This window comes from Leptosomus discolor, chromosome 2 (assembly GCF_034619465.1).
Source record: "Leptosomus discolor isolate bLepDis1 chromosome 2, bLepDis1.hap2, whole genome shotgun sequence".
Taxonomy (NCBI): Eukaryota; Metazoa; Chordata; class Aves; order Leptosomiformes; family Leptosomidae; genus Leptosomus; species Leptosomus discolor.
This window is the reverse complement of record NC_141392.1, coordinates 78,677,028-78,749,116: the sequence shown is the minus strand read 5'-3', so window position 1 is coordinate 78,749,116 and position 72,089 is coordinate 78,677,028. Positions and strand designations below refer to the sequence as shown.

General features: G+C 42.0%; 2 protein-coding genes across 2 annotated transcripts; both read right to left on the bottom strand.

Annotated features, from left to right (window-relative positions):
• Positions 1-15,482: 15,482 nt before the first annotated feature.
• POPDC1 (popeye domain cAMP effector 1) lies at positions 15,483-42,227 on the bottom strand. Its single transcript, XM_086461336.1, has 7 exons — positions 42,005-42,227; positions 39,712-39,836; positions 29,743-29,930; positions 28,679-28,787; positions 26,529-26,696; positions 23,190-23,331; positions 15,483-15,607 (listed from the first exon to the last, which is right to left on the bottom strand). The coding sequence occupies exons 1-7, from the start codon at positions 42,225-42,227 to the stop codon at positions 15,483-15,485; spliced, it is 1,080 nt and encodes a 359-aa protein (XP_086317462.1).
• An 18,974-nt stretch (positions 42,228-61,201) lies between these two features.
• On the bottom strand, positions 61,202-64,743 carry POPDC3 (popeye domain cAMP effector 3). Its single transcript, XM_009959592.2, has 3 exons — positions 64,253-64,743; positions 62,353-62,461; positions 61,202-61,522 (listed from the first exon to the last, which is right to left on the bottom strand). Exons 1-3 carry the CDS (start codon positions 64,741-64,743, stop codon positions 61,202-61,204), a joined length of 921 nt encoding a protein of 306 aa, XP_009957894.1.
• Positions 64,744-72,089: the final 7,346 nt, after the last annotated feature.

Here is a 72,089-nt window from a genome sequence, read left to right as displayed (position 1 = left end):
GGCAGCTCCTGGGGGGTTTAGGGACAGTCTATGAGGGAGCTTCAAGGAGCAGCAATAGGCTCAACTCCCCTTCCACCCATTGCAGTAACACGCCATTTCCACACCAGGGACTGGGGTTGCTTCTCCCAATGACTCATGAAGAAGTGATGGTCCTGAATTGGCCCTTATACTAAAAGCTGCAGCTAGACAGGGAGACACAACAGGTACAGGGACGGTAATGGAAGAAAATACACTGATCAGCACAGATCTTGAGCCCCTAAGTAGCACAAGGTATTTATTACCTTGCAGCCAACGGCCACAAGTTACCAGAAAAACGTTGTCACCCCTGTGAGTCACACAAGGACATGCTATACTTACTCAAAATGAAAACAAAATCATCCATTTCCTGGAACACTACCACCACAAAGCATAAGACAGAAAGTGAAGTGACAGGATACAAGAAGAAAGGGCTGTTGGGAGAATAAAGAAGGTCAAGAGTCTCTTTCAATGGGTTTCCTCTTGCTGCAGAGAGACGCCAGCAGGTCCTGAGGGCCATGGGGCTCCTGGGGTCACCCAGAGCCCCCGTCAGAGCTTCCCAGGCCCGTGCCGGCACCGCCAGGATCCACCGGCACTCATCACCCAGCGCCTCTTTAAGTGTCCATCTAACCTATTCCAGACGGGCTTCTGAGCCTGGTTTTGTCCCCACTGAGTCAAAGGGGGAAGGATTTGGGTCACTGTGAGCTTTTGTCAGAAAGGTTCCCTAAATTAGCGCCTCTATTCGAGATAAAAGGAAGAAAGAGGTCCATCTTTATCTTCCCCATTCACCCGCCGTAATTACTCCATCTCATCCCTGTCTGCTATTCACTGGCTCTCAGCAAGGCCCCAGCAGCCAGGTCACAGGTCAGCGCAGAGGACAAGCCTCTGCTTTCCTGAAAAGGATTGAAATGTCTTAAGTGCAGCTTCAGCAGCTTCCAGAAAGGGCTCATCCCTTCTGAAAAAGTGGGCTTGGTGAACCGCACCGGCAGTGACACGGCGAGGGGACCGGGGGCCTGGAAATCACTGCTCCTGCACTTCATTCTCTGGACATTGCTTGGTTTGTTCAGGAGGACAGTTAATGTGCCCCAAATCTCTTTACAGTGCACTGCTTTATTCCTCCAGATTGTATAGCAAAGTATTTGCCTCGCAAACTTTCAGATCTACTCATCTGCCTCCTCTGTCTCTTTATTTTTAATTCAGTGCATAATTTTGCTGTTGTTGTTATTAATGGTCATGGGGCAATTGTCCTTTTCCTTTAAGACATGGGAGAATATTTGTGGCTACCAAATGGGCCACGAGTAACAGAGGTGACGTATGAAACAACAGCTGAGCGCTATTGACCCAGCTGTTCTTGGTGTGTGAGAAACTATGGGAAACCCGAGGTTAGCCCAGTGCCCGAAATGGGGGCTCTGGGGAGAGAGGTGCCAACGTTAGGGCTGCTCATCACCACCTCCAGGTAACAAGGTGATGGGCCAGTGTCACCAGGAGTGCTTCTGCAAACCAAAAGTGGAACAGGCTTATCAAGCTGTTAGGCCACCTCTGCTCTTTGAACACCCACCTTGTCCCTTCCTCAAGGCAATGGCTGCCCTCCTCGGGACACGGCGATGCAGGCAGGGCATGCTCTGCCTTCCCTCTGCCAGCAGCGAGGGTGCTCCGCTCTCAAGTGGCAGCTGTAAACCTTCCAGCTTCCCAGAGCTGGCCCAGCTGCTGGTAGCAGCTAACTTTCCCTTGGTTTCTTCGCCTCTGCCTCCACCTCTGCCTAGCTGTTTCCAAGCATCAGCTTTCACACCTGCTGATTTTGTTTTGGAAACCCAGGAGCTGGTGTGCAGAGGTGGTGGGTGTTCAGAGCAGCACTTAAAGCTGCTGGGCATCCCTAAGACCACTGCCTGCAGGATGGGCACCACGCGGCTCTTCCATGTTCACAGATGTTCACAGTCAATAGAATTAGAAGGCCCCACTTGAAGCTATCTCACACAGATCATCAGAAAAATTGCCTCCCATACACACAAATAGATACAGGGGAAATTTCAGCTAACCAAAAGAAAGTGGAAGTGTGCGTTTCCAAGTATGATGTATTGCCCTGTAAGGCTTGAGCCAGAATTCACTGAGGCAAAGCAAGCTCTTGGTGATGTTACTGGACAGCATGGATAAGGCCGTATGAGAAAAGCATGACTTTGAACTATACATAAGTGAAGCACTCAAATACCTGGATATATTCATGTCCTCATTTTTTCCCATTTAATTTAAAAAAAAAAAAAAGTTTAAATAGGCAAAGAAAGCAGGGACATGATTGCCATCTGCTTGAGGGAGATATTTTTTAGTCATAGTTTAAGCTCAAAGCAAGAGGAGAATATCACTATCCAACCCTTGGTTTTTGTGAGGCTCTGTTGAATTAATTCTATATAAAAGCTGTTTGCTGCCCTGTGTGAAGATGCTTATTTCAGGGGCGTGCCTCTGGATACACATCTAGATCCACCTCATGGGATGTGCGCGTTGCCCCCATACCTTACGCAGCCCGTTCAAAAGGAATCTTGAGGACACACAACCGCAGGGTTGCTGTCGTGAGCATTATTAGTGCAGATCAGCAGCCTGTACAGGTACCTACTCCTTACATCAGGAGTTGTCCCCAAAAAGAAATGTAACCCCCTCTAACATGTAATTGTTCCTGTAAGAAGCCTGTTTGAGAAGATACACATCAAAACATCACATAAGCCAACACCTGAGGGAATTCACTCTGTTCTGGCATCAGCACTGAGGACCCAGCTGAAGCAGCTTTTCTAGTTGAAGGTGACAGCTTCTGGTACAAGCAATAAATGCAAAAAGATGCTGGCTATGAGGGCAGGCGGAGAGAAGCTGGTGGTATCATCTCTCATTTAGCAGCCACCTTTTACAGGGAAAGCTGGCTCAAAGGGACAAACAAGCAGTTGTTCTCCAAGTCCAAAGGAGAGCAGAAAAAAGCCCAGTTTCCTTTTGTGGCAGTTGTAGATGGGTCAGCAGCAGGCAAGCACAGAACATCCACCTATCTGACCTTATGAGGGAGGGGTTCCCAGGTTGGGCAGACAAGCCCAGGAGAAGAGAGTTCATCTTTCCTTCCCCTGCTCCATTCTGAAGGGGTAGGGGCCATCGGGGAAGAGGCAGAGTAGCTAGCTGAGATCCTGAATGCCTTAGGACTGCCACAGCATTAGCTGCCAAATTTAATCTGCTGCTTCCCTGCTATGCTGCACAATGTACCGAAACCGTAATGAGGCAGGCTTTGACCAGAAATATCCCATTTACCTGGCCATGAGGGCAACCCTCACTCTGCAAGAGCCATACTGCAGGTGCCAAAAATTTCTTTAATAACAGATCAGTAGATGTTACCTTTTCCTCTTCACAGTACAAGCCAGAACTGGGCTTGGATATTAGCACGTTAAGGCTAATATACATAGCATTCAGTTAACAGAGCTGGTCAGGAAAACAAAAAGAGTATAAGAAAGCATATAAGAGGGTTTCATTTTCCAAACTGTAATTTAGTTTAGTGAGGGAAAGTGCCAGATGACAGTGGAATTTCTGTAGAAACGTTTCCCTTTTTGGAAAAGAAAAATCATTTTTTTCCGGATTCCAGAAGCTATTGAAGTATTTCCTGTTCTGTTTACATACATTGCCTCCTTTTTTTCAGATTGACTCTGTTGAGGATTTCCATTACTTTCAGCAGTCAGCACTTCTTAGTACTTCTAACTGCACCGTATAGCATGATAAACATGCTGGACAAGAGCAGAACTCAGATCAACTGCTTCAGGACACAAATAACTTAGTGATCATTCTTTCTGTGACATGATTAAGTAACTCACTGCACAACTGATTTTTCCCTTGTCTTTCTTCAGTAGGCTCCACTGCATCTCACTCAGAGAGAGGGAGAAGCACCTCAAAGAGGAAGACGGGAATTGGGAAGAGAGATCGGAGATTTAAGTTGCACTGTTGCCTGCGGTACGCTGTTGTAGCTATGTGCTGCCTAAATGGAATAGCTATCTGGGTATGCTGTGCAGGGGCAGCTTACAGATCTACCAATTATCAAAACAATTCTGCTCATTTTGGTAGTTGCTCTAAAATGTTTATGATCATAACTATACTCACTCATCCCAGCGTAGAGAAATGTTACCTCCATCACTTACTTTGGGCACCATGAGGCATACTCTAAACTCATCTGGCTCATCACCAAGCCTGAAGCTCACACGTGCTTCCACCGTCTTTGCCAAGTCAATGTCTTTCCAATTAACTGATTTTTTTTGGCTTCCCCGCTGATACTGACGGCATTTGCACAAAGCACGGGAGGTGTCTCCCCAGTAGAGGCTGCTGTTTGCCTGCATCCTTGTCTTCCAACAGGAGCGATTTTTAGATCTGTTCCCTGCTGAGCAAAACAGCACCAATTCCAGAATACACCAATATGTGTAATCTTGCACATAACTAGTTTCTGTTACAGCATCTGACAGGTGATCAGAGCTCAGCCGTGGTCATGCCATTGGACTGCACTGGAAGACAGACTTGTGCTGGCCGAGTGCAGTTTAGAAGCTTAGGAACCGGCTTGGCCATAACGCCGCCTCCCATCTCTGTCTTCCCTGACAAGGTCCCTGCAGCAGAGAAGAGTTACCAATTCCCTTCTCTTTGCTGCCTCCGTTTTTAAGGTAACATTCAGAAAGCAATCGGTCTTCTGAGATAAGATTTAAGATTTAGCAGAGTCTCCATCCATTAAGAGAGTCAATGTAAAAATAAACCGGTTTGAGCTGAATGCAATATAAGCAACTTGTAAGTAAACTGTAATTAGCTCCAACTGACCAATTTAAATGAATAAAACAGAACAATTCTGTGGATTCCATGGCAATACCCTGTAGACACATACCACCTTTGTACTGATGTGCCATTTAGGACACGAACTAAATACACTGAACCCAAACGTTTGCCTGTTCTGTGAAGAAAACCAGGGCTTTCAGCCCACTAAAACAAAACATAAAAATAAACGCCACTCATCTTCTTACGGATTTGCTTTAGAAGGCGATAATGGGGTCTTTATTTGTCTGTTGGCTTTTCACCTGCAAATGCAGCAGAGAGAGCAGATGTTCACTGCAGAGTGTTGAGAAGAATCTCAAGTTCTCCAGGAATAACACACTAAAAATGCATTTTCTTGGTCTTTTACTTCTCCTGCTTTCCTCAAAAAAAGCTTATAGTACTAGGGTTATACAATTAAAAGGTGTCTGAGACACATCAGGAGAGGGTTTCTTTTGGAGGGAATAAACCAACCAACTTTTAAGTATCTCTACTTTTTTTCTGTTTAAGTGATACGATTTCCCCTTTGACATTTAAGTACGGATATATATTTAAACTTTCACATTCTGTAAAGATTTTTACAACACATCCTATGGATGTAAAAAATATTTTCTATTCAATACACTCAAAGAAGCAGATTGCTAAATCTATCAGACATTTGTTCCTTCAAATACAATGCTAACTTATGTCAATGCAAGGGTTTTTTGCTATTGCTAATTATACAGTTTGGTGGTGAGCATATAAAAGCCTACAAATGAACATAGTAATGTTTCCCTTGATAACTGTCCCTGCTGCCAGATTTGGTTCAAAGAAGGACAGAGGGAACGGAGCAGGAAAGAGACAAGTAACCAGACAAGCCCCACAGTGCTTGTGTGAGCTTCATTTCTCTATAGGGTTTCCAGAAGAGCAACTCAAATTTCCCACCCTCGCCACCAAGCATCTTTTGATTTTAGACAAAATAGTATTAATGCAATTCCTCCTTACGCTTGCAAAAATGAAATACTAGCTGGATAACAGGACTAAACCTGGCCTTACTTCTAAGAAGGCCAAACCCCTGTGGAGGTGTAAGCTGCAGGGACTACGCGGGCTGTTTTCCCTGCGCTCAGGTTGACTTACCTCTCCCCAGCTCACAGGCAACAACCACCACAGACATGCACCACAGCAGCAGCAGCAGTTCAAGCATACCCCACAAACGCATCTTCAGGGGATTTTCCCAAGCACAGAGGATGATTTAGCTCAATGCCAGGAAGAGATCACCTCTACCACACCCATGTGCTGATTCACTCCGGCTGGCTCAGCTCGCTCCTCTCTCCTCACACCCAGCCCAATGAATCAGCCATCTCCACCTGGGTTTCCCTGTTGCTGCTGGTCCTAGTGCAATCCCCTGCCAAGATAAAATCCCTGTTTCCCCCAGCCCAGCTTACAGCTCAGTCCCAGCTGTGCTTTGGCACAGGGCTATGGTTGTGTACTCCAGGAAAGGTAAATGGTGGCAGAGATGTGATGGGGAAACATCAACAGAAAAATAATGTAATTTTAACATTTAACTAATATTTTAAAAGTTCTCTTTAAAGTTCTATCTCTAAGCAGTACAAAAGGTTTCTGTCTCACTCCCCTGGAAGCAACTACATGCCTCATTCCTCCACACTCATCCCAAAGCTCTTAGAAATCAGGACAATACCACCATCTTATCCCGTTTAGCCAGGACTAGGTGTGCTACGTGCCCTTTCTAAGTCTAAGCCAGCAACCCAGCTGAAGAGTGGTGTCACCTGGCAGCTCTCCTGAGTAACCCTGCATAGAGAAGTGACCTAAGGGTCAAGGTTGTGGACTTGACTAGAAAATTTTTGAAAAGAATTCCCTTCTCCCTTATTCCCTCTTCGTAGTTCTATGACAGCTTTTGAAAAATTGTATGAGGAGGAAGTGGTGGAGAGTTAAACACAGATGGATATTTGGTTTTCTAAGTCAGCTTTCAGTAAGCAGTAGTCCTCAGAAAGTGTTCCTTGAAAGCCAAAGTAGGTATTTGCAGACATGAACAACCAAACCCTGGAAACTTTTAGCCAAGGAAAGTTTTTACAGAAAAAAAAAAAAAAACTTTTCATAAAGATTTGTCTAGAAAAAACTTTTCATAAACCCATTACTTATGAATCCAAGCTGGAAAAGGAGTACAGAAAAGATCTGGCTAAACAGTGAAAATAGGTGAAAATGGGGAGAAGAATGAGATTACAGGAAAAGTAATGAAAAAAAGCACTAAAAAGAGCCTGGCTCTGTCTTCTTTATTCCCTCCCATCAGCTATTTATATATATTGATAAGATCCCCTAGAGTCTTCTCTTCTCCAGGCTGAACAGTCCCAGCTCTCTCAGCCTCTCCTTGTAGGACAGATGCTCCGTTCCCTTCATCATCTTTGTGGCCCTTCCCTTGACTTGGTCTGACATGTCCATGTCTCTGTTGTACTGGGGAGGCCAGAACTGGACCCAGCTCCAGTTGTGTCTAACCAGTACGAAGCAGAGGGGAAAGGTCACTCACCACCCCCACCCCCCCCCCCACCCCCCCGCCCCGACCTGCTGGAAATGCTCATTCTAAAGCAGCCCAGGATACTGTTGTCCCTCTTTGCTGCAAGGGCACACTGCTGGCTTGTGGTCAACTTGGTGTTTGCCAGGACTCCCAGATTCTTTTCTGCAAAGCTACTTTCCAGCTGGCTGGTTCCCAGCACGTGCTGGTGCATGGGGGTGTTCCTCCCCAGGTGCAGGACTTGTCACTTCTCTTTGTGGAACTTAGGAGAGCTCTCTTGGCTCACTTCTCCAGCCTGTGCAGGTCTCTCTGAACAAGAGAACAACCGTCTGCTCTTTCAGCTATTCCTTGCAATTTTGTATTGTCTGAAGGTTGTTGAGGGTGCACACTGTCCCATCATCCAGGTCATTAATGAAGATGTTAAACAGTATTGACTCTGGCATTGACTCTAGGGGTGCTCCACTAGTGACTGGCCACCACCACAAGCCCTCTAAGCCTGACAGTTCAGATGGTTTTCAGTCCACCACTGTCCTCTTATGTAGCCCATATTTCATCAGTTTATTTGTGATGATGTTACGGCAGACAGGGCCGACAGTCTTGCTAAAACCAAGATAAGGAGCAACCGCTGCTCTCCCCTCATCCACCAAGCCAGTCTACTCTAGGCCATGGGGTTGGTCAAGAAGGATTTCCATTTCATAAATCCACATTGGTCGCTCCTGATCCCATTCTTGTTCTTAATGTTTGGAAATTGTTTCCAGGATTATCCACTCCATCCTCTTCCCAGGAATTAAGATGAGGCTGATGAGCCTGGTGTTCCCCAGATTCTCCTTCTTGCCCTTCTTGTAGCTAGGACTGACATTTGCTTTCTTCCAGTCCTCGGGAACCTGGAGGACTGCAGGTCAAGGGAGGAGATCCTTCCCCTCTATTCAGCACTGGTGAGGCCACACCTGGAGTCCTGTGCCCAGGCCTGGGCTCCTCGGTACAAGAGAGACACGGGACCTGTCTGTCTTGGCGGACTCTCCACAATGTCCTAGATCTGAGCCCCCAGCAAGCAGGTCAGGTTGGCAGCTGAGGGTCTACTGGAAAGAGAAATCCATGTTCTCAAACCATAGTGACTTGTTTGTGTAGCAAGCACAAGTTAGTGTAGTGGGAAAAAAAAAAAAAAAAAAAGGAAAAAAAAAAGGAGGATTGGTTTGTCTTTAGCAACACCTGTATCAGGGTTGATTCTCACCCTTTTGTCATTTACATGAACTTCTGCAGTACATGAACCTTCCTGGTCTAGGCAACTGCAGTCAGATAGCTGCCAAGTTTTTCTTTTACCTCTATCTGTCGTCTTAAGTCACCCCCATGTGAATGGAATAAGAACAGAAATGTGTTTTCATTGTGTTAGAGTATTTTCTATACTATCAGTTTTGCTTCTTCCCTTCACTACAAGCCGTTTTGCCTGCTGCTGTGCGTTTGGAGTAGTACACTGAACAATTAAAAGACCACAATGTAAAACTCCAGAGGGTGGTGTGATCAGGGAAATTATTTTTTAAAAATTGAAGGAGAGCATTCTTTCTTCAGCATTTAAAAGCTTAGAAGATTGATATATTTTCAGAGTATTTTGGCAGACCATGTCTATCTGCTATTAAATTCCTTAGTTTTCTGGAGCAGAACAGAGCACTGAGTAGCAGTGAACACAACAGTGTTGATGGAGTGGCGTATGAGTGGATGTGTGTCAAGAGGCATTGCTTTTGATCTGTTCTTCTACAAAGGATGACAGGGAATTGTTGTCCCAAAAGCACTTTGCACAGGAAATCAGGATGTGGCTGTAACAGATATTAATCCCCCAGGAGAAAGTTAAGGAGGAATTCAAGTACGGTAAATTGCAGTGGCTGGACAGTATTCATTTGAGGTATCTGGTAGCCACAGTAGATGTCTGGAGATTGTAACACAACTTGCATCCATCCCTGTGCAAAGCCCTAATTTCTGCTCAAGCTCTGACTTATGGGTCTTAAAGTGGTTTCTGGAAAAGAGCTCTCAGGCTTCCAGAGGTATTTAGCAAACACACAGGCATGGTGTGACTGTAACTTAGATGTGTAACTTATTTTATGTTCATTAAGCGCTAAGTAAACATTCTTGTGAACTAAAATTCAGCTAACATTTAAGCTCACTGAAAATGCTTTATTCTACCCATAGTCATAATAACTTTATCAACTGAGAAGCAGTTTGTTCTGTTAAATGGCCCAACAAGAGCCCATCAACTTTTGCAGCGCCACTCTGCCGTGCTGTCCTTATTGAGGAAAGAATAGGGACTGTACTGCGATCAATACTGAGAGACCCTGCAACTTTTGCTTTCGTATTGGCTCTCTGCACTCTCTAATGACTCTCATATGATCATCATCATGCTCTCAGGAAGTGTAAATGTCAGGGCTAATTAATTAAGATGGTTTGTCTTCTCTTATTAATCCCTTAAGTACTGGGAACCCCTTCCCCTTTAATCAGAAGCAGCTGTGTGTGACCAACATGGCACGAGAGACGGAAAAACATTTTACTCCGAGGCACTTCCTATGACTACATTTCTGAAACAATAATTAAAGTAACTGTTGCTGTAATTCCAGTAATAAGGTTAAAATGTATTGCTACAATTTCGCTTCCCGAAACGCCGCCCAAATGATTTGTGAATGTATCTGTGAGGGCCTATCGTGCACAATGTTGCTCAAGAAATTGCTGCCTTCCGCACGCACAGATACTTTCTGAGTCTCTACTTTTGCAACAGGCTTCACCTAGATGCCAAAAATTTACTGAAGAACGGAGCCTTTTACCTATATCAGCATTCCTGCTCTTTCATTTTTTTACTGAAGCGCCTCTTGAGTCAGATCTTTGTTTTGCTTTCTAATACCTATATCAAATAAAGTAGCTTATTTTCCATTATTTCCAGATTATAATTTAGTTGCACTTATTTCTTAAAGGCAAATGGTATAGGAATAAAAGAAAACATTTAGTATTTGCATACCAGTTCAACACATTTATTTTCTTGAATTTAAATACATTGGGCTTATTTACAAAGTGACCATTTAAAAAACAGCGTTATCTAAACCTCATTCATATTATTGAAGTAGTTTTGACCATTGAATTGACCTGTTCTAAGCTTGCTATTTACTGCAAATATGTGTCATTCATGGACTAGAACCTGAGAGCTGGTTTTCAGCCTGTAGAAACGTGAAGTGGGTAGTGACTAGCACCTTTCTGTACACTAATCGAGGTCTAGCAGTTCACCAGCTCCACAGCTGGAGCATTTTTTTTAAACACCTGACTTCCCGAGTGCTGGCCTGCAGCTGATTTTCTGAATGCCCAAATTAGTTTTTTCAAGCTTTGGGCAAATTGTTCGGAGCAGACTCCTGGGGTAGGGGTACACAAGTTCTTGTGCCTATGAGTCCCAGCTGAAGAGATGCCGGGTCGGCTCCATGTGAAGTTAGTTCCACGCTATTTAAGAGCGAGACAAACAGTGCTTTGCTGTGAGAGCAGGAAAGAGCCTGAAATGGCTCTCTAAGACAATTCTTGTTAGAGCTAATTGACGACACCTAGTTCAGTCTCCCTGGCGAACATGGTACTCAATATGCATTTTAGTATATTTATATAAATGCACTGAAGTCACGGAATTATTGAAAAAAATACAACAAATCCGTTTTGATCAAGTACCTTCCTTTTTTACCCCACGTGCATTCTGGATCATAAAAAGAACTATTAGCTAGTATAATGCACACCTGCTGCATAGTTGCAGTTATGATCAACAGAACATGATGTTATGATTTAAAAATATATGTTGTTTTATGTTGGATTTACTAATCACACCCTGAAATGAGCTAACAATGGATTTACAGCCCACCCTCTACCTATGCACACAAACACTCCTTTAAACCTGAATTATTACAGGATGCTTTTCCTTACCTTCTGCAACAGCAACAGAAAGGGGTGTCCCATCCAACACAGAAAAGCAGGCTACAGAAACAACTTTATTTGAAACAACAGGAGCAGAGGTAAACAGACTTTGCAAGTTGTGTTTGTCAAGCAAACTTCCTTGCTATGAATTTTACCCATTCATCAGGAATTTTTAGATTTCTAGCTATGCATTTTTTTGGTAATAAAATGCATTGCTTCCTGTAACTAACACAGCTATTTACCAGTATTTGCAGCGTTACTGCTGTAGTATCCTTAGCGCGTGTGATGCTTTGCAGGCATGAAGCTGAGTTGGTTCTTGTTCCCAAACAGCAGACAAGAGTTTATGGTCCCACGGCTCGGATGCACAACAGGTATGCAGAGCTGTGCTCCTGCAGGGCCTCTCTGATTTTTAAGGCACATTCTGTTCAGGAGATGCAATCTCTCCAGGCATGGCGTATTGCTTGAATTGATAACAATACATGAGAAATTATTCTGCTGGAGAGGGAAGAAGAAAGGGAACTGCTGGTTTTACTTCAGTCACTTGAGGTTTTCTGGTTATTGCTAAACTGTATGAGCTCTATTCCACCAGCTTGGTTTTCCTCTTTAAGGAGTTTGAAAACTGGCACAAGTTTGGGAAAATTACATCAGGACAAGGACATGGCTCCCTGTATCTCCTCCGAGTAAAGTATTTCCCATTTCCTCTCTTACTCTCCCAGTAGCCAAGAGGCAAACAGAGATATGGCCACTGTCCTTGAGATATTGAACCAATGATGCACTTGCTCCCTATGAGTAACAGATCTTTTGTTCGTAATCCAGGGAGGAGGAGAGGGGGTTTTGCATATTTTCAGCATGGTCAAATGAGTTTGTTATGATGTGATTTTTTTTTTTTTTAGTCCTAACCACTAAAAATCCTATGCCAGCACCCTTCTTTAGACCGACATGTTTTACCCGCAGGGGTTATTTTCTCTGGAATGGGAATAAAATGCCGCTTCTTATGCAGAGGTTGAAACTGCTGCTGGGAGCAAGGAAGCCTTCGCCCACCCATCTGTGAGCTTCTCATCATCACGTTACTTACTCGGCTTGATAATCAACTACTTGGAACAGCTATTGTAAAACCTGCAAAAATATACAGAATTGTTTTATTTAAAAAGTCTGGCTGTGTTGTAATCCAAAAGGAAGACAGCCATTTTAGACATATGATCCTCACACGCAGATATCTTCCTGTAACAGCACTTGTTAATATTTTGTCTCCACCATCACAACATTTCCACTCATTTGGAAGTTGACCCTGCTTTAGCAGGAGGCTAGATCAGAGGACCTGCAGAGGTCTCATAGAATCACAGAATGCTTTATGTTGGAAGGGACCTTAGAGACCATCTAGTTCCAACCCCCCTGCCCTGGGCAGGGACACCTTCCGCTAGACCAGGTTGCTCCAAGCCCCATCCAACTTGGCCTTGAACACTGCCAGGGAGGGGGCAGCCACATCCCCTCTGGGCAACCTGCTCCAGTGTCTCACCACCCTCACAGTAAAGAACTTCTTTCTACTGTCTAATCTAAATCTCCCCTCTTTCAGTTTGAAACAGTTACCCCTCATCCTATCACTACACTCCCTGATCAAGAGTCCCTCCCCACCTTTCCTGTACACCCCCTTTAAGCACTGAAAGGCCCCTATAAGTTCTCCCCAGAGCCTTCCCTTCTCCAGGCTGAACAACCCCAACTCTCTCAGCCTGTCCTCATGGGGGAGGTTCTCCAGCCCCTTGATCATCTTCATGACCCTCCTCTGGACCTGCTCGAGCAGATCCATGTCTTTCTTATGCCGGGGACCCCACAACTGGACACAGCACTGCAGGTGGGGTCTCACCAGAGTGGACTAGAGGAGGAGAATCACCTCCCTCAACCTGCTGGCCACACTTCTCCTGATGCAGCCCAGGATGCGATTGGCTTTCTGGGCTGCGAGCGCACACTGCTGGCTCATATTCAGCTTTTCATCCACCAGCACCCCAAGTCCTTCTCCCCAGGGCTGCTCTCAATCCACTCATCGCCCAGCCTGTATCTGTGCTGGGGATTGCTCCAGCCCAGGTGCAGGACCTTGCACTTGGCCTTGTTGAACTTCATGAGGTTCTCACAGGCCCACGTCTCCAGCCTGTCCAGGTCCCCCTGGATGGCCTCCCTTCCCTCCAGCGTATTGACCGCACCCCACAGCTTGGTGTCATCAGCAAACTTGCTGAGGGTGCACTCAATCCCACTGTCCCTGTCACCAACAAAGATGTTAAACAGCACGGGTTCCAGTACCAACACCTGAGGGACACAGGTCAACCTAACTAAGTCTGTATTTCTATAATTTATCTTATTGAAATATCTGCAAGTATTCTTCTTTTTATTAAAATAAACAGGACATCCAAAAACTCTCATAAGTTCACAACTTTACACTAAGCAGTGGCTGCAGTTAGGAGGATATATATTTCTCCTTCAGTATGCATTTTATTGCATGGAGAATGTTTCCTCTTTTTCTAATATATTCAGTTCTGTTGTCTACTGTATTTTTATCCATAGTGCAATCTGTTCGGTTGCTAGCATTTGACATTCAGCTACTAAAAAACAGTATAATTTTAAATACACATTTATGTTTTAGTTGCCAAGTCCCAGCTGTACCCCAGAAGACTTGCAACTGATCCCACCTATCATTTTGGTGTCCTAAACCCGTGGTTTTGAAAGCTATTCCAACTAACACTTGTGCGTAAGTTACAGTGGCTGCAAGAAGACTTCCTATTTTCTACCTATGAAGACTTTCACAACATTAAATCAGATTTAGATGATAAACTACATCAACTCCAACAGAAGCCAATGTGCTGTCTTTTGCATATATGTAGCCTGAAGATATTTTAGATCTATCTAGACAACAGGTTGTACATCTATTTACATCTACTTACAAATTAGTAAGTATGTCTCACCTCAGTGCCACATATTTAATAACGCAAAACTGACCGAACCACAAGACTTAGTGATGTAGTGTTAGACACTGGGTTTAAATTCATGGAAGCAGGAACGCTGACACCACACATCAAACTTCCCATCATTTAACTGCGCGTTTTGGTATTGCATGAGCTTTTTAGGAGGGAGTAAGTGGGTTATATAACTCAGATGCAGGCTGAGTCAAGATGCTCTGTCAGGGTAAATTTTAGAAATAAAATGGAAGGACACAAAACAGCAAAATCCAGACTCTGACACATTTGACTGCTTGAGAGTGTATGTCAAACTTCTGTTACCGTATGTAGTAGAGTTTTGCACAATTCAATAAATGGAATAGTAGCTACTTTCTGTTACGTTTAGTTAAAATATACTATTTGTTGCAAAACAAATTTCAAGAATTGTCAAAGCACAGAAGTACAGGTACTATCTACCTGTCTCCACATATCACAGACAGGACTACTACAAGTGCCTCTTATAAAGGCTTTCCAACGCCTCCCATTACAAGACTGTTTCACTGTACTTGCAGCTACCCAGTTTGAACTGAATTTCCTACGTCAAGCGTCATTTGTACCTCACGTATTGCTGTGTGGAGACGCTAATCCAGAACAGCTCAGTCTCTCCATGGATAAGACTAAGAAAAAGCATAGACTTCAGTGTAATACAGTTACCTAAAGAAGAAAAAGTTATGGTTGGAAAGGTTAAATTTAAATATTTGGCCAAGAAAAATTAAAATTGAAGTAATTACAATTGTAGAGTAAAGCTGTCAGGACAGGAAACGCCAAAATTAAAGGAAATACCCACCAAAAAGTGCTGTTGCACATGAGACTCTCACAACAAGGATGGTAGGTAACACCAAGGTCGCTTTGGAAACATAGTTTCAAATCTCCCACTGAAAAACACTAAGACACAGGCTTCTAAGAAACTTATGGAAACAAAACTGGAGATACTCTCCACCAAATAAGTCCCTAGCAATTTCAGGCTAGTCAGCCATTTAGTACTAAATTAATGATGACAAGAGTCAAAGTAGAAATAAAGCAATCACCCATGTCCAGAAAACAAAAATAAAACCCACACAAGTTTTTATTTGTTTTATTTTACTTGGAAGTAAAACAAAATGCGACATTTCCATCTAGAAGCCACTGACATACGCTGTGGTAAATTCAAACACGGAGCGGTGGTTTTAGCTTTCAGATTCCTCCCAAATTCAGCTTCTTCCTCTTGCACTGGAGCTTTCTGCAAGCCCTGATGTGCCTGAGGACACATCTGTTTAAGGCAGCCGCTGGAGTTCAAGCTTATCAGCAGATGGTGCTTCAAAGACGTCATCTTCCACACTTTCTTCTATTGGCTTCATTTTTGCCGAAGTTCTCAGGTAGGGAGACGTCCGGCCCGCGCCTGCCACAGTTACAGAGAAACCACCAATTAATTTAACACATACCTGCTACGTACACCTATGTGTGACAAGATGTACACAATCTGACGATCCTGTCCTAGTTCTCTTGTGGTAAGTGAAGGTTTCTTTGTTACTCGGCCACAGGCATCAGGAAATTCTACACACGGGACAGCCACGCTGCTGCGAACCAGCAACGCCTCTGGGGTTCAAACCCCGCGGCTGGCCACAGGCACAGTATTCTCCCCAAATTCAGTGCGTATCCTGACAGCATGAGGTGCCCAACACCGTGTCCCTGGCAATCATTTTCTTATCATTACACTCACCCACCAGCTCCTCTCCACAGACGACGATGTGAACGGCTGCCCCAAGCACAAAAGGAACGTACACTTGCACACTTGCCTTGGCTATGAAAAAATTGCTCGGTGTACGGGGCAAACCTCAGGTGAGTACCTGATCGCAGCCCTAACTGCCTCAAAAACATGATCATGTAAAACTTACGGGAAATGTAATACCCCCATAAACAACCACAGAGAAAACAAGATCAGCAGCGAAGGCCAGTGAACTTTGGACTGACAGTGACTTCATTGCTCCAAGACAATCTTTCAGAAAAGCAGCAACTCGCAGAGCTTGCCAGAGCGGAGCACACACCACAGCTATTGCTGATGAGACATTAAATGGAGTTTTTGTGCAAGTTACTGCTGCAAACTACCTCTATTGTAGTTAAATTTTCAGCATGAGGGTTAAACCACAGAACTCCTTTGCCATCAGCCAAACAGGTTTATTTCCCATTGTTCACGCTGAAATTGCATCTGCACTTGGACATTTTTTTCTCTCAGTCCCCTCTTCTAGAGATAAACCGCCACAATGGTACAAGGTTGTAAACAGCTAAAGATGTCCAAAAAGATTAGGGAAATCTTTGAAATACCATCTGAGAAGAAAAGAGCAAGAGGCCATGGTCCTGTCTGACAAATGGTCTGTACACAAGCTAAAAATTCAAATTTTCTTTAAAAAAAAATACTGATAGCCACAAGACTTTTATTGCAGGGCTGTTCTTATTACTTTAAAAAAAGTTTATCAGATGTAAAGTGCTCTGCTAAGGAAGCCTATTGACAAAGAAGGACTCTGTTGCACTGCACGTGTTACATAGAGAACAAAATACAGCTACAGGCAAGACCAGTTATTGTATTACTGTATTTTAAAGTCACATTCACACAAACACTGTTTAGAATTAGCTTTTTAGAACTTTTAATGTTAAAAATGTATTAGTATTTTCTTTTGACATTGAAAAACTACTTTAACTGCCATGATAAAGGGTTACTCGAACACTTTTTAAAATATTGTTAACCCCTTTTCACACAGATGCGTTTTTATGGCCTAAGCAAGTGATGGTCAGATAATCTAAATAGATCATAAATCCAAGATTTGTGGGTACACTTGGACATAAATTTGACTTTTCTGGGAGACACCAAGTAATTACACTCAAAGGTGAAAGGATGCCTGAAAATGATGAATTACAGTTTCGGCTTTTTTTCTTTTTTAGGTTTTAGTATTGGTACAGTTTATTGCCATTTTTAGAATGGTTTTCTTCTGTTTAAAATTGCTTAGTTCTCTACAGAAATCATAAGTAAGAAGCCATAAGTCTGTTTAACACAATCCAATAAAGGTTTAACACTGTCAAGCTGTTTGGTTCAGAGACATGCCCTTATTTTCTCCAAAAACCTTGTCTACTGACGCCTCTATCCAGGGTTGGACAGACGTTCAAGAGACTGAGTCAAACTTTGAACCCAGGGTTCCATATGCTACTCTGTTGCCCTCTCTCAAGGACCTAAGCCCAAATACCTATTAAAATGGCATTTACCATGAAACCAAATCCTGCTTTTAACCATAAGCTGGGTATAACACAGGGAGCACACAAAATGAGGTAATACCAATAAAAGTATTACCAAAACAAAACCTTTCTGCACTCCTGCTTGGCTTAGAAGTTTGCAAATACAGATTCATAGACCAGCAAATTTGAATAACGTAAACCAAGTAGCATAGAAAAAGAGACTGTGTCGCTAATAAGTGCATGAATGACTATGAAGCAATAGAATTATTGAATAGAAACTAATACTGAAACGCTTTTTAAAGGTCTGAAAGTCAGGTGAAGCTACCCTTGCGATCAGGTTGAACTATTTCAGTGTAGCTCAAATTTTGGAAAAAAGGATACACCAATTTCATTTACTAATAATTTACACACAGACAGATAATGGATGTCAAGCACAAGTATCACGTGATGAACAAATCCCACTTTAATACCTTTTTGAGGATGCCTGCTGAGTTAATGTGATGTTATCAACAGAAAACATCATGCTGCAAACGACTCACTCCGTAAGCATTATAGAACTCTTGTTGGTTATTTCCTTAATATAAAAGCAAACAGTTAGTTGAGTTTCTTAGTTAATTAAATCCAAAACACAGTTTTGTCAGTAATCATATTTTGCGACCTACTAATTAGTATTTTTCACCCTTTCACTACTAAACACTTTGAAAAAAGCTTATTTAAATTTCTTGAGAAAATGAGTCAAAGCTTATTGCTCGTAGCACAGATAAAAGCATAATTTAAAAAGTTTGCGTGACACAAAAATATAAATGTCCAATTTTTCAAGAATATGGAAATTAGGAGAATAAAACTTATATGTACCATAGTAGTCAAATATCATATTTGTAACAGGAAGCTTTTGTTCACACAACAATCAATCACCTAGCAATGATTCCTATTCCTGTAGAGCTCCTGTACAAATAAGTTTCTCTTATTAATTTCTTCTAATTAAAAAAAAAAGTTTGTCGTTTCCATATGTTCCTCACTTTTAGATTTTGTTTGTTTGTTTTTAAATAAACAAATGTATGATTGAAGAAGGAAGATCCAAGGGAACAACACTGGGACAGCAAGCCTCAGCAACGTATTTCATGCTGAATCCTAAAAAACAGTCAAAAAAAAAAAAAAAGACTGACTGCTGCACTGAGAGCACCCAGGAGAAGATTTTTGAAAACACAGCAGTGGTAAGGTAAATAGCAGCTTTTTTGTTCAGTTTTCCCCTGTGATCTGAGAAAAAGTGCATACATGGCCACAATCCACATTGAATACAAATCTTTAAGCAGAGCTCACCTTGGTAGCAAACCATCATTGGCAATGACAGTACCCAGGAAGAACTAACAAGATATCTTGGCAAAAAGAAAGATTGAAGCGTTACAGTTTAGTGAGATAAATAATGTTTCATCAAGAATTTTTATCAAACTTTTACAGAATCAGAAATTTCGCATTAATCAAAATGCAAAGAAGAAACAAATGACAGCATTTCCTGAGGTGTATGATACACTGCTGTACGGGTAACCCCTCTGTCTCCTCAAAAGTAAAGGAAGGATTAGACTCAGGAGCCTGCTGCCACAGCGGGGTGCTGGCAGTGATGGTATCAACTACACCAACCACTGCTGGACCGAGCAATTTCAGAACATTAAAGACAGTTAAACCCCTCTTTTGGGAAAGTACACTCCATACACCAGAAAATATGGTACACAAATGAAGGAAAAGTACAACAGAGAACAGTGTATTTATCAAGTATGTGCTAAGCATGGATGCATCTTAGGGATTAATGTAGTTACAGCTGAACACGTCATGCATTTAGCTTACTTTCTCCCAAAGCTGAAATACTGTTGTAAGTGTTTTGCTGCTAAGCCTGAAAGAGAATTTTAATTCTAGCTAATTGCACAAACACAGTTTTACAATTTCTTTCAGGCTCCTGGGTGTGCAAATTTGTCCAAGGGCTCTCTACGCAAAGGAGTAGCTCCAATTGCCGTGGAACAGGTGAAGAGCCAGTCGAGAGCTTACAGGTAAAGACCAGAGAACAGACCAACACCGGACACTTTGTGGCAGGTATCTGCTACAGGCTGCCTGATCAAGAAGAGCAAGTAGACAGAAGCCTTCTTTAGACAACTGGATGAAGCCTCATGATCGTAGGCCTTGGTACTCGTGGGGAACTTTAACCACTCCACTGTCTGGTAGAAAGGCAACAGGGCTGGGAGCAAGCAGTCCGGGAGACTTCTGGAGAGCGTAGCAGACCATTTCTTCACACAAGTGATCGATGAACCAATTAGGGAAGGTGCTCTGCTGGACCTGTCACTGATGAACAAGGAAGAACTCATCAGGGAGCTGAAGGCTGATGGTAACCTTGGCTGCAGTGTCCAGGAGCTGGCGGTGTTTAAGATACTGAGAAGCGTACAAGGCAAATAGAGTTACAACCCCGGACCTCAGGACAGGGAACTGTCTACTCTTGGCAGGAACCCATGGGAGATGGCCTGCAAGGGCAAAGGGACCCAAGGACAGATGGTTGATCTTCAAGGACACCTTCTTCAAAACACACTGACAGTCTGTTCCAGTGCACAGAAAGTTGAGCAAGCGTGGTAGAAGGCTGGCATAGATGAAGGCTGGTGTAGCTGGTGTAGATGAACAGGAAAGTCCTGACAGAGATCAAACACACACACATGAAGTGAAAGCAGGGATGAGCTGCTGCTTGGGGGTCAATACAGAAATATGGCCCAAGCATGCAGGGATGGAATTAGAAAAGCCAAAGCTCAGCTGGACCTGGATCTAGTGAAGAGCAATAAAAACGGCTTCTACAAATACATCAGCAACAAAAGGAAGACCAGGGAAACTGTAAGGCCATGGCTCAGTGAGGCGTGGGACCTAGGGACAGGGAAAAGGCTGACATACTCAATACCTTTTTTGCTTCAGTTTTTACTTCATGGGTTTGTCCTGAGGCCTCTCAGGTCTCCGAGTCTAGTGGGAGAGACTGGGAGAGCGACACTTGACTTGCAGGAAAGTTGGACTGAGTTCGGGATCACTTAAGTCAATGGGGCAAATACAAGACTGTGGAATCACATGGGCTGCATCCAAGGGTGCTGAGGGTTGGCTGATGCAATTGCAGGACCCCTCTCTATCATCTTGGAAAGGTAATGGCAGTCAGGGGAAAGGAAAAAAGGCCAATGTCACAGCCATTTTCAAGAAGGGCAAGGAGGAGCACCCAGGGACCTATTGGCCTGTCAGCCTGCCCTCAGTCCCCAGGAAGATTATGGAGCCTGTCTTCCTCAAAGCCATGGTCCAAGCACATGAAGGATGGGAAGGTGACTGGGAACAGCCAGTGTGGATGTACCATGGGCAGATTGTGCCTGACCAGTGTGACCGCCTTCTGCGGTGAGATTACGGGCTCTGTGGATGAATGGAGTACACTGGATGTTGTTTCCTGGGCTGTAGCATGGCTCTCCACAGCCTGCCATAGAATCCTTCCAGTCAAATGGGTGAGAAATGGACTGGATACAGGGACTGCAGCTTGGGTGAAAAATCTGCTGGACTGCTGAGTTCACAGGGTGGTGAACAGCAGTACAAAACCCAGCTGGCAGTTGGTTACCAGCAGTGTCCCCTGAGGGTCAATACCAAGGCCTATAATGTTCAATATATGAATGACTTAGACGACGGGATGGAGTGCGCTCCTGTCAAGTTCACAGCCAACAGCCAAGTAGTGAGGGAAACTGTTGATAGAGGGTAGTGCGGCTTGTCTGAATGGGCCTTCAGAGGCAGGAGAAAAGAACTGACAGAAAGCACATGAAGTTCAAACAAAGGAAAATTCCTGCACCTGGAACACAACAAACCTACATAGCAGTACAGCCTGGGCATCCACTGGTTGGAAAACAGCTTTGCAGAAACAGACCTGGGGGTCCTGGTGGACACAAAATGGAGTATGAGTCAGCAGAGTGCCCCTGCAGTGAGGAAGGCCATCCATATACTGGGCCACATCAGCAGCATATGTTGGGCCATATTAGCAAGAGCATAAGCCAGCAGGTCAATGAAAGAGATTAATGCCCTCTACTTGGCACTTGTGAGACAGCATCTGGAGTGCTGTGTCCAGTTTTGCGCTTCCCCGTACAAGAAAGACATGGACATACTCAAGCAAGTGCAGTGGAGAGCAACCAAGATGGTCAGAGGCTGGAGCACATGATGTATGCAGAGAGGCTGCAAGAGCTAGGTGTGTTCAGCCTTAGGAACAGAAGGCTCTCAGGGGATCTTACTGTTGTCTTTGCCTACCTAATGGAAGGGTATTAAGAAGACAGAGCCAGACTCTTCTTGGAGGCATGCACTAAAGAATAAAGGACAACAGTTATGGTTGAAATAAGGGAAATCTTTTCACCATGAGGGTGGTAAGGCCCTGGAACAGGTTGCCCAGAGAGGCTGTGAAAACTTCCACCTTGGAAATATTCAAAGCTTGACTGGACATGGCCCTGAGCAACCTGCTCTAGCTGACCCTGCTTTGAACACTGTGTTGGACTAGGCGATCTCCAGAGGTTCCTTCCAACCTCAACTGTTCTGTGATTCTAAATGTCCTTTCAGGAAACAGAGGAGAAAAAAAAAAGACTGGCATTTTCATCAAACTATATCCCAGGTGTCACCCTCAACATTCTAGTAGGGTGAAACACTAGCAGGGCTTTTGCTTCCATCTGTCCAGGTAGGCAGACTATACAAATGTTAAGGAGTGAAAACAGATAGGCCCTCCAAGTCTGAAGGGGTTCCTGGATAAGAACTGTGAGGAACACAATGGAAAACAGAGAATTAAACAGGAAAGTGCAAATACTTTAAAACACTTTCTCTTCTTAGCAGAGAGTTTAATCATAACAGATAACTAGCGGTCATTTTTTTCCTCATTCATTTGAATTGTAATTACTAACGGCTAATATTTCCCAAATAAAAATAAATAATCCCATATAATACTTTTAAATTCTGTTAAACTAACAGCTGATGCCAAATGAGAAAATTGAGCATATTCTGGATTTTTTTTTTGTTCAAAAGCTGCTTTCAGAGTTCAGGCTACTGTTGAAGTTTAGATTCAGGGGAATTGAAAATAAACAATACCAAAAGCCTAGAAAGAATCATTTAGAAAGTTTCTATGAAGGAATAAATTCCAAGACTAGAAGCAAAAAGGTTAGACATGTTTTCTTCAATCACTTTAACTGTTCTCTACTACTCCTGTCATACAAAGCACAGGAGAGGACAGCCTGAGAGGATATTTGGACATTTTCCAGATGGCATCAAAATATGCGTTGTACACCACATTTCTCCATGCCCTGCCAATAGAAACTATCTCAGGAGGAAACACAGAACACTAAGTTGCTGAGGGGAAATGTTTTGTTTGGGTTTTTAATTTCTACAAGCATCAGTCACAGACCAAAGGAGATACTGTGACAGGCACTGTACATTCCCAGTTTTGCCTCATTGCTACCAACATTCCATACTATGCCTACACAATCACATTATGCCAAAAATTCTTACAATACACGCTATTTTGCCAGTATCTACATGAGGTAGCTTCAGTTAGCATACAAAGCCTTTTGCATCTTATGAACTCCCTACAGCTAGGTCCCTCTACTTAATTGATGTACAGCAGCATCCAAAAAGCTACAGTCTGATCCCACTGAAGACAACAGGAGTTCTACAATCATCTCTGATGATCAACCAAGCTGTGTTCAAAACTGGCATGATCTACTTTGAGCACTCACGAAGAGAGGATGCAGAGGAAGTCCCACGAAGAAACATCTGCAAGCCATCTTCACTGTCACTGGTACTGGCCATACTGTTTCTCATCTGCATCACAGAGAGCTGTGAGCAAAGACTAGGCTGTCGATCAATCTTTTTTGAAGCCTAAAAAAATTAAATAATTATTTTTTTAAAAAAGGTATCAAGTAGATTAAAATAAAAACGGAAAAGAGCTATTTCCCCTGTAGTAGGTGCTCTGGTCTCAGCTACAGCTATTCATGAATCAAGAAACTGGTTATAGCAGATTCTATGCAGTATAAATTGATTTAAATGAAAACAGAAGATGTCAGTAATATACTGGAATCAGAACACTGACAAGCATGAAATCTCAGGTTAATTATTCAATTTCAATTCTGTTTTGCACTGGACTTTTCCTGTCATGTATTTTCCTACAGAAAGGCTCACTTCAGTTACTTGGTCATTCATTATTCAGGTTTGACGCTTTGCAGTTAAATACAGTCTTTATAATTAGCCTGGTCCTCCTTGCTAAACACGACAGCATGCTATATAGAGAGTTTAGCAATTCATATCTTAACAGAAACTTGTTAACTTCCTTGGCTTTTCACTTCATCATGTAGAAAACAGTGAGCGTCACTGCTTCCTAGTAGATGATCATTTGGCCCTTGTTTTTACTGAAGACAGATTAAATGCATTACATGAACATTATCCTCTCCCTGTCAAATGGTCTTAGGAGCTTCTGTTTGCTTTGAGTAATCCTCCTGAGAAGCCTTTGTACTGTAATATTTATATTAAACCATACACTGTACCTTGTTAAGTATTAAGTAGCAAGTCAGAATGCTATTTTAGGTGTATGTGAAAGGTAGTAATCAATGACAAAAGCATAATGGATAACTCCACTTTACTGAACTTTAAGTCAGGAATTAGCATCCTATTTCATGCGGAGAGGAATGACTATTTTCCTAACAGTAGTGAAAAGCTGCTTAGGTAGGAGAAAATCACAAGGTTCCTTGAAAATAAATGGATACTTTTCTGTTTTCCAACATCCAATTAATTGATATTCTTATATTTTTATTACCATCTTGAATATTAATAATCTATACTGAATTTTAGTTATCTTGTATGTTCCCTGTGTACAGAAGTCAACTACAAAATTTTCTGTTGAGATTGTCACCAGTTAAAAATCATTAAAGACACCAGTAATACGTATATTTGACAATTAAGCCTGTGATGTGTGCATAGGGTGCTGGCAATGGGGAAATGAAGGTGAATTTACTTGACAGTTCTTGTCCAACGTTACGTAGGAAGGGCTCACGCAACAGGATTTTCATTTGAGGAAGAATAAAAAAGTACTACAAATTTCCCAAATGCTCACTCTTAATTTTTATAACATACATTTTCAAAAGTTACTGTGATAAAACAGTTACAATAATCTTAAATTCATGGGACTGTTGTCACTAAAAACAAAGACTTGATACGAAATGGAAGCTGAAGTATGCAGATGTTAAGTCAATGGAAGGGGGGAATTTGGTGTTTAATACTTAGAAGGTATGACAAGAATCTTTCACTTAAAAACAACCAATTACAACATTACAATGAACACTTCATTATAATTCCATTTCAAGGAATATTTGTACTCATGTGGAAGCTCTATAGTGCCAGAAGTCAGCAGCCCAAGTTTATTGCAGATAACTTTGTATACCAGGCATGACACTCTAATGCTGTCATCTGTGTATAAAAGAAAAAGAAAATGATGGAAGGAAAGAAAGAAAAGAGGAAAATAAAACGGAGAACAGGAGAAAAAAGAAAAAGGAAAATAGAAAAAAGAAGAAAGAGGTAAAAAGAGGTGGAAAAGAGAAAAAAAAAGACAAGGTGAGTAGGAGAGTGAAGAACAGCAGTCTGAGGAGAGGCAGTCTGAACGCACACACAGGAGGTGCATTGCTACATGTTCCTTTCAGATGCCATATTCCATTAATTAATTTCTATCTATGCAGAAGGGGGTTTTAATACAGAACATTCCCCCCTCATTCTTTTTTAATAAAAAAGCGCTAACCACACACTTTGAGATGTATTTTACAGACGGTACATACCTGCTAGATCATTTTTATCTTACTGCGATAAAGTATCTTACACGTTAGTAAGACGAAAACAGTGATCCGATACAGTTTTGAGGATCTGACTGCAAGACAGTGTAATCCTCTATTTCATTGACCAGAAGGCAGAATAAGCAGTGCGTTATTGCTGTGGAATTGTTTCTCCAGCAATTCTTTCTTTTCTCTTTCTACAGCCAGTACAAAAATTGAGAAAACTTACAATGTCTAATTAGCCATAAAGACATTACAAGTTACACCTGCTGAAGTCTGTCGTATAGTAGCAGTGGCAGTCATTCCTTTTGGAGTGTTTTCTAGTAAATTCGCAACTTTGCAGAAGTAACTGTTTAACCTATATATGAAATATTCATGGGCAATCTAATAAGAAGGATTTTTGCTCTGAGTTAGTGTGAGTTAAATAAATACAGACAGAATACAAAAATACTGTATTGTAAAATTATAAAGCTTTTCATAAATGATAGTGAAAGTTCTTCAAATAAATTATATATAAGAACCCTACAGCCCCTATATAAATAATAAAAAACCCATCAGCAGCTGAGTTACCATCCAAATCTTGAAAAGCCATGTAAGGAGACAAAATTAAAGTAAACCAAGATACTCAGTATATCCATGACTACAGCCAGACCACTTACTAACACACTCCTTCTACATGCAAAGAAGAATAAGTTATATTCAGATCACTAAATATTTTATACGTATCTATATTTTTATATATATATATAGTATGTCTCCTTCCACTAACTACATATCAACCTAACATTCCCCCTTTTTTTTTGTATTCACAACCCTCTAACACATGTTAAAATTATTCTTCTTGGCAATCAGTATTACCCAGATGTTCGACCCCAGCAAGAAAATTCTTTAAGAAAAACCCCTGAAGCTTCTGTGTACAAAGGCATCCACTTGTTAATAAGAAAGGCTCTCCAGGGAGAAGCACCTTTTCAGCCAGCAGCCTTCATGTCCACTAGTTGGCTAGCAATACTTGTGCCAGCTGATCAGTTCTGAATCTCGATTATTCATCTTTCTTGCGCATTACTATGCTAACTTTAACCAATATTGCTTCTGACAAAAACGTTGCACTGAATCATGCTTTGGCACTAAAAGGCAATGAGTGTGAATTCAGCAGCTGATAGCAGCAGGTTAAAAAAAGGTGTTTTAAGATGATTTAAAGTTGAAGTAATGATACATTTGTGTGTGGTAGGAAAATTCCCAAATGAAACTTCAGTTGCTTACCTTGTCATTTAAGGTCGGGTCATTCAATGAATAGAGTTTATTTGTAATATCTTTGCCAATAAGATACTTAAAGATCTCATAAAGAAATGGCTCAGATTCTAGAAAATATGTCAGCCTTTCTCTGGACCAGCACAGGAACTTGCAGTTATCATCTGCGATAATGGTGACCTGAGAAAATACATGCTCAAAATTAGCACTTTTCTTTCGCTTTAAAGTAAGTGATACCATTTTACTTGTGCCTCCAGTTAAAATAACTCTTAAAGCCATAAAACTTTTGGGTATCCCTTCAAATGTGATAATTCCAAATGTAAATAATCTCAGATATTTATTATCATCATATTTTTAACTGATAGGCATGGCCAGTTTGTTTTTCAGAAAACCTGCGGGGAGATAATTGGGGAAATCTCTCATAAGTGCCCGAACTGTACAAGAACTTATCTTAGAGGAGATTCACATATAAAGTCAGTCCTACAGTGATAACACTACTTGCATTCCAATAGGCCTACATGTTGCTTGACTTTATTTTATGTCGCTGTCACCAAACGGGAACAACTGGCATAATCCAAAGGTCTCCATCAAAGAGTTTTCACTGATTTAAAAAAAAAAAAAAAGAAAAAAAAAGAAGTATTTTCAACTTTCTCTTTTCATGGTCAGCCTGCTGATCCCACAAGTACCACCTTCCAGCAGCTGAGCTAAGGGTCCGTTTACTCAGTTACTGATAATTCAGCTATCGGTAGTTACAGAGGAGCTTGCACCCTCTCCAGGGAGGCTGGACCTGTCAGGTTCGTCCCCCTGTGCCAGCAGAGGGCAATGGCACACCGAAACCTGCACCGCTCTGTGATACCCAGCGGCGTATTTGCAAGGGAAAGTCAGTCATCTACGAAGAAATCGGGTGCTCTCTGCTGTCACAAGCTAACGTTACCTCCTGAAAAATTAAAAATATATAAAGCCTAAAGATTAATAGGAAACTGTCACGTATCCGTGGATTTTAACTTCACAGACTGTAATATAAGCACACAGGCTGAGGAAGAATTTGCCAGCGTTGCCAGCAGATGGGGTCCTGAAGATTGCATCCCTGTCCTCTTGCAACGGCAAGGCTGAGTGTTCATGCGGCAGTAACAAGCAGAACTCAGGAGTGAAGGACGTACACCCCACCACATTACACGAGTTTTTAAGGCAGGCAGAAGTTGAGGCATAAGCCTTTTCCCTTCAGAGGGACCGATCTGTACCCAGTCGCTTACAAGAGAAACAGGCTGGGCCGAGAGGGCGGCCGTGCTGCAGGACGCCTCACTGCTGCGAAACGAATGCATCTGGACAATCCTCTCTCCTTGGCGTTAAGCCTAGTATTTCACTGGAACATATGACATCAGTCACTGATTTTAGAGTCTACATTGCTCTCCCTCCCTCCCCTTCTGCCAGGTTATCAGCGTGGAGGTACCCAGACAGCCTCAGTCCAGTCATTACTACACATACCCAGTCAAAGAACATTAAGTAAGAGGCAGCAAAATAGCCATTTCAGTACTATGGGGGAAAAAAACCAACTTCTTTAACAGTATTTTTTCCCCAAAAGCTATAGTATAATATATCCTTTAACATACTAGCATAATTACATTGCTAGAGACATATACACTTATTGTTCCCCACATGAATATTTTTATTTAAAACACTGTGATTTCTTTCAGCTTATGTTGCTTTACCAACTTTCAAAGTGACAGAAACATTAAAACATTTAGATAAATACCTATTTTAAAGTACTAGTGCCTGAATTTTCAGCCTTTCATTTTACTAACACCAAATATTACAATAATTATTTTTCCTTTTCTGTTTTTGAACCAGTGATGACACTCCTCACCTCTTTTTCCAGTAAAGCTACTGTATTAAATTTGTCCTGAATAATGTCTTAACAGAAAATAAACTTGGAAACAGTAAAAGAGAACAGAACAGCAAAAGCCAGATCACTCAGCAAACACCATCATAACACTGTTTTGCAGCATTTGACTCTAAAAGTTATTTTTGATACAGTCCATCATGAAACACCAGTACTAGAAAGCTAGCAAAATTGTGGAAGTCAAATAGTTCACTGTTATTCAAATTTATGCTCTTAGTGATCCCATCAGCTCACATCCAGCGACATTTGAACCAAAGTGTACCTGGAATTTCTCACCCCGGTTCATCTGCGTTGATCGAAATTCAGGAGAATCTATAAAGGCACAGGGGTAAATATTGTGCAGAAAATGCCCTCGGTAAGACACCTTCATTCTGGAAATAAAAATGTATGAAACAACATTTTAAAGTCGTGGAGGTTGATTAATTTAATCTAAATTAGGACATGATTATTGACAATTGTAAAGCAGTAGGTAACAGGCAAAAATATGTTCATCTTCCGGAATTTCAGCCCCAGAGCTACCATTTTTCTGCCTAAACCTCCACTGATTCCAAGCAGAACAGGCTGCCAGCCAATTCGAGTTGCCAAACGTGGTGCTTATCCTCAAAACATTGTATTCGAAATGAAAAAGGTCTGCAGGGTTATGCTATACAGCCAGACCAGAATCAGGCTTCCTTTAGATAACTAGCTTTGCAGTAATGAGCAACTAATGACTTCAAAGGAAAATGAAGTCTGACATCACCATTGCCATCAACAGAAACTGGTTAAAACATAGGCCAAAACTTAGCAAAAGCTTCAAGATTACAGCCTGGCCATGGGCATTTATTTTACCCTTTCTCACCCGGGTCCTGTCAGCCTCCGGGCAGTGCACCTGCCCCTCTTTGCTTACACATACATGTGCAATGAATGAGTTCCAATATGCCTGTTGTTTTAAAGTCTACTGGAGCGATATTTTTTTCCTTTCCTCATGCACAGTATTTTTTAACCTTGAAACCTGAGAATGCACTAAGAAGATGACTTAGATAACTAAGACTCAAAACAAATCTCTTTGTTGTTCTGGAAGAAGCTGCTTTTGGTATTATACAAACATAATTCCTACTAAAATCTATACAGTTGCACGTACAAATGGAGATATAATCTGCTCCCAGTAAGAGACATCACTGTCACTTGAAAACAATGTCACAAAACAGTATACCTATAGACTATTTGGTTATAGATGATAACGCGCTCCAAATAACATTTTAAAAGCTAACAAAACCCCCACAACTTCCTAATCTATTCAGCCATCACACAAAGCCTAAGACTGTCCCCAAGCTTTACAGAACCTACTTCCCCTTCAGCAGGATGCTTAGCCTGTCATCAACTGATGTTTTATCTTCTGCAGCGTAGGCTTGACCTGTCTTTAAAGTCTGAATGTTGCAGAACTGTCCAGTTAGTCTTTGGAAGAGCTCCGGAGGCACATGGAGAGGTTCAAACATCCGCTTGTAGAGACTGCTAAGCTCCTTCTCTATCTTGATCTAGAATGCAAAAACAAAAGACATCAATAAACACAAATGCATTAGGTAAAAAAAGGGTAAGACTGCATGAATGCTTTAGTTGCTATGTTTGAGGAACATCTTTGTCATGTTTAGGCAAGGAAAGAAGTGGTAAACGTGTGAAATCTATCCACAAACGCTGCCTATGACGGGGTGACCAGAACCTTACCTAAAATTAGCCAGGTTGGCACACTGGCGCTTTGGAAAGCTGTTACATTCAAGTGGCACATTAAATCAGGAACAAGGAGTGTTCAGAGACTTCTGTTGATGTAACAGTGACTATGACTTGGGCAGAATTACACAGAAAAAAAAAAAAAGAGGTTGCCCGCATTTTTCACACGACATGCACACCTTGTTCTGGCCATATCTCAGGCTCTCCTGGGAGCCTCTTTCATCCCTGAGCTTCTTGGCTTACTTGTAGTAGAAAAGCTAGTCCTGAAAAACAAACCCATCATATTGAAACCACGTGTGATGAGGGAGGAAAAAAAACATTGCCAGCTGAACATCCCACATCTAGGAGCCCACCCAAACTCAGGCAGCAGCAATGAGGGAAAGGATGTTGGCTGAAATCCCAAGCCTGGAAGTCTTTTCTGAATGAAGGCAGCAGGGAGCAAGACAGTATCCCAGCCTCCCTGAAAGCAGAGGCAGCCTGAACAAAGCCTGAATATTTGCTGGGAGGAAAACAAATCAGAACAATAAGCATCAAATAATTAAAAGATAAAATATACATAGAATAAAGAAGAGCCACCAAGAAAAAAAAGGCAGGGAAGAAGGAAAAGAGTCACCACTTCAACAAATAAGAATATTCCAAGTCTACACAATTTTCTAGATTTCTTTTTGTATTTAATATTAAAAACAGGGGAGGGGAAGAAGGTGACAGCACAGGAGTTCAACAGTCACTTTTCAGCAGATGGTAGCCAACAGTGGGAATCAAGAAACTTCTGGTCAAGTTGTGGCTGGAGGAGCTGGAGAATCCAGAACGACCATGGGAGGCCCCTGGCTGTCTGAGCCCATAAGGGCTTCAAACTGCCACGTACCCCCTGTGCCTTCCCCAGGACAGCATTTTAGGGTGAAAATACTAGTCTTTAGTCACTAAAGGATGTATGTATTCCACATCAAAAATTGTCCCTGAGCTCTTCTCAGTAGAATTACATGTGCATGTGAAACAGTAAATCAAGCATAATGAAAAGATTTTGGAAAATTGAGGTGGCTTCCTTGCTGCATTTCAAGTTTATTTAAACACAGAACAAATTGAGCTGAGGCAGAAACTCCTATAAATTAACCTCTGCCCCAGAAATGGTATGAGGACAGAGAAGAGGAGGGCTAGAATACAAACATTGACAAGATTAATAGAGTCATAGAATCCCAGCATGGTTGAGGTTGGACAGGACCTCTGGAGGTCATCTGGTCCATTCCTCTGCTCAGGCAGGGTCACCTACAGCAAGGTTGTGCGGGACTACATCCAGACGGTTTTTGAATATTCCCAAGGATGGAGACTCCACAACGCCTCTGGGCACGCAGTACCCATGCTCAGTCACCCTCACAGTAACGAGGTGTTTCCTGATGTTCAGATGGAGCCTCCTGTGTTTCAGTTTGTGCCCATTGCCTCTGGTCCTGCCACTGGGCACCACTGGAAAGAGCCTGGCTCCATCCTCTTTGCACCCTCCCTTCAGGTATTTACATACATTGATAAGATCCCCCTGAGCTTTCTCTTCTCCAGGCTAAACAGTCCCAGCTCTCCTTACAGAAGAGATGCTCCAGTCCCTTAATCATCTTCATGGCCCTTCATTGGACTCTCTCCAGTAAGTCCAGGTCTCTCTTCTACTGGAAAAGCCCAGCCCCAGCCCTCCAGATAAGTCTCACTAGTGCTGAACGCTGTTGTCTCTCTTTGTCACAAGGGCACATTGCTGACTCATGTTCAACTTGTCCACCAGGGCCCGCAGGTTCTTTTCTGCAAAGCTGTTTTCCAGCTGGTCAGGCTGTGGCATGTGCTGGTACATGGGGTTACTCCTCCCCAGGTGCAGGACTTCGCACTTGTTGCACTTCATGAGGTTCCTGTTGGTCCATTTCTCCAGTCTGCTGAGGTCTCTCTAGATGGCTTCCCAACCTCCTGGCCTATCAGCCATTTTTGTGTCATCAGGATACGCTCTGCCCTATCATCCAGATCATTAATGAAGGTGTTAAAGAGAACTGGACATAGCATTGACCCCTAGGTTAAACTGCCAGTGCATACACCTCCAACTAGACTTCATACCCCCGATTACTACACTCAGCCCAGACATTCAGCCAGTTTTCAATCCATCTCACTGTGTCGTCACCCAGCCTATACTTCACAACTTCTCTGAGGATTTTATGGGAGATAGTGTTGAAAGCCTTACTGAAATTAAGGTAGACAACGTTCACCACTCATCTATCTGGCCAGACATTTCATCGTAGGACATTTTCAGGTTGCTTAAGCAGGACTTCCCCATTGTGAATCCATGCTGACTGCTCCCAATCACCTTCTTGTCCTTCACATGCATAGAAATGGTTTCCACGATTAACTACTCCATCACCTTTCCAGGGACTGATGCAAGGCTGACTGTCCTGCAGGTCCCTGGGTCCTCCTTCTTCCCCTTTTTGAAGAAAGGAGTGGCATTTGCTTTCCTTCACTCCTACAGCACTTCTCCCAGTCGCCATGATTGTTCAAAGACTACCAAGAGTGGCCTCACAGTAACATCAGCACTTATGGGTGCATGCTATCAGGGCTCCTGATGAATAATGACATCCACGATGTCACCTGACCTGAAGTTACACTGGCTTCACAGAATCAATTACTAAGTCTTCCACCAGTGACTACATTTATACAAAACCCACGTTTTGAATTTCCTGTATGTTCCTTATGCCACAGTCTTTAAAACCTCAGAGGACATCTACGTGGACAAAACAAGGATTAAATTTAAACTGGCGAGAGAAATTGTGTTCAGCGTTGCCCTGAACTGTTTGATTTCAAACTATGTGCCATATACCTGTAAAGTTAGATGACTATTTGTTTTGCTGACAGGTTCTCCAGGAGCCTCATTTTTAGCAGCTGTACCAATTTAATATGCACCTCTTTCTATAGATGACCACTGCAACTCAAAGATAGATAAATTCCTCTCAGATGAACATATAAGTAGCTCCAAAGACTGCTGAATTCAAAACAACACAGACCCGACGACAGGATTTGGCCCTGGAGTACAAATGCAGTCCTGTAACTAGTGAATAATTCAGGTCTCATGATCTTCCTCTAATGTATAACATTTAGAAGAGAAATCAGGCATAACCACTTTCTTAAAGACTGATCAGATTGGACACTGCAGATAGACTTTAGATGGTCTCCCTCATAACAGACTATTCACCCTTCACAGGCACAGCTGACTGCTCCTCCAGTCATGCTTGTGGGTCACATTCCAAATGAGCTGTACAGGTAGGTGTAATGTTTTGTTCGGCAGCAGTTGAAATATCCTGGGATGCTGCCAGAGCTCCGAGTCAGAGCTCTGTAGAGACACTGATTAGACTCTTTCAGCTTCCACTCAGACTAAAAAAGCCAAATTTGTAAATCTCCAAGGAGTCCAAACCACAGAAATAATCTTCTGGTCAGAAAAGAAACTCGCTGCTATTTTGCATGCTCCATTTAATAAAATAAATATTTAACAACTGAACATATCAATTATTCATTTTGTAATATGACTAACTTGTAATTACTTCTTCCATTCCTTTCTTGCCTTAAAAAACATTATTTGTGAGGATGACTAAATAAAATTGAGATGGACAATATAATAATTGCAGACAGAAAATTTAATTCAAAATGAGTTCCTAAGATTTTTTTCATTTTCTAGCTTTCTATAGGAAAAGCGTAAAAACAGCCTTCATGTTCATAATAAACAGAATATGTAAGACAGCTAAGAAGACATGCATGACTACCAGGTGTCACTAACTAAGCTTGCTGATCATAGCCTGCAACAAAGAGATTCATATATTGTTTTGGATATTATTCTGTTTCCATATAATTTCAGCTATTATTTAAATCCACATAACTTACTAGGTACAAACAGCCTCGTTTTCAGAGAAGCTGAGTACTCTCAGTTGCCAGAAAACACCTGCAATGGTAGGGATACAAATCGTCTGAAAGCCAGACTACAGTTCTTCATGGTGTTACTGTTTAGAGTAGTGTGAACCAATTTGATTTTTTTCTCCTTATACTGCTAGAGAGCAGCAATGAAGTGCATCTCACCTATGACCATACAAAGCTAGGTTAGTAGCTGGTTATAATGGCTGTGTGAGCTTCTTTTCCAGCCAGTGGAGAGGGATGGCACTATCACATCTTGAACAGATACTGCACGGGTGGCTTGAATCTCACTGGACAACAAGCTTAAATTGGAGGTTTAACTTGGAGATGGATGAAGTAAGACAAGATGATTCCAATTCCTACTTCATAAGTTAAAGCTACTGGCACAGAAGTAGAGACCATGAATAATTATTTGTGCTCTTTGAAAGTGTTCTTAACTGTTAAGACTCAAGTATCATATGCTTCCTCTCAGAGGCCTTTCATTTCTGGCAGTGCCCATGTCCTGAATGATGTAATACTTCAGGACAAGTATCAGAATGTGACTGAGACTATCTAAGAAAACAGTCAATGCCTATGTAGAGCACTTCCCAGTTAAAAGTGTTTGATATTCCTCCTACATTTTACTGTTTCTATTTCCTGCATATTTCTGTCTTTAGAAAGCAGTTCAATACTGCAGAATCCAAAAGAAAAAGATTCAGTAAAGGCATCTATGGTGGTGGTTTCATGATTTTACTCTGTTCTCTATCCAAAATTATAGATTGTCAAGATGTAGTCATCCATTTGCGTTCAAGAGAAATGACATTTGGTTTAAGGCAGCTCTTGTGGTTGTAACTCCAGTCTCACCAGAAGGAGCATCTAGGAACTCTTCACATGGAAGACTGCTCCAGCAAGCTCCCTCATTCTGTTCAAGATCTGGAGTATAGAGCCAGGGACATTGATTTGAACTAAGTGCTGCAAGCTTTATTGCCACAAAACGGTATTTTGAAAGAGGGGTGTCCACATCTACAAAGGTCAGGCTAAATGACTATGACTTATGTGACAGAGAGGTTTTACCTGACAAACACGAAAGAGGAAACTTAAGATTCAACCATGTCACTTTTGTTGTTCATGGAACTGGTGGAAGACCATATTTTGATCATGGTGGGATACACAGAGTTAGCATATACATGCAGGAAACTATTTTAAATACAGTTGACTTCAACTACTTATTATCTGTCATTTGTTAACACAAGTGTTTGTACCCTCACTGTACAGACAGAATTTTCATTAGACCTTTCCATGCTTTATACTTTGAGAAAATTTTCTCATCCTTCTCTATGGAACAACGCTATGTTTTGCCATGGCCAGAGAGAAAAAGCTACAGTACAGAAATTCATATAAGGATAAAAGTGAAACGAGTAGTTTTACATTTCCTGTAATTTGGTATACATGTTACCTTACAGCACAAATCCTAGGCCACAATCAGATACAGTGACAGGAGTCATGCAAAGACAGATTAAACAAAAATACCCCAAATCACCACAAAGACTATTTAAACATTGCTGGACCCAAGTACAAGCACAGGACAGTCCCTTGATGATGTTGTAACCAAGTTAGGAGACAGTCAAGCACGAGCATATAATGTGGCAGGCACTGCACTCAGGTGAATGCCAGACCTGTTAGCTTACCTCCTAGTAGGCTACACCAATCTAGTGGTGTAAGTGCTCCTTCTATGCTCTAGCATGAAGTCAAACAGCACAATATGTGGCTAAACCACATTTCAGGTCAGTGGCTGGAGCACAAGCTTGCTGTCCACAGGTGCAGGGGGAACTCCAGCCCCCTCGGAAGCCCTGCTCTCCTCTGGTTTCACTCAGGAGCCAGCAAAGTCAAAGTGCAGCTGTCTGAACAGCTTCCACACCATAGATCAAGTTGGGTGCAAACAGCTGTCTGGCATTCTTGCCAGGACATGGGAAGTATTTAGGTAGGCTCTAACAAGAGCCAGATACTAAACTTCTTTATGCAGGACTTACACCACAGAACAGAAAAAAACCATGCAGGTTTAAGCTTCTCATCTTGTCCCACCCAAAGCTGTTATGCAACTCAACTGTTGTTCACTCTTAGAAGTTCTGCCCAAATTCTGTGCCTTGAATAAACGTTCTAAAGGAGAAAAAAAAAAAGACTTATCTTACACTATGTTTCCTTTCAGATATTTTGGGGAAAAAAAAAAAAGGATATACTTCTATATCATCTCATTGTTGGTCAGTGACCTGAGAACTAAACCTGAAAAGGAACTAGTGTTAAGATGTGTGTGTGGGGTGCTTTAAAAAAAAACCAACAAAAACAAACAACCTGCTTTAAAAAAAGTTACTTACAATATTATGTATTACAACAATTAAAATAGTGTAATATTTTTCATGTGATGTTCATGAATTTCTTAAATTTCCGTAATTTCTTAAACTTCAGGGAAAGAAAAGTACTGACATTATTTTAAGTCTTTAATTATTTATTTTTCTAGTTTTACAATTAATATATTTATCAAGGCTTTAATGATTTAAGCCACTACATGACTAGGCTATCAGAACTAACGCTTCACTAAGCTTTACATTGTAAGGGTCATGTAGCCCTGAAGATGGTAACCTTTGGGTTAATCTGTGCTCCATACTGGAGGAACACCGCTGCAGGTAGAACCCTTCCTTTGTTAACACCTGTAAGTAATGTACTCAAGTTATCCTTGTAGGCAGATGCAATTTAAGCTTTAACCTCTTTTTATTTGCTGTTGCTTACCAGTTTGTTTTGCAGTTGTCTTTAGCCATACTGGTAAAGATTTCAGCCCTTCTACCATCACTCATTTCCTTTAAATTCTTCTTCCTTTGACAGCTTGCTCTGGCTCAATTTGTTGAAATCCTTAACTTGCACAGCGTTTTAGAAGATGCCCACCAAAGTCTATTTTCCTATGGTTCCTGTAACATTCTCTGCCTAGAACTCCAGTTTATTCTATATAAGAATAGCTGTCGTTTGGCACCACATGTATATGGTGCACAGTTTAAGGGAGCAACAAGCACCTCAGTTCTGCTGTGGTTACATAGCCAGTGAAGAAGGGTTACAGAAACAGAGAGCAAAGTTAAAGGCAGGTCCTCTAGCCCTTACTCTTAGAGGTAAAGTTCTACCAACTCTGGTGACTGACAGTTTATCAGTAAAGTTTCATGTCTTTACATAATTCTCTTTTCCTTCTTTTTAAACCCACCCGTAGAGTACTTAATCCACTTCTACCACTTATCCTAACTCCTACAAATAATTCTGCTCACAAATTTACTAGACAAGCTAGCGAAAAAAGCTGGCAATTCAACAGGATGAAGTCCATACCATAATGCACAAAAAACCCCAGCTTATGCCAACACAGCTTTTACTATACAACTGTAATCACAGAAGAAAATGTTTTTCTTTCTTCATTCTGTAGCGATTTACACATTGTAAAGCGATATTTTTATTTTTTTTTTACTAGAGCACAAAACAGTGTATTCTCCTCCCAAGATGCTCCTTCATTCTCCAATAACCTTTTATTTAGATTTTTGGAAAGGGTTGGATGGGTATGAATCTAAGGACCACTACCCCTGTTCTAAGGACACATGCCAAAATTCACTTTTAAAATACAGTCAAGTTTTAGGGCTTGGTATTCTAGGTAAATGAGGTTAACAGCTATGTGCTCCTGCCTCTTGCAATAATTTCTGACTGTTAGCCAATTCCTGTCCCATCTGACAGAGGACTAAAGGTCTCAACATGATATTAAAATGCTCAATTAGTGGCTGGGTTGAGGGGAAGCAGAACATGCTAGCTTCGTGCCTTCACTGAGGGAAAAAGAACACAGCATAAGCTCATCCCCTATGAAAAAACAGAGTACCTGCAGACACAAACAGGTAGGGTCCGGCTTCACTGGCTCTGCATTATCACCACTGTTACTTTGTGTGGTGCATTGGACAGCATGACCACTGCTGACTTGCAGAAATACAGTGCCGTTTTACCATACTGCTGCATTTCGATATTCTGCTCTGGTAGGGGGGTTGGACTAGATCTTTCGAGGTCCCTTCCAACCCCTAACATTCTGTGATTCTGTGACTAGGTTAAAATAACATTAGCAATACAAACTAAAGAGGAACTTGCCCTTTAACTGGAAAGATTACTCTAAGAGTAATTTAAATGACTAGAAATATTTACTACACATCTATAAATGTCTAGTAGTAGATCAGCCTAGCTAGTTTTAAGATATCTTCTAAGCAAGACAGAAGTCAAGCTCTATGCTGCCTTGCCAGGAAAGGAGGAGGTTGCTAATTTCCTAGCTGCTTTCTGTGTTGACTTGGTGAAGAGCTTATTTCCAATCAGATTTTCTTTTTTTGTACCAGCTGTTACACACTTGCAGAAGGTGTCTGATTTTGGGCAAAGGCAGAGTTATTCTGCTGAACATAACCCCATATTTATTCCTGTAATCTTTACATTATAAATCTGTCTGCCTTAGATTTTGGAGACTACAGAATGTAATATTAATATTTTTAACACTTAGCACTTCATTAATATTTGATTGGCACACAATAGCAACTATTATATTAAAGATTATCTAGTTTTGGTGTGCACATACCAACAGAAGGTTGGGTTGCTAATCATTTTGCAGAATCAGAATATACTTCTAGATGAATAATACTGACAAAATAAAAATAAGTAAATGTATATCTATTGGATATACATTTAGCTGAAGGCAGGGCAAAGAATCCTGTATTTTTGGCATACACTTCAATTATACTTAGAGTGCATTTGAAGTTATCCCAATGCATCCTTCTGAGGGCAACAAAAGGAGTTGAAAAATTCCCAGACATGACCCTCAAAATGCAATGAATGCACTAAATGGGATAAAAGGAAGGGATCATCTTACTTAATACTGCTCTTCCCACACGTTACTGAATTTTCCTGCTTATTTCCGAGTCCCACAGATGTTCAAAAAGAGCAGGAGCATCTCACTTACCTTTCATTTACATTTAAAATGAATACAGCAGTACGAAACATATGGACTAAAGCACTTGTCAGCAAAGCAAAGAGTGTGAAGATCATTTATAAATGGACATCAGCATTTGTTTCTATGTTGAAATAACAGTATCAGGGCACTTGTCATTTATCAGTCTCCTCTCCCACCACAGAGAATATTCAAGACTTAAAAGTGAGGTAGGAAAGTCTAATCCCTCCCAAATTCCCAATTAAAAAAAAATTACTGTTCTGGAACGCTTAGTTTTAAGTATTTTAGGATTTTATTTCAGGAGGTCTGTATGCATGTACGCTTCTGGGTGGGGAACATGACAAAAAACCCACAAACAGAAAGAAATACACAAACCCCAAAATACCATTTCTGGTCTCTCTGCAAAGAAACAATGAACGCCCTTCTGTACCACCGAAACCAAACACAACTGCCAAAACCAGCCAAGAGTAACTTCTAAAGTTAAATAATTTTTCAAGAAAATAATTATGTACTGCATCAGATCGTACTCATGGTCTGGATCCTTCCTGAATTAGCTAACTGATTTTGTCCAAAAGAACTTCTGTCTAATTTAAGAACTGCTGTGAAATTCATTGGTTTGTCCAGCAAACATGAGTAAAATTTCCATTTTCTTGCATCTTACTAGACTGGTTGTGCAATTTAGCTGGTATACATACCGGTCTTCTTTTATACACTAGGTATATGAAATGTAAGAGGTTGACAACCAAAAACACAGAATTCCAGATCATTATGTCCAAGGCACAACGGTAGAGTGTAGCCCAAATGATGAACAATGCACACCCTGTGAAAATTTAGAAAAAAAGAGGAAGTTAAATTTCACTGAACAATAAACATATTTGTATAAAGTCACCAAGAACATGTCCACTGGGTGTAATTATCCTGAAAAGCAATATATTCTACAAGCTTTACTGCAGTTTGCCTCTGCGGATCAATGCATGACCTGGCAGCAGAGTTAATCCCTACAAAGCTACAAACAGGCACACTGAGAGAAGGTTGACAGCAGACTGCAGTCCTGTTGCATGGGACTGCAGTACTGGAGCAACAATAATCCAGATCAGGGCTGGGGAAAGCAGAAAGGTGCAGCCCACAATGGTCTGTTACTACAATGTCATAGGGGAAGAGTGTATCTTAAGTACAAAAAAAAAAATTAAGTAGCTCACAAAACTTTATTACTAGTATTGCATTAATCAGACAAACGAGAACCAAAAAAAACCTCTCCTGAAGTCATGCATAGATATTTTTGAAAATTTAAAGAAAGGTCATTGCTGCATTTTGACAAGGTCACATCAAGAACCTGAATTCTCTTCCATGACATCACAGAAAATTTCAAATGCTTACCCTTTTTTTAGTCACTTTACTTTGCCTTATCCTTTAAAGCAATTGTTATTATTCATTCTGTATCATCAGGGGTACTATTTTTAGCCTACAAAGACAACACTTATCAAATGATAGATTATGCATCAGCGAGTCTCTCCCAGATAACTGTGAACGTATCATCTCAGAGATGGCTGTAAAGGTCACAGATATTTTCCCTTAAGTTTCATGTAAGGACAACAAGAAGGACAAGGTGCCAAATTTGTGTCCCTTTCCCCTTTCTCCCTGAAGACGATGCTGACTTCATGAACTCAGTATTCTGTCTGGGTTGCTGATTGGCCAGGCAGCACTTATGTACGGATCAGAAAAACAACAACATGATGACTCTTGATCAGCTGGTTAATTAGACTACAAGGGATGGGAGGACATGAGTCCTGGAAGTATTGAAGGGGAGCGACACCGTGGAGCAGGACAGAGGTGGGGCAGGGTCATCAAAGCAAAGGGGACAGATCCCTAGGAACCAGACTTCATTACCTCTCCTGCCCACAGACTAAGTGCAAAAAACTCCAATTCCCTAACTCTTTAAAATGCAGCAAGTCCTACAGACCAAAGTGACAGGCTCGGCAAGAGCAGAGCTCCCATCGCTTTTAAAACAAGAACTACACAAAGTCTTGCAATCCTCAGAACCTTGGTCCTCAGTGCAGTCTCTTTTGGTAAGTTTTCCTGTAATAGCTATAAAAAAAGAAAAGGCAGGATCATTGTAAGTCCAACCATAGAAGTTCTATCATACAATACATGGGTCAGTTTTATGAATAAGCATTTGCATTTGAAACTACTTAAGCATGCTGTGTTGTGATATACCCAGGTTTATCCTTCTTACCCTGCAATGACTCACCACTACTACTCCTTTGATCACACAGACCTTGTCCCACACAAATAACTGGGGCTCTGAAATAGCTGAGGGACTGCAAGAGTATCACAAATGGAACCATGCTTGCTTAGTCTCAAGCATGCCAAATTTAATTTTTCCTCTGAAGTCAAATTTTGGTTATCACAAGATGCCTTTTGGCAGTGGAGGAAATATGACTGACTTAAGAACACAGGCTGCACTCCGTATTGAAAGCCCGCACTTCTAAAGGAAGGAAAATAACCCTGTGATTCACAAATGCCACGTGTTTGAACACAGACTTAAAGAACATGTGGGGCAACACCAAGCTTCTCAAGAAAAACCTCACTTATTGCAGACATATCAGTCAGCGTACGTACTTGAAATCTAAAATTAAGGTCTTAAAGATCCGTAGACCTAACTGTGATTTGGAATTTAATGAACTTTAAGCAGCCAGTCATGTCAGAAGTAAATGGGGTCCACTTGTTTTGTAGTTGACATCTACAAAGTTTTGAAGATGCAAGTTGTATTTTTGGGAAGTTTTAAGAGCCTAGAGACATAAAATCTTTACAGAAAAGGTCTGTCAGGGTCAGAACAGACACCCAAACACCTTCATCAGAGTACAAAGACCACGAATTTGTACTGAAATTTCACCATAAGCTGAAGGGTCCAGGAGAAAGCTCCATAACAGTCAAACTGCTATTTCTGTCACAGGAAGGCTGCAAATCTCTCCAGAATAATTCTCCTACCTATGGTGAGCAGACCCCGCAGAAAAATCATATGAAGATTCAGAGTAGTTGGAATAACCAGTCCAACTGCAAAGCAAATGTTTGCCACGTGGAAAACAAGATGATGAATCTCTTTCCAGTTTTCACATGCAGTCTCATTGAAAGGCACAAGTGTGGCATTTTTTAAATCTGGAACAAAACCTAGTGGTGTAACAGCAAGTGGGCTCATTGCTGTAGTATTCATCTTGGAGACTCCTGCAATGAGAGACAGAGAGAGAGGAAAAAATTAAAATGACTGTGCACTAAACTGGAATGTGTTAGGCATACTGTGGTGGGTTGACCCTGGCTGGACACCAGGTGCCCAACAAAGCCGCTCTATCACTCCCCTCCTCAGCTGGACAGAGGAGAGAAAATACAACAAAAGGCTTGTGGGTCAAGATAAGAACAGGGAGAGATCACTCACCAATTACTGTCATGGGCAAAACAGACGACTCGGAGAAAATTAAATTTATTACCAATGAAACCAGAGTAGGATAATGAGAAAGAAAACCAAATCTTAAAACATCTTCCCCCCAACCCTCCCTTCTTTCCTGGGCTTAACTTTGTTCCCGATTTCTCTCCCTCTTCCTCCTTGCCTGTACCTGCCCGCCGCCGCCCACCCCCCCACACATCCCCCCCCCCCAACCTGAGCAGCACAGGTGGACAGGGAACAGGGGTCACAGTTCATCACACATTGTCTCTGCTGCTCCTTACTCCTCAGGGGGAGGACCCCTCACACTCTTCCCCTGCTCCAGCAAGGGGTCCCTCCCATGGGAGACAGCCCTCTGAACTCCTCCAGCATTGGTCCCTTCCACCAGGTGCAGTCCTTCAAGGAACAGACTGCTCCAGTACGGGTCCCCAGTGGGTTACAAGTCCTACCAACAAACCTGTTCCAGCAGGGGCTCCTCTCTCCACAGGGCCACAGGTCCTGCCAGGAGCCTGCTCCAGCATAGGCTTAGGCTTCCTACAGGGTCACAGCCTCCTGAAGGCATCTGCCTACTCCAGCATGGGGTTCTCCACAGGCTGCAGGTGGATGTCTGCTCCACCATTAACCTCCACAGGCTGCAGGGGGACAGCCTGCCTCACCATGGTCTTTACCATGGCACCATAAGCTGAAGTGGAATCTCTGCTCCAGCACCTGGAGCACCTCCTCCCCCTCCTTCACTAACCTTGGTGCCTGCAGAGTTGTCTCTCACATTCTCACTTCTCTCTCCAGCTGCAATTGCTGTTGTACAGGGCTTCCCCCCCCTTCTTAAATACGTTATCCCAGAGGCGCTACTACCATCACTAACGGACTTGGCCTTGGCCAGCGGTCAGTCCGTCTTCAGGCCATCTGGCATTGGCTCTATCAGACACAGGGGAAGCTTCCAGCAGCTTCTCACAGAAGCCCCTATAGCCCCTCTGCTACTAAAACCTTGTCACACAAACCCAATACACACACATGGATCCTGGGTTATTTTCGCTCTTCCCACAATATCTTTTCCCCTATCGCTCAGGGGAAAAAAAAAAAATCTACAAATGCTTTAGTATCTCTTTCACCTAAGTGCTACGCTTGAAGAATGGTACACTTCAAAATTTGGACTGTATGCACATAAACAACACTGAACACTAGCTACTATGACTGTCATTGCTCAGTACATGCTATGTATCCTTCCTAATCCTACACAAATAAAAAAAAGATCACATTTCAGTCTACCTTTTACTGAATGGCTCCACAATCTTATGCAAAGTAAATATTAAGAGAACTTAATCTAGATAAGAATCGAAAGAAAAAAGAAAAGAGCTTATGTAGTGTAAGTTCCCTTTACGGCACACAAAGCTGTTCTTCTAAATAAGGAATGGAAGGTCTTAAAGGAGGAACACACGCTATTTGGTTGATTAAAAAAAAGCCAACAAAGCATACAAAATCAAAACCAAAGACAGTCTCAACTTCTGTCTTTCTTAAAGGATTTGCAGGATCACTCAAACACCTCCTAAGCCATATATCTTGCACACATTAACCAGAGTAGGCAAAAAACCCCAAACAAACCAATTCTGAGAACAGTAAATAAAAACTACCAATTCTCCTCCTAGTTGATCAGATGCTATCAAATCAGAAAGGGAGATGCCCAGGTTGTTAAGTTATGACAAGGCTGACGGCCTTTCTGGGAAATCACTTGGACTTCCTAGTACGAGCAACCTTGCAAGACCTTTGTTTGCCTGTGGAACTCCTGGAGAAAACAAGACAGTTAAGAGAGCTGATTTCTAATCTAAAATACGTAGGGGGTTTTTTGTTGTTGTAATAATAAATCTAGCATATTTTCCTTTTGCACAAATTAAAAGGAAATATATATATATCTGTGGGCAAATATCTTCCCAATGCAAAGTAAAAAAATCCTATTTAAAAACAAGCTACAAAGAGAAACTGCAAGATTTCAAGACACTACATTTAAAATCCTAAAAGCTGGTCTCTGTAGGAACTGCAGTCAGTGTTACAAGCACTCCAGAAGGTCTTCTCAATCTATAGCAGTTCCCAGCTGGAGGAACAAGACTGTTCCTGGACAGACTGTCAGAAACACAAGAGAACCTGCTTCCAGCGAGGCATGTACAGTCCCCCCACTGCCACAGCAGCACAGATGATATGGAGCTCAGCTCGAGTCTCATTAATGAAATACACACACGTATCACTGAGCAAACAGGCTCCATAACATGCAACACTGAGATCTGCATTCAAGTAAATTCTGCAGAGACAGTGCCCATCACTACCCTGTGTGCTCACTGTCATGCAATTCATCTGCTCGGCAGACAATTTTGAGTTGCAGTTCATACACTCAGTATTTGCTGCAGACTGGAATACAGTCAGCATCTCTGTTGCTTGAGAATGCTTCTCAGGCTATGAAGTAATTTTGAGTTGCTGCATCCATTCTTTTAATTATTTTCCCCACAATCAACTTGTGTACAAGGCATAAGCAAGCGGGACAATTTCTGAAATTAATCACTCTTAAACTCCATTTTAAAGTAGTGGGAAGAAATCAGAAAGAAAACCTCAGCCCTCTGATAGTTCCCCTCTGATGCCCAGAGCCTGTCACAGCTAAGGCATGCTACAGAACACAGAGGCATCTTGCAGGATCGAGCACCAGCATGAACATAGCGTACACAGTCCCTGGACAGAAATTATTTTCAATAAAAAAACAAATCAAATTTTTTACCAAACACAGATAATTCACATTTCTTCTCTTAAGAGCTCACTCTCCACTCTTCATTCCCACATTAGTTATTCACAAAGGCTAACTAAACTGTTGGTTTATGGCATAGAAAAGGTCTACACTAAATTGTTACCAATAACCACAGTGCCCAAACAAACTCGACGTCCAGGTATCATACAGGCACCATCCAAACACAGTCCTATTTTCCTTCAGCTCTGCCTCATTAACTCAGCGTCAAGAGCCACGAGAGCAGCTCCACTGTCCTCAGAAAGCTGCTCACACACAGAGCCAAAGTGTGAGCCGGTAGGAGGCTGCAGGACTGTCATTTTAATAGGCTCATAAACACAAGGTAACTGCTAACTGGGTAACTGTTTGTGCTCATATTACATCATATCATCATGCCCCTGTTGTTTTCAAACAATATAAACACCCTACACTGGAACAGCAGGATCTCTAGATCTTTTGCAAAAAGTTATCAGCTGAGTTTCTCTCTATATTCAGTCTTTCACTGCCTAGTCATCTGCCAATAAAAGCATCACTTAACAAGCCATCCGGTGGTAAAAAGAACAAGGAAAGACAACCAAAACTCACATACAGATACAGAACCGGCCACAAGTCCATCAACTCATTTCAAGATCAAAACAACCGCGAGAAGTAACTTCAACTGCATCTGATTACAAATCCACAAAGCTTTCCAGATGCCCTTTTTTTTTAAATAGCAAAATTTTGTACTGTATCACTGTGATATTAGAGGTTACCTTACTCTAAGGTTTGGCTGAAAGCATTGCACATTTGAAGACTGGAAACCCAACAAGCCAAATCAACTATACACCACACTACGATCTCATTCTCCTCACAAGCACAGCCAAAACATCACTCCCCACGTTAGCCACAGATATTGATGTCACAACCCACCAGCCGTAAATAGTCATAATGGGAAGGTGTTTCTCCAACAAGTGTTGACTAAGTCAATAACAACTGACAATAAATTGACAGCCTTTGACAATAAAGCGTCCACAATTGTAACAACAGGATGTCCAATGCTTTTGAGAGTCTAAGCCACCTACTTAGTTGCCTAAATCACAACCTAGGAACCTAAACCTAGCCATGTCCAATTTTGTTTTTTTTTTTATAAGCTATGTCTTTAATACCTTGAAGTCTTTATATAGTCACATTTGAACTTCACTTACTACTCACAAACACTGCAGCACCACTAACATACTGGAAAACGGACAGCAGAAAGCAGCAGAACTTCTCTGTCAAAACAGTATTTTCAAGCCGGAAAAAATAAATTGATGCTACCTGCAAAATGATGCAAGGAAAGATTGTGACACCGACTCTGAAGGAGAGCTGCCCATGAATGTCAACAAGGGAGCTTGCTTGAGAGCCAACAAAACAGGCAGAGTTACAAGCTGTAACCCAAAATGTTTGTCCACAGGTAACACCAGAAAGACAAATACTCAAAATAATAACTATCTAACATTCAACAGATGAACAAGCAATTGTCACTTCCTACCCTCTGCTACCTCAGAGAATGAAAAATTAATTTGGAAGTATGTAATCAGGCCTTTAAAGCTTTTATTTAGGGTTACATGTGCGAAGAGTTACTACAGTGTAAGACTTCAAAGCCTTAAGCATAAGTCTTTGATACATGAAGACACGTATTCATATCGGAAGTTAAAAATACAACATGGGCAAATAATTTTGGAAAAATTGGGGAAATAGTGTCAACTGAAATTAAAGCTTTATGAAACATAAGACAAATATTTAAAAGAATATTTTTAATATCTAGTAAAGTAATTTTTCCTTCACATGGGTTTAGATTTACCAAACTAAGAGTTTGAAAACTCAGCTCATTGAAAACTCAAGCCAATTTGTTGTCCAAACAGGGGGGAAAAAAAACAACAACAAATATTGAAAAAACACCACTCAGTGACACTTTAACTCTACTAATTTCTAATAGATTTAGTGTTAACAACAAAGCCTTTTTTTAAAAAAAACGAATTAATTTGACAGAGAACTAAGGTAATAATAGATCATGGGTTTAGGTCTGAAAATACAAATTCTCAGAATGTACATGAGGTCAACTTACTCTAGGATTTTTCTATGTACATCTTTATACAAGAGGCCAAATGTCTGAAAGCCATTCCCAGAAGTATTTCATCACTAAAGAAGTTTTTCATCACTTGAGGCATAAATCTGCCTTTTAAAAAAAATGGAAAAATGGGGTGTTTATGGATACCTACACAACACTGACAGAAGTAGCAGAAAAAAAGTTTAAAGCAGTTTGTTCTAGTAGGAGAACAGGTCAGCCAAGCTGATATGGAACAGTCCAAAGCATGCCACTCACGTTGTCATCCACTTTATCAAGATTATTCATATCCCACAGCTTTACTGTTCAACACTCTTCAAGCGAGCTTCTTAAAGCTTTGCTTGAGTATGTTTGCATAACTTTGCAGTCATTGCAACTTTACAGCCCATCATTTATGCAGATGGATTTTGTGAGTTTAAAGAAAAAACCTTGGAAAAAAAAAATCAAGCTCAAGGTTGTTTTTTTTAAAAAAAAAATCATACCTGCAGAACTAACCACTTCTCTATTGTCTTGCAGCACAAAAGCTGCACAAAGAATTTAGACAATAACTCCTTTGCTTTTGTGAGCTGGAGACAAACTATTAGTGCTAGCATAATTAAGTTAATTACAGTTTAAGTCACCAATTCCCTTTTTGCAATGAAGCAGGAACAAACGAGAAAGCGGTATAAGAAAAGATATATTTCAAGATGCTCTTTGGGGCAAGTTCATTTCCAGTAAACGTATCATTAACCACACAAATCTGTTAAGTCTCACTCTAAGAGAAAATTTACCAACGCTTTCACTCGGCACAGCCAACAGAAACACCCATACCGCGAGCGATACCCTTGAGCTCAGCACAGCAGCAGGGTGGCTGTGCTGTGGCAGTGGCTAACCGCGCTGGAGCTCTTTTGTCCCCCTTTGGCTGGCACCGCACAGACCCGCGGTCAGCCCCAGCTGCCGGGCGCCGCCACCCGCAGCCCCGAGCTCCGGTTCAACGTGCAGACCCCCACCCCACCGCTCGCGCAAAATTAACAAACAAGCCACCCGCCCCTTCACCCCCCAGGGAGCCACCTCCAAGGCCGTGCCTCCCCGCCGGGCCGACCCCAGCGCAGCCCCCGTTCCCAGGCCGCCACGTCGGGGCCGCGGCCGCCCGCAGCGCGCCCCCGGCAGGGGACCGCAGGGACCAGGGCTGAGGGTGCCGCCGGTGCCCGGGCAGGTCCAGCGCGGAGCCCGGTACCCAGCCCTCCTGCTGCCGCCGCCGGGGCCGCCCCGGAGGCAGAGGGACCCGCCGCCGCCCAGGTGAGCCGCCCCGCCGGCCGCTCGCACCCGCCCTGACCGCCGGCCTCCCCGGCGCACGGCGGCAAGAGCGCCCCTTACCTGCCCCGGAAAAGTTTCCCGGGCGGGACGGACTCGGGCTACCGCCCCTCGCCGCTCCCAGCCCCGCGTCCCGCCGCGGCCACCGAGCCGCCGCCGTGACTAAAATAGGCAGCAGCCGGCGGGAGGCTGCGGGCGGCGCCAGCTGCGGGGCCGGCACCGAGCGGCCGCAGCGCGCAGGCGCCTCCCGCCGGCCCCGGGGGGCTGCGGGCGGCGGGGCGAGGCGCGGCCGCCAGGGGGCGGTGCGGAGCGCGGTGCGGGGGGGCAGTGTCGGGGGGCGAGGGGCCGAGGTCTGGGAGCCCGCCCCGCTCTCCGTACCCGCCTTGGGCTGTAGGCGTCGCCTCCGAATGTGCCCTCCCGTTTGCGGGCTGTGAGTACCGAGCAGCGCCCAACTTAGGCGCCTGAACCACGCGGGGTGGCTCACCTCACCCCACAGAGACGCCGCCGTTCGCCGCAGAATGAACCCAGAGATTCGGCAACGTGCCTCGCTTTTGGGTGGTTAAAATTAGAAGAGCTGAATTCTCCCCTAAATGAAGGGCAAGCAGTGTTTGCCCTACATGGTGAGCCAAGGAGCCACAATAGCCTTTGTAAAACCGCTATTCTCAACTTGGCACCTGCTGCGGTTGCTTTGTCACGAGCAGAATGTTGAAGAAATGCCACCGAGTTTGGTCGTGTGGCCGTTTGACAGCTCCCAGAAACGATGTGTCTCCGAAGCAGGCCGCTTGCATCCCTGTGTGTCAACAGATCACTCTGCCGATGTCCTGTCTAGCCCTCTCCAGCATTGCCAGCCTTGCAGGACGGGCGATGCCACCCGCCACCAAGCCCGCCTTCATCTCCACGATGTTGATGTGTAGCATCCAGCGATGAAAGGCATTCCAGATCCAGTCATGGGGCACCCCAGCCTGTCCCCAAACCTGGCTATCAGTGACAAACAAGGACTGCAAAGGCGGAAAATCTCTCAATGCATTCTGATGAGCCAGCTACAAAATGTTGAGGGTTTTATATGGTCAGCATTATACTTGAATATTTTTTGAAAGAATACAGAATACTGGATCATTTTTGAAGTAATGGTTTATACATGTACACATCAACATGTGTCCCAAAAGGCTCTGGCTTTGTAATGGTTGTTCTTGGCTTTACATCTAGGAGAAGAGATCTGGACCTTTCCAGTGATGTGTGCCATGTGAACAGGGTTTTTATGAATCCTGCTGCCTGGTATAAGACCTGATTTTTCAAAATATATTATGAATTTATTACGAAGGACTTGATTTGGGACTGTGTTTCCTCTGACTGGCCAGTCATTCTTATGGATGTATTTCCTGTTTCCCAAGATATGCAGAGTGAGTGAGCTGGAACAAGGGCAGGAAGAGTGAGTCAGGATAGCACAGCCACAGGAACGGTCATGCGACAGAGCATCTAGCACGTGTTTGAGATTGATAATTGTCAGCTATGCTTGCTGGAGCAAAGCCAAGTGGCTTCCAAAAGCAGTGCAAAGCAGCCTGTCAGAAAGCTCCTATCCAAATCTAGACTGACGTGTAAGCATTTTCTAGCACATTACTGAATGTTATGCATTGGAGAAGCACAGTTTGTTGTACTAGTTGTGTCTTTTATAAAGCCTTTGTACATCTCTCGTTACCCTCCAAGTCTTTGGTTTTGTGGAGAGCCTTGGTGGTAAACAGTACCTGCTTAGCCCAATGCAGAAAATTCTAGTCAGGAAAGCTTGGCAATGAACTAATAATAATATTTGCAGCCATGTGAAGGTGTAGAACTGTGTCCTGATTACACCTAGTCTCTTGGGATGTATATATTTCAGTATATTCGTGATTAAATGTCATTTCCCCTGCACGGCAGAGAGGTAAGAACCAAGGCTACATGGGTAACGTAAGTGGTGGTACCTAGTACATCTGTCAGCAGAAAGAGAGAAATGAGGGAGGATTTGAGAGCTGTCCCCCTCTTCTGGCCCTCCAGGAGGACCATAAGCAGATGAAGAGTGTAGACATGGCTCTGGTGGGCTCTAGTCTTGTGCTGTGGGGTTTACCCGCGCATAGAAGAAAAACCTTCCTTTCTCTGATAGAATGACTAGCATCCATTTTACATAGGTAATAACACACAGCCCTATACAGATATCAATGGCCATAATTTTACATAACCTTCAGTTAAACAGATAATATTAGATAACATAGATAACATTATCTATAGTTATACAGACAGCTTAAACATTCTCTAAGTAGAATGTATTAAGTAGAGTTTATTCTCTTAAACCAAGGTCTTATGTACTGTAGGAGAATGGGCTGGTTTAATTAAATCAGTTTAATGTCCTACTGTAAAGACTGAAAGGGCTGGTTTAACCTCCTATCTATGTCAATAATGTACAAGTTCATTGAAGTCTGTTAATATAAATTAATCTGACAGAGGCAAGAAATAAAAACTGCAACTACATTGATGAGGAGTCGGCTTCAAATAGCCAGATCAATTTTTAAAGATTTGTGTTGAATTGATGCATTTTGTTAGCAGAGACAGAGCTAATGGTGCTATAGCTGTTCATTGATGCAGGCTTTCCCTCTGTCGTGCTTCTCTCTTCTGCTATTAAAGTCTTGATAGCTTAAGTACTTTCTCCAATTATTTAGTTATTTTCCACAGTAATAGTCCACAGTAGAAAATGTCACGTGGGTGTTGTGAATTGCTCAGTCCTGGTCCTTATCTCCAGCAGCCTGCTTTGTGATCTTTGACAGGATACCCTAACCTCTTGGTGCCTGGGTGTTCTTCTGTGTTACAGGGGAAATAAGGCCTGCTGACAATGCGGGGAGATGCTGCTCAGCAGAGCTCAGGCAGGAGTTCAGAAGGACGGCTGAGACCAGAGCCTCACTCTCCTGCTTCTCAGTTCAGCCTAGCCAGGCGTGGAAAGACTTTATTACGGGGACGATACAGTAACTTTTTGTAAAATTGCAAGCACTCTGCCTCTTCCAAATGAGAGCCCCATTCCGCAGCCTTTTTTAGGCAAAAGTTTTCACTAAAGGGAACAAATGCTTTGTATTCGGGATCCCAGATGTGCCAGGCTGACAGGGCTATTTTCAGACAATGGCGAGATCTATGAAATGTTTCCATTTATAGTTTCAGGAAGCGTACTCAGCATCTGCAGGCTAAAAGATGCCTACTCTAAACTAATCTTTTAAACTCCCTCCATAGACAATGCAAGGGGCCTCTTTCAGAAAATAATTAATCATGTGTGTGTTTGACAACTGTCTGGAGTGGGATGAAATACGCTGCCATGGTTCAGAAGTGCCACATTTCAGTGAGACAAATCCCATCCCAGATGCTGAAATTATGTGCCTGTATAACTGAAAAAACTACACTCATTTTCCACAGAAAAATTATTTATTTGGGTTTTGCCTGAAAGCATCCTCAAGACTCAAGTTTTATTAGAAGGAAGTTTGTATGGAAGAGACTGTGAATGATAAATACTCTCTCAGGTCTTTAATATTCTGGGGGTTTACTGAAGAGGAGTGTGTGTGTTCTGATGCATTTTTACCTCCAACAGCCACTTTCTGATATATAGTCAGGCAATTTTTCCTATGGCACATCTGCAGGGAGAGTATCTCCCGTTTATGTAAGAAGGGATATCTTTTTGTCTGAATCTGAGATATAAACCGTCATATCCCCGGGCTTCCAAGTGTCTGACTGACAGTCAGTGTAGCAATTGATTGTTGCAAAATCAGAGCCAGGAGCCAACTTTCTTCTAGAACGATCTGTCAAAGTATCCAAGTTTTAACAGACACACTGGTGGTCGTAGCTGTTCATCCAAAGGGCACACCATCCCGAGGTGTAAGGGCAGAGTAAAATTGTTTGCTGTTAAAGTTATCTAAATTGTTCACAGTAAACACTTTATTCAAACACACCTAGCAATTATCCCTGTTCCCGAATTATGTGTGAGCACTCTACTGCTGACGATTTAATTTGTATGTTCATTATTTGAAATTGCTCAGTGAACATTTTCTATGAATATACGCAAGGCTACGATCTGCTCGTGGTTCCTGAAACTGCTGCTGGAGGGACCTGCTCCGCTTGCTCTAGCTCTACCTAAATCACATGGTACCTCCCCCCCGCCAAAAAAAGAAGGCTGCTATAAAACTGATTGGATTTCATAAGGCCGGGGTCACGGTGCAGCTGTCACTGCCCCACCAGGACTGCTTGCTAGTGGCGGCGGGGAACAACAGGGAGCCTGTCCCCAACAGGTCTGCTTCTCTCTGGAAACAGAGGAATAACAGAGACAGGTTTTGACCACATCGCTTGTCCAGAGCTCAAGTTGCTATCGACATGTTGCTCTTGCTTAACGTGAGGCAGCACTTACTTCACACATAGTTGGAAGACAAGTAATAAAGCAGTGCTTTTGCATTGCATCTGTGCCCTTGTCGGGTGACAGCCCGTTTCTTAGGGGTCCCTGCTACAGTGGATTTGGCAGCGCTGGTTGAACTGGCTGTGATTTTTCTGTTCCCTTTTTGGACAACTGCCATGCACAAAGAAAGTTCAAACTGATCACACAAAGATGTCTGTGCTAATCCTGAAGTAAATCCATCCCAACTGCAGCTCACAATGTTCTCTCTGCAGAGATCTTTTTGAATTTATGTGAGCCTGTGAGACCGTCTGTAAAAAACAAAGGAACTGCAAATATTCTCAGGGTATAAACGTACGTGTGCTTTTGGATGTTGGTACAATGGCAATTAATGTTTTGTTGCAATATTAGTCCTTTTTAGCTGTGTATTTTAATATTCACCAGTGGCTGTTTTTGAGGTGCAAAGGCTAGGCTTGAATCTCCAAGACTTTGCACATTAGCATCATTAAAAACTATTGTTTTCTAGGAATTTAATTATTAGTAAGGATTTAGAATTTTATTTCAAGATTAAAAAAGGAACTAAATACAAAGTGTTATATCCAGAAGGACATACAGAACTTAAAAAAAAAAAATAAATCAAAAAAATCTAACTTAGAAACCTGAGGAAGGAGGGCAAAGAGGAAGAGGGGCAAGGCAGAAAACAAGTCTACGGGATTATTTAAAAAAGCTACAGAGAAAGCACATAGGATTTGAGAGTGAAAATATTCCACACTGAGGTGGAAGAAAATGTAAATAGATCAGAAGAACTGTGAATGGGAATGAGGCAGCTTTTTTAAAGTTAATTTTCTCTTTGCAAAAAGACACAGAGAGAAAAGAGCAAGAGTGAGGAGAAAACGGATAATCCCAGGAAGGAACATACTGGGGAAAAAAGTAAGCCAAAATAAATGCTAGGACAAAAAATTCAAGAGCAAAAAGCGAACCGGGAATGCACAAGTTTGGTCCAAATGCACAGAAACAGGTTGATGTAGCCCGAGTATTAAGCAGGAGCATTTTGATCAGATTAGCGGTCCTAAATATAAGACTTTGAAATACTCCTTGTTTTGAGCATAAACCTCAAGGAGAAAAGAAGCACCCAATTTCTGGATTAGCTGCCTCCTCTACCATTTCAGAAGAGCCAGCATCAAGCAATCTCTAAGGAGCGTCTGGTCTGCATTTACTATGCACCCCATCTATGCAGCTTTGCACGGCCAGATGCTGGACTTCAGCTGTACATATTGTAAAAGGCTAACAAAATGTGTGTTGAGCTATAGCATACCACAACTGCTTCTTGCTACTGTCATCTTTGAGAGTAAATGTAAACACAGAATTAAAAAAATATATATTTTCCTCTAATTTTAATGAATAAACAAGACCAGTCTTCTGAGTAATGTTTATTATACTTTGTTCTGTAAAGAAAAAAGCAACAAACAAACCCCTATTATATAGGGTTAAAAACAGGGATACAGACTGCAATAAACGTACATATATATATGATTATTGCTTTTGCATGTAGTATTAGCTTAAGTACACATGCCACTGTATAAAGCAGTTTCAGAACTAAAATAGCAATGACTATGGTAAAGAAAAAAGTACTAATAATTTGTAAAACCTGAACAAATATAAAGAGGTTTTATGTTCCATATCTGATTTCAGAATATCAGTATTTATTGTACTTTTTTCTCTAATATTTACTCATTAATTCTATAAATAATGAACATATACACTGAAAGGACATTATGTTTTTGAAAAGCTGTAACCAAACAAGAAAATGGAGGCCCAGTAAAAAAACAGAGCATGGTGCTGGCTGTATGACTGGTTTGTAAGAGGTACTCCCATTCACCTCACTAGGGAGATCTGCTTTAAAATGTCACCTAAGAGGACCCGACCTTTCTGTTAATGAAGATAGGACAGTTTTTCTTCATATTAAAAATAAATATTCAAAATATTTTTTCTAAGCTAAATCTCTTAGTAAAACAGAATAGCTGCTACAACTGGATTCAGCAAAAGTTTTAAAGACTTCAACATGAACGAGTTAGATGAACAAGCACAGTAAGGATTTCTGGCACAATGGCTGTTTGTTAGGAACTGCTGATACTCATCCTTGTGCATACTGGTAGACATGAACTGGCTTGCCTCGCTTTTGTTATAGAGCAAGTTATTTTTCATTTACCCCAGTGTAAGAGAACGCACATGGGAAGATATAGGATCATACCCAACATGTTTTAAATCCGACCCGTAGCTTACTTGCCAGTATCCCATCCTTGTAGCCATGTCCTACAACTGGCCCCTGGAAGTCCAAACCCACCATCGGGTATCTTGATTGTTCTGTATGCTTCTCAGGAGTCTCTAAAACCTCCACATGAGAAACGCTAACCAGAGATGTGTCCCTCACCCCCACCAAGCCCCAGCTCCAGCAGGCTGCAGCTACTCGGGATCATCCAGCCACGATCCCCGCCTGGGGACAGGGACCCACAAACCTCCTTTCACAGATCTGAGATGCTCCAATGCTCACCTATGACGTGCAGTTGCTGCAGAAGGTGATGGTGCTGCTCAATTCTATACAATGACATAGTTAGAGCATTTATCCATGAAATGGAATTTTTGGCTTCTGTGTCTTTCTCAACCTAATATACTTTTACTCCCAAAAAATTACATCCCCCAGGCTTTAGATAATTTTGGGTGGAGAGTTACTAGTGGATATAATGAAAACTATGGGATCCACTGCTAAAATAGTTATTTACCACCATTATCTTATTGCAGTTGCTTATTTATATGACTTCAGTGTCTGAGATCTTAATCATCTATCTTTTATCATTGTTTACCTTCAAAACCCCATGAGGAAGGGAAATAGTCCCGTCTCCACAACACACCACAGATCCCTTAAATCAGGAGCTGTGGTGCAACTGACAACTGAATAAAATTGCCTGTGAATCCACAGCAGCAAAATAACGGCTATAAAATCCTTCTGCTCCCAAAAGCTTTTGGGAACGTCCCATCTTTTTCCCGATCCATGACAACGTTTAACATCTGTGGCTTGCAGAGGGATGATTTGGGTCCCGACTCTCTGCTGGCAGAGTGGTTTGGGATGCAACCCTGAATCCTGGGGCTCACAAATGATGTGCTTGCACTGCCTTTCTCCTACACACTCCTACTGATGAAGCTCCACCTACGTGGTTTGATTCATCAGGATGAGGTGGCTTAATTTACATGTTAATTTCAGTTAATGCTTTTGATTCACGCAGAATTAGAGTAAGCAGAAACTGAGTGGACCCAAAAATCTACAAGAAAGGAATGTTAGCATGAATTAGACAGACAGAAAAGAAAAAAGGGTGTTTTCCCTTGGGAACCCTGAACATATTATATTTTTATGCATATTACTGTAATCACAGTAAGTATTTTCAAGAGAGATTAACAAATCAGCTTAATAAGGTATTTATTTTGTTGTATAGTAAAAAACCCCTGTTATACAGTAACACTTTGGGGCAGAAGAAAATGCATTCAATTATTACAGAAATAGAAAGAAAAATATTTAATCTGTTAATACCAGAATATTATTTTTTTCCTTTTCTATTTAAATAGTTTTCTTCCATCTAAATAGCTACGGATTTGTTTCATTTTTAACATGTGATTTGCAAGACCTGTTTATATGAGCAGTGCAACATTGTATTTTAATTTTTCACATACATTGAGCCCAAATACATCTTATATTTATCACTTACAATAAGCAAAAACTGTAGAGCGCTTTTTTTCTGGAAATGTAGCATCAACATATTATTTAATTACTGCAAGCATATGCCTTTTTTGTGATATGGCAAAACTACACAATTTCATCCAAACATGTATTCAGCTTTCCCAGCTTTATCCTAGCAGAGGTCATGTATCTATCTACATGGATAGTTTGCCATCTTTCTTTCTGCTACTGAGTTTCCTTTGATCACTGTCACATTTGCTGGTTTATTGCAGGGCAATTAATTCTTGAAAATTTAGGACCAGGATGGCCCTCCTCAGTCACCAAGTCCAGCCTCTGTTATCATGGGCAACCACATAAAATAATCTTTCTCAATTAAGCCCTCACAGTTTGCCTTGCATAGTGTTATTCGTTGTGATAGTACATTGGGATACATTCTCTCTGGTTGTTCTGACTGGAGTTGCATGATGGATTAAAAACACCGCTTAGAATCTGTTACCTGTACTTACACTACTACTACTACTTAAGAAAATACTACCTAATGAAAGAATTGCAGGGTCAGTCTCATGCCCCTAAATAGGCAAGACTAGCTTTGAAGCTCTCAATACACTGCATCCAATGAATTATTTTGCCGCAAGCCAAATTTAAAATAGACCTCTCCTGAACAAAACCTGTAAGAACTTGAGTGCTCCCTTCTCCCCACCTGCCCCCTCTTTAGACTGTTCCAGGCCATGTATTTTTTTAGCTTGTGCCGTAAATTTGAACTCTTCTGCTAGCTGTAAGGGTGATTCCAGCATCATGTTCACAATTATTAAAACTCCAGAAGATCAAATGATGGTGATGAATGAGCAAATCATCACGTGCACCAGATTCTGCCACCCTTGCCTCTAAGAGTATACAAATACAGACATAACACCATAGAAGATTATGGAACTCTTAAAAATGTAAAATGTGAGTGAAGGGGAATCACTGCAGATCAAGAAAAGGATTCACTGATAGTGTCCTCAACTGACAAAGTGGCATGAACTCAAGTATCCATTCACTTAAACGGATTACAAAGGAGCCTGACCACCTCACTGACAATTATTTCTGAGTAGTAACATAGGCATAAATTGGATGATGCTCAAGTCAGAGGAAATGTTCACTAACTTATAACCATAGAATCATAGAATGATTTGGGTTGGAAGGGACCTTTAAAGGTCATCTTGACCAACCCCCCTGCAGTAAGCAGGGACATCTTTAGCTGGATCAGGTTGCTCAGAGCCCCGTCCAACCTGACCTTGACTGTTTCCAGGGATAGGGCGTCTAACACCTCTCTGGGCAGCCTGTTCCAGCGTTTCACCACCCTCACTGTAAAAAACTTTTTCCTTATATCTAGTCTGAATTTACTCTCCTTTAGTTTAAAATCATTGCTTCTTGTCCTATTGAAACAGGCCCTGCTAAGTCTGTCATTTTTCTTGTAGGGCCCCTTTAAGTACTGGAAGGCTGCAATAAGGTCTCCCTGGAGCCTTCTCTTCTCCAGGCTGAACAACCCCAGCTCTCTAATAACTGGGTGTATATATCACATCACAAGAGCTTGTATTATTTCACTGACAGCATTCTGAGTACATCTTTACTTAGGTAGATTATACAGCTCTCCCAAAACACTAGTTTATGAGTCACATATCAGAGCCTATTTTACCGTACGTTTTAGAAGTGATGTCAAGATTAAAAAAAACAGGGGTGGACAGGGCTTGCTGTCTTGCTTCCAGACCTTTCGTGTGTACTTGTGTTACTGTAGATATATATGCCCTGAATTCCACAGCTGAAATGTTTTGCTAGTCATGACTCAAACTGGAAAACTGGAAACGATTTTTAAAAACTGACTCAAAGCCCAAAAAGCACAGTAGCAAAAGCTAAACAAGATTAGCTAAGAGTATGTTCAGATATTGACTCAGACACGTCCTAGTAGGTATTTCTGATAGTTAACAGATTCCAGCAGAGAAAAGCATCACAGAAGATTGTGGTTGGAAATCAGGCTAAAACCAAGGCACATACCAGTCACAAAGAAGAAACAATCACCAAAGTATGTAACGAAGCACACATCACTCCAGAGCAGGTATGTTTCTAAGCAGTATGCTATAATTTAAATAGAATATATAAGCTTGATACAGAAATTGGGTGGCCAAGACTCCTTGGTCTTATATCGAAGGTGAAGATGATCATACTAGTCTAGTAAATGCTGACTCTATTTAAGTTAAGGTAAGTTTTCTTGAATATATGGGCAGCCCATATATTCAAGAAAACCAAAGAAAGCATTAATTGATGATTTATATTATGCCTAAGTCTAGAATAACATCTTTTATGTTTCTAGACTAAAATCTTTTTATGGTTGTAGATTGCTAACATATAAAACACTAACTATAAACTTCATATTGGTCCAACACATGTTATAGCATGAGTAATGTATAAATTCTTGTTATGTTGTCAGAATGAGAGATGGGGCCCTACTTTTAAATCACCTGTAAAAACCAGCATAAGGTTTTCAGAGCAGCTCGGCTGGGTGAAGCAGAGCAGGGATCGCAAGGCGCAGCCTAAGTGACAACATCCACAACAGATGATGCATTTCTTACCCACCTCAGGCACTGGGCACTGTGACAAGTAAGACATGACACTAATCACAGCACTGAAGTTATATGAGAATACCTGTGCTGAGTCATGCCAAGGGGTCAGGTAGCCTGCCATCCTGTCCTTTAACCACAAAAAGTGTAAGAAGAGGGCACACACAGCTGTACATCCTTACTACACACTGGCAGCCTCTGGCACTTGTGCCTTAGTTACTTTCCAGACCGGTCTTTAATTGCTGTCAATGAACTCTTTTGCATTGTTTTCAGTTCTCTTTTGACCAAGACAAAGTAGCTTTGTGACTCAGGGGCTTCACACATTAAGTAATACATTCAGAATAAATTGCATGGAAAGGTTATTAGAAGGATTTGGGGATTATCACATTGCATGCTATGGTATTTCTGCTTGGCAGATTTTCCTCTGAGAAAGGGACATAAAGCTAAAAGCAAAACTCATACAGTGGTATCTGCTCTACACTGAAGGTCCTTCAAACAGGTAGCATTTCATATCACTTCTAATAGCTTGCTCATACATACTGCATGATTATCTTTCAAGCATGAGGTTGTATCATTATTTTAAGTCCTCCAGCAACAACTCCCAAGATCTAAACTCATATGTATACCCACACATACACACAACTGTTGTCCTACCAACCAGTCCAGCAATTTAAAAAATATTAAAAATGTGATCTACCTCCAGATATATCAAGCAGCAATACAGTCTCATAAAATAGTAATGCTTCTTATTTTTTGATTACTGGCAGGCATGAGGCATAGCAGCAGAAAGGTGAGTTAGCAAAGACATTCAGACACTTCTCCCTAAAGGCACAGTGACCTCAAGGGTTGAAACCAGCTTTCTCCTACTGAAGTGTGAGCTGGTGTTCCCTTATGCCATTGAAACACCACAGACATAGGGAGAGAGACATAGGGAGAGAATAACTTTTAAAGCAAGGATTTCATAGGCACAGAAAAGTGACTCTGGAAGCTAAACAAAAATGTTTCAGTGAAAAATTGTTTTTATTGCTGCAGCTGTTTCTTAGTTTCTTCCTGACAAACCTGGCTAAAAAGAATATTGTAAAACAAACTCCAACAGTTTGGCAGTTGATTAACAGTATTTACTGTACATGTCACAAATGGCACTGACACCATGGAGGCCTAAGTCCTATAGCATTACATTCTATCAGAAACACTAGACAATCATTTCCAGTTACAACTGCTTTACTTTTCTAATACCAATTACATTTATGTTTGTTTTTGCATAATACCCCTAGGACAGTCAGAGAGAAACCAATCGTTCATGGGACAGAATCTGTTTGTTTTTTAAGAATCTTGCTGTGCATCTTAAAATCTTTATTTCTTTAAAAAACCAAACTCAATACAATTGGTCTCTTAGTCTTTCTGCAATATTCTTCATGTTGAGACAACATTCACATGGCAAATATGTTACAAGCAAGTTGCTATATTTTGAAGACAACTTGTTTTCATTGACTATACTGACTATACTTCATTATGGCAAATAATTTTCAGAAAGTATAGTTACAAATATCGGGGGTTCGTTTTTTTTAAAAAACATAACACAGAGGCCACCACCAATTACACTAAAACTTCAGCCTGTTATGATTTGTTTTCCTCCAAAAGTAAGGAGATGAAGATCAACAAAAGACTCAACAGAAACTAAATATATTGCACAAAGAGTCAAAATGCAGAAGCCAACCTGCTGGCTCTAGAGAGAGGAAGAATTCAAGCTACTCCAATGAAAGTAAATGGCACTTGTCAGTCAAATTTGGCTTGACTGGGTCTCAGTCTGCTTAGTCTTTCTGGTCTTTTGCTTCACCACTTTGCATTTCCTTTCATTGCTTTGGGAAACGGCTGCAGCAGAGTTTCCCTTCCTAGGGCTGTGTGCTGAAGGAGCTGCAGTTTGTAATCCCCGTGGGCTTGCGCCGGGGGGACCCTCTCTGTAGGTGGTGGGCAGGCTTCACCGGAGGGGTCTCTGGCAGTGAGACGTGGTAGAAGTTCGGTAACCGAATGTCGTACCTAAAGCCTTTCCCCACGTGCACTCTGTCATTCAAGGCATACAGTTTTTCAGCAATGTCGCTCCCAATTAAAATTGAGAACAGGCGGGAGATGAAGCGGTGCTTGGCAAACAGCAGATACAGCTTCTTTCTCCTCCAGGCCACGTACCGGCAATCCGTCTCTGCTGTAAGTGTTACCTACAGAAGAGAAAATTAACATTAGCCAGGTGAGAAGGCGGCAATATTGCTGCTGCTGCCCTTGCTCAGAAAGCACCCTCTCCCTCTCAGCAGGCATGCTGTCTGTGACCGTAACGTACATTTCACGTCTACTGTGATTAAAGCCATTCAATCCAGCCAGAGAGCTCAGTGAGGTCTACTGTACACAAAGACAAGCAAGAAGGGTGACCGGGAACGGACCGAATGACTGCGTCCTGTCAGCCCCGGTGACAGCAGCCCCAGCTGGAAAGGCAGGTCTAAAGAAAGCTCTTGACAAATGCCATTTGCCCTCGTGACACAAGACATCAGATCCCACTGTATCTAGCGTGGAGCTAGCATGGAAGTGAAGTGACAGCTGCGGGAGGGCTCACGGATCACACGGGACAGCTCCAATGGACCCCATGTCCCACACTGTCCCCCCATGCCACAGGCACATCTCTCCCCAGCCCCTGCTCTCCAGTTCACCTCCCATAGGGAAGCCTCTTCAGCACCAACTTCCACCCATCTCCTGCAAACCTGTTTTTTCAGGGCTGGATTTTGGCACAGCCAAAGAATGCAAACAGAGTCTACCTCCCGGATCAGCTTTAAGAAAAGCCCTGTTTGCTGTAACAAGATGCAAACAGAAGGAAGATACAAACAGCATAACAAATCCAGTGGGTAAAGAGGACCTCCCTCCCCAAATTAATGGAACAACACTTGTTTGTATAATTTCATAAACGAAACCCACAACTAAATGAATGTATTTCTAAACCAATTAGTACTTGAACAGTTTTCTGTAGGATTAAAAAAACCCCCAAAACCTTCACTTTTACCTGGAAAATTCCCTCTTCTGTGGGCCTCAGTGAATCCCATTCAGGAGAATCCAGAAATTGAAGAGGAAATATATAATGCAGAAATTCCCCATCAACTGTCACTCTGATCCTACCAAGACAAGACGCGTTAATTTGTTAGTACTACCTGTACAGCAGCAACAACTGCAACAAGAATGTGTTATTTCTACTACGTGAGGAGTTTAATATAGCTTTGAGAGCATGAAAAAATAATCACTGGCCAACAGTATCCCAATTATATTTTTGAATCCAACTTGATCAGGCCAGTTGAAAGAAAATACAGCACAATTGTGCAACTGAAATGGAAATCTTTCCAGGCCTTACTCAAGTCTTATTATTATTTCTGGGGCAGGTCCACGCAGCAACGTACAAGCTTTGTCATGAAAAGGCCAGCATGCACTGGAGAGGTGAAAGACCAATGCACATAACACCATTTGCCTCCTTCACTTGAAGCCATATACTTCTAGGTTTGGCAAATATGCTTTTTAGAGGGAACAAAGTGGCAGAAGCAAGGAGTGGGAAGCAGGAGTTCCTCACAGCATGTGTTAGGTAGGGCTCCCTCAATGTACAACAGGAATTATACAGCCACAGGACTGTCTCTGGAGCCAGGGTATGGGATCTCTGTGTGAATGCTGTGGCCTTCTGCAGATGCTAAAGAAAAAATTCCTTTCTACTTTTTAAATCATATTTAAGTTTGAAGGCACACACACAGGAAACATGCTTAAACCTCATGAGCTAAAAGAAAAAAAAGCAAGCTGTAGGAGTTCCCTTTTAACATCTGCTCTGCATCCTACTCTCCTTTGTGCAGGAACTCCCTGCATGATTACTAGCAGTCTGGGCATGTAGAAGAATGAACGCCTCTCCTTCAGTATGAATATAACTAAAAGCAACCTCCACGTGATACTTTCTAGACAGCTCCCAAGAATACTCTGAACCAGGGTGTCACTGGGGACAACTACCTAAAACCCCTACTGTTCATTGCAAGTAGCCCTAAATCAGCTGAGTTTCAGGCTGCCTACAAAATTCCATCTATTCATGCAGCAGGCTGTCGAAATGCACCTACAAAGTGTCCCATCAAAGACAGACCATGGCCATCATCTCTGGGTATCCCATCTACTCTTGTAGTGGCCCAGTACTGCAAACCACTTTGTATACAGTACAAAAGCTAGTATTTCCCTTCAGGAAAGCATCAGCAAGGTTGCCAGAAGGGGCTCCAGTAATCAGGGAGTACAAGCAGGTGGATTTATTGCCTCAGGGTCTAACTAAAGCCCACAGTATACAGTAACTGCAGACTCAGTTCTGCAAGTCTTGATAGGGCTCGACTATGCCCACTTGTAATGGAAGGGCACTTTTAGGCCTTCTGCTCTCCTTTACTCCCTCTCTTCTCCCACCCCCCAAAAAGCAACCAAATACAATCTATATCAAAGTCAAGATCTCTACTAAATAGAGCTTTTCTCAGTATATTCAGTTTCATAACTACCTTTTAGTCCTGTTTCAGATTATACTAGCAAAGAAAACCAAGAAAGACGCTGTGTTCATTGGCTAGGCAGTAGACAAATCACAAACAGTAGCCTGAAGACTGAAGTACACGTGTTCCCTTTATCTGCCTAACCAGTTAAGTGCTATGAGAGGGCAGTCTGGAAAAGAATGACTTTAAATATTTTTCTTTATGCTATTACAGATTTTGTGCTTAGTGTTTTTACGCTAGTGCTATCCTAGACAAGTGTATTTAGCCTATTAATATTTATATTACTTGCATTAATATTTAATTTATGGTACTGGAAAATGAACAAACAATACACAAATCAGACTTTTTTTTCATTTTCAAGAAAGAGGGAAAAATAAAGATATTTGCAGTAACTCTGAACAAACTGATACAAACCTGCCTGACACAAGCAAGGACAGTTTATCAATAGGTGTTTTGCCCTGCATGGCGTAACAATGTTCTTTCTCCAGGGTAACCACTTCTGCATCGCAGCACAAGATGATCTTTCTGTAGACAGTCAAAGAAATTCCTAGAGGCTGGAAGAGAGCACTGTAGAGTTCCTGGAACTCTCTGTCAAAGGAAACACTCCGAACTTGGTAGGTAACGTAAATGAACTGGACGAAGCATATAGCAAACAGTATAAAATTCCAGGAGAATATATCAGCAGCACAGACATCCAGCCAAGCCCAAACAGAAGAGCAGAGAAAGCCCAATCCAAGCAAGCTGAAGACATAGAGAAGCCCAAAGAATCCACTTCCACCCATGAAGCCCACAACAAAGAGAATACTGGCTAGGTGGTAGATAGATCCCTCTGCCTCTTGCTTCCAGGTCGTACATGTAGGATGTGCATATATCAGGCTTCCCCAAAAACTTGCATTTTCTCCCATGGCTGAAATAAATTTTTCAATTCAGATGAATCTTGGAAATTTTTATTCATGAGATGCAGCTAGCGGGGTCCTTTGCTTTTCCATTCTTGCAAACTCTGCTCAATGATCACACAACATCAGGATCTCTTTTGATAGTAAAGTCGCACTTAGGATTTCCAGCAACTAGGAAGCTAATGTTCTCGGAAGGCAATGCTGTTTCTCATCAGTTCATGCATTGTTTTGACTTTGGCCATGTAATCTGTAGCTTCATCTGATCTGGACAAGTGAAGAAAAGACAAATTACTTACAAAATTATTTTAATCAATTAAACTATCAAAGCTTTTATTGTCTAAAACCACAGACTGCATTACAATCTTCCAATTCCCCTCGTAGCCCTGTGATTCCAGGATCAAGCCTTAATATTCATTCAATTGAAGATCACGTTTTTATACCTATGAACCCTGTAGCAACTGTCAAATCACCACTGAATCCATGTAAACCTGTACATCCTCAAAACCCTGTGACAAGCCTTTCCACAGCCTAACTGATCAGAAGGCAGTTGCATTTGTTCCTCCTGAACCTGCTGCCTGCAGGTCTCATGTAATGCCCTACCTAGCTCTTGGACAAAAAGCAACAGTGAACTCTTGTTCCTTGTTCACCTCCTCCATCTCACTCTGGATTTTGGTCAAACCACTCATTAATAAGCTGAGCAAGGCTGCTCTCTGTCCCTGAAGACAACAAACTACATCCCCAAGCACCACAATAAGGGAAGGTCTTTTCTATGCTAAGGATGACATGCAAAAAGCTGTCCTGTATAAGGAAAACTTAAAGGCAGCTTTATACAGATTACATTATTAGAACATGAAGTAAGTAGTCCTGCAAAATACTTCTCAAAAGGCATTTACAAAGCAATTTTATAACATTTGAAGTTCTACCTTGTATAATTTATGCCATGGACAACATAATTTTCTTGTTCAACACTGTAAATTGTTAAACATGCTATTTGTTTCCATATGATTATATATTCCTAAGAGTTAAATAAAAAGTAAAACACACAATGAAAAAGCACGCTTCCTATGTCTGTCTTTTAAAGTAAAAATACATGCTTCAATGTGAGATTAGACATGGTAGAAATTGCAAAGCCAGAGTCTGTCAATATTGCAATCAGGACTGAAACCCACCAAGTCTTTAAATGTCCAGTTCTTTTCCTGGTAAAACAGCAGGGAAGCTAAGAAATATCTTGCTATCTAAATTGTTAGATTCTCTAGAATAATCCAAATTTTTTTTCTTCCAAGAGCCACAGAAGTCAATACTCAAAAAGTACTGCTGGTGCAGTGAAGCATCCAACAGCATTCAGTGGGGCTTTCAGTGGGTTTTTGGTTTTTTGTTGTGGTGGGTTAGTTTTTTTTTGTTTTGTTGGTTTTTTGTTTGTTTGGTTTTTACAATGACAGTTCTAAGAAATTAATAAAGCAAAGTCATATCACATTTCATATCTGCTACAGCTTTACTTCTTAAGTTTATTCAAGCCCCAACATTGATTCCATGATTCGAAAACACTAATGCCAAATGAAGACATAAAATCCTAAACAACTGAGCAGCACAATTTGGAAGAAAAATGTTAGGAGGAGAGCTCTCCCTCACTGCAAGTGGCAATGTGGAAGTCACTGACCCATAAAAATATCACAGCTGAAGAGCACAGAACCTCTCCAAATCAAAAGTGCTCAATACTCTACTGCAGCGGAAGAACCAGCATTACAAGAATGAAGTAGTTTGTAACGATAAGCTTTTCTGTTTCTCTTTACCCAGAGAATCTTCTCCTGTACTGGATTCCTCCCCAGACACAGGATTTAGCCCTTGGAGAATGGGAGATGAGAACTGCATCAGCTACAAAGAAGTCATCTAGGCATGGTAAGAGCATGAGGAATTTAGGCGGTACTTCTGTGATCCAGGGGTAAGATTTCTAAACCAAAAAGGAAATAAAACTGGAACGTGCAGTTCCCAGACCTTGTGATCTGAATCCAGTCAGCATGTCCACTGCATGGTCAAAAATTCACAGCAGAAGTTTTTGTTTGATTGATTGTTGTGTTTTTTCTTTTTAAATAGAATCATTTATAACAGTGATTTTGGATTATTATTAATACTTCTACTCTATTGCCAACACTTTGCTCTAAGCAGTTCTCATGAAGACCCTATTTTCTACAAAAAACTCTGTTTTGAATGGAACCATTACTGAGAAGTTACTTGGGAAGCTGTATGCATGCCACAAACAGAACCACTGTGGATCCATGCTGTAATGTATTTTCCATTACTAACGTCTTTTTGTCATGTAAATAATTTTACATGACACTGCAACAATTTCACAAAATTTATGTTCGATTTCCAATTCGCTTATAGCATTCACAGTCTGCCCACACTACGGTTCATATCATTGCTGTAAAACATCTATTCATGACAAGATGGGTCAAAATAATTTGGAAAGAACAGCACACCACTGGAACGCAGATAGATGGTCATCATACAGAAAACCAAGGCCCTAGAAAAACTGTCCCCTATTTGTAACTGTTTATTTTTGGAATGGGACCTGTCTTCCAAAACCATTGTGTGCAAAAATCCCACTTATTTCAGTAGTTCTACACGACGAGAACTTTCACTGTGCTACAGCATCACCCAGGCTGGAGAGCACCTCCTTCCATCTGGACAAGACAGAGGGCAAAGAAGGGAGGTCAGTGCTAGCACAGAACACAGCCTCACCAACACAACACTCCTCCGAGCTACGCAAGGTGTGCAGGCAAAAACAAACCTCTGGAAATACCGACAAAGCCTATTACTAAATGGAGCTGGTTTCTCAGGGATACAGTGAAGAGCAGGCACGCTTGCTTCCACTGAACTGCAGGCAGAAAGAGAGGATACACCTCTTTTTAGTCAAGAAATTATTCTAAGATTTGGGAGCTAAAAACTCTTGGTAGTTTTTTTTTTTAATGAAGTATTAAATAGAGCAGAGACAATAGTATGTATGGGCCTAAGTACAGTAAAATTTTGAATTTTGATTGGTATTTAGTGCTAGATAAGGCCTTTCACATTGTTCTTTATACTGTCTACAAGTCCAAAATTTAAATCCTTGAGGACTTCAGAACAGCCACTCTAAGCCATTCACCTACTGCAAGCAGGTGCAGGGGGAGAAAAATCCCCCAAACCAAAAAAACCCAAACAGCTGCAGTACCAACTGTGAGTCATCCTCTACTGAGGACATGTCTACAAAGTGCCCACAGCAGCACAGCATTACTGAGGTTGTAAGCACCCGAAGGGAACACCACCCTTTCACTGAGATGCTTTGGCATTCTTAGCTACCAGGACAGGGAACATGCCAACTGACACGGTCTTGCTTGATGTCCTGCTTCAGCTGTCCTGGCTGGGGCAAACAGTTACTGCTACAGGTTCATTTGATGGTGGTGACCACGCAAGCTTCAGCCAGAAACTGCACTCAAAGCAGGTATCTTTGATTACAAGCCTAAAGAACTGTATCTTCCTCAAGCAAAAGTTGAATACTTTCTACTCTGTCCCCTGCCTACAGAGGAGAAGCGGCACCACGCACAAGCGGTGTCTGCTATGTGATTACTATACTCAGAATAACACAACGTTGACATCTGTTGGCTGCCAGAGCCAGAGGTGTGTGGAAGAGGTCTCCTCCCAGCTGAGGAAGAAGACAGGCCCTGCCAACACAGGCTGAATTACTGAGACGCTTCTGAGTGTTTTGCCCCACCACACATCCCACCCTCTCCAGCAAGTACTGGGAAGAATCAGCCCAGACTAGAGATGTAAGCAATATACACCAGCATGGACTTCTTTAAAACAAACAGCAGCATTGCTGAAAGGGCTAAGCTGTCATCAGAAAGTGTTAAAATCAACGAGTTTGCTAGAGCTTCAAGGCAGTAAGTGGAGTATTTCACTTACACTCTCCAAAATAAAATACCTGCCAGCAACTTAGAACTTCATATAAGCAAGCATACTAAAACAGTCAAAACGGAATTGTAATTTAAATACATACAGTACAACCTCCCCCTCCCCAAATGGGCATTTTCCCCATACACTGTAGTATTCCCACAAAGAATTACCAATTATGTACATTTTTAACTTGCTTGAGGACTGGATACTTCACCCTATTTTTGTCACTGATGACTCAAATTCAACTCTAAGAAGCTTTGAGTGTTCGTTAGTGTCTGGATCATAATAATTTCTACAAAAAACAAACCCTAAAAGCCCTGAGGCCGCTAGCAGTTCTCTCTTTGGTCTTTTTAATTAAGTCAAAAGTAAAGCTGTTCTGAGTTTAAATACTCCATTCTTTAGTTGTCTTATCCCAAGTATTCAGGCAGAAAGCCCTCAGCACTTCCACACTGTACATGTTGACAGGCCATAGAGCCGTACGTGCTGATTGTGTAACCAGCCTGGATGAATTGTTTGCTGCAGGTCTGGAAGCAAAAGGGAAGATTTTCCTTTACAGCATATATGCTTTCATGTACAAAATGAGATTATGCTGGATTTAGCAGGATTTGTCTCACTGGTTTTAGCGATCTACAGCATAGATGTTTATACATGGGCTAGTGGCCACAGCCTGGCTCAGCAATCAGCAAAGCTGCTCCAACAACTGCTCCAGGAATCAAGCAGTCCCTCTAGTCAAGAGGGGCCCTCCCGGCCTTGAGACCCCCCCACTTTCAGAGGGATGAGCTCTCAGCACCCTGTCTAGGCTGGCAAGTTATGTGTTGTCTGGCCATCATTTAGATGTATAAAAAGAAGCTGCTCCTTAATTTTAGCATGCACTTCCTCTAACATGCAATGTAAATGCATATGTCGATTAACGCACCCCTTCCTTCCACTGCCCCTATGTGTCTGAAATCTTCTCTCTGGTCCCCTGCTGACACCTATTGCCCTCAATGGTCACTCACATAGCACCCGTTCCCCAAGCTACCTTCCTTCTGACGTTGTTCATTTAGGGTTAAATACTCAAGGGGACAGAGACAACCAAACTCTTAATTGCAATACAGTGTCTAACTCTGTGCACAGAGGAGCTATGCACCTACAGAGAGGTATGGTTATGTGCCTATAGGCAAGTATGGGCAGATAAACAACCTATTTTCAGTGATAAACTTTCCTTGAACCCACTCCAGGCTCAAAACACGCATGCAGCAATTAGGACACTAACTGACAACACAAGTTAGCTTACCTTAAATTTCTTGAGACTATCCTAGAGAAAGCAGTAGTTGTAATACTGGAAAACACAGTTTTCTCCAAGAAAATACAGCCTGTGCAATATAGAGAAGGCTACAAGTCGCTTCATCACCGTCGGTAACATCTATTCAGGAAGATGGAAGAAGGATGAGGATGAAAAGGACTAGCCAATCCCAAAGACAAAGGTATCGAGATAATCCATCATTATAAAACTAGATACATTCAGATTACAAAGACACACAAGCTTACACAGGAAAGATAATTAATTAATGGGATGGCTTTAAAGATTTCCTTTGCTGTGAATTAAGGAAGTCAAGATGCTGTCTGGTACCTGAAATAAATCTGAGTATGCTATTATTAAAAAATTAATTGATTTACTACAATTCTATTTTTTATTCTACAGGAAGTCAGATTAAATTATCACAATGATGTCTTCTGGACTTTCATCTTGAGTTAGTTAATACAAAAAAGTTTTCTATACCTAGAAAGTTACGTAGCTTGTCTTCCCAATGAAATCTAGAAGCCCATCTCAGATACCAACTAAGCAGCTACTTTAGACAACAGAAAACACTAAGACAGGTGTATCTCTGAAATCATTCCTCATACAGACCTTCCAGAAGAAACCTTCATCCATGTGGAGCCATCATACCTTCCTGCCGATGTTTTTCAAAGAAAGAGATATTTTATCAATGAATGCTTTAACATGAAACATGTATGCAACCCTGGCAGCTCAGCCTCAGGATCCTGCTCCCCAGGTGAGCATCCCCATGGCAGAACAAAGAACAACTGCAGCACAGTTCTCCCTCCCTCAGTCTCCTTTCTGCACAACATCACAGCTTCAACAAGAAGGGCAGCAAGTGACCCACCCATGCAAATCAAAGTGAGTCACTCGGGGCACCCTCATGGGACGAGGGAAGATGGATTTGCACTGCCTTGGGCCAAGGAAGGCACCCTGTGTCTCACTGATGTCTCATTGCTATGTCTCACCCCCTGGATCAGTGCTCTGAGCACAGGCTCAGAAGGCAGGCTCACTTGGAAGGCAAAGCATCTCAGGCCTTAGGAAAAGCAGTCAAATCCCACCCATCTCAGTCCTTCCAGTACACCCCTGGGCTGTGCAGGCTGCAATTGCCGAATTGGACCTCCGCCCTCGGAGCATTCATGTGAAGTGATACCTTCTTGAGGAGCAATCCTTCTGGGAATGCTCAGAGCTAAAAACCCAAGCAGCTGGGGCGTGTCCAACCATCAGTAGTGCTTCACTCCCTTCAGGGCTGCTCTGAGAATTAACCACCAGCCAATTGGGACTTTTCAGGGTCAAACTCCTGCTCTGGTCAGGCAGAATTTAGGCTCCCACGTTCAAGGTTCTTCAACCAAGATGCCCTGTCAGCCAGCTGCTGCCTAACCCTGGAGACACCCCAATGCCATCTCTACATTGATGTCAATGGTCCACATGAAAGACCCACCGATGGCACAAGGCTGGTGACTGGCTGATTGGTTGTCCTCCTCGCCAGGCTGGGCCCGACTCCTGCCTCCCTGCTGCAGCACCCGCAGAACTGCCTTCTCCAAAGCAGAGCACTTTAACAGGAGCCTTTTCACGGGACTTTCAATGCATCGGCCTTGTTTGGCCACAGCTGGGAAGGCCTGATTCCACTTACAGTTTGCTCAAATTCCTACTAACCTTTTTAAGAGGTAGAAAATAGTTGGGGCGTGGGGGGAGGCATCAAGACAGAATGAAAACCCTCAGCAATACAGAATAGTTTAAGGTTCATTAGAAGCACTGCATACAGTGAAGCTGCTATTATTTAGTCTTTAAATATTTAAAGACCAGCTTACTACACACAGCTTACAGTACTTGAACAATTCCTCATTTATCACTGTAAAATATACAATGCAATCCTCTGTGGTTGCAAAGCCGATATTGAAGATGCTATCTATTTTATCATCCAGACAGTACCCCATATGAAAAAAAAAGAAAAAATATTTTCTTCCAGTTTGAACCAGAACTAATGAACCATAAGCACGTGTGGTATTCCTGCCAAACTAAGAAGAACAAACCCCTGCCTCCTGTTTAAGGGCTTTTGCTCCTAGGAAACATGAATACAGAATGTCAGTCAGGTATTTTTTAAACTAACTATGGATTGCTAGCA

Excerpts from the sequence above, each read along its gene's own strand:
- POPDC1 (XM_086461336.1), bottom strand. The coding sequence starts at position 42,227 with ATGAATACTACAGCAATGAGCCCACTTGCTGTTACACCACTAGGTTTT. Across the intron at positions 39,837-42,004 it reads GCGGGGTCTGCTCACCATAG|GGTGTGCATTGTTCATCATT; the intron begins GTAGGAGAATTA and ends AAATTTTCACAG. Across the intron at positions 29,931-39,711 it reads TAGTGTATAAAAGAAGACCG|ATCAAGATAGAGAAGGAGCT; the intron begins GTATGTATACCA and ends TTTGCATTCTAG.
- POPDC3 (XM_009959592.2), bottom strand. The coding sequence starts at position 64,743 with ATGGGAGAAAATGCAAGTTTTTGGGGAAGCCTGATATATGCACATCCT. Across the intron at positions 62,462-64,252 it reads TCCTTGCTTGTGTCAGGCAG|GATCAGAGTGACAGTTGATG; the intron begins GTTTGTATCAGT and ends TTGTCTTGGTAG. Across the intron at positions 61,523-62,352 it reads CAGAAGAGGGAATTTTCCAG|GTAACACTTACAGCAGAGAC; the intron begins GTAAAAGTGAAG and ends TCTCTTCTGTAG.